The sequence below is a fragment of the Peromyscus maniculatus genome, chromosome 1, assembly GCF_049852395.1.
Source record: "Peromyscus maniculatus bairdii isolate BWxNUB_F1_BW_parent chromosome 1, HU_Pman_BW_mat_3.1, whole genome shotgun sequence".
Taxonomy (NCBI): domain Eukaryota; kingdom Metazoa; phylum Chordata; class Mammalia; order Rodentia; family Cricetidae; genus Peromyscus; species Peromyscus maniculatus.
Genome location: NC_134852.1, coordinates 29,150,927 through 29,223,015, shown reverse-complemented (window position 1 = coordinate 29,223,015; position 72,089 = coordinate 29,150,927). Strand labels below are relative to the sequence as shown.

The window sequence follows — 72,089 nt, the reverse complement described above, 5'->3', positions numbered from 1 at the left end:
CTATTTAAATTGTTTACATGATCTTGATTTAATCTGAATATGTGGTACCTATCAAGATAATTATTAATTTCTTTTAGATTTTCCACTTTTGTGGAGTACAGGTTTTTGAAATATGACCTGATGATTCTATGCATTTCCTCAATATTAGCTGTTATGTCTCCCTTTTCATTTCTGATTTTACTAATTTGGATACTCTCTCTCTTCTTTTTGGTTAGTCTGGATAAGGGTTTGTCTATCTTTTATCATAAACAAGGAAAATTATAATTATAACTATTTAGCCTTCAACTACATCAAAGACCCTAGGAGGATATAATATTACCTAAGTAAACAGGAAGAGCATTGTAAGCAACTTCCAAAAATTTATAATGACAGATCTGGCTACCTGGACAGCCATCCAAAGTTCCTCTGCAATGTTGGGGCATCCATCTTCAGCCTATAGGCCTAAAGTCTCTCAGTTGCTTCTCTCTGTGTCCTGTAGAATGTCTGGCAGTTTTTTTTTTTGCAAAGCAGGAATCTGAAGAACCATCTTGCCTTGCAAAGTTCAGTGGTCACCTTCCCATGGGTCCTGCATGTCCAGTTTATACAACATCCTGTCAAGCAGTCCAAGCAAGAGCAGTTTCTTGCCCAAATGGCCATTTTGTGCCAAGAAGGAGATAAACTCCATATAGAGGGTCTTTGATGCTCATCTTTCTCTTTGAAGCAGATCGGTGCTGCCAGGATCAAACATATCTCCAGAAAGTCTACGTTTTTTAAAACATTTTAAATGCCATATTCTGTAGGTCTTTGAAGTGTTTGAAGATTACCTACCTAATTGAAATGTATCAATGTATACCTAGAAAACTTACCTAACATGACTATGAGTTTGACTATCATAGAAGACTAATTATTAATCTGTATTTCTTAATTATCCATTACAATTTAAATGAGTTACATAAGCATAATACCTTAAACAAGAGTAGAAATATACATACAGTATAACAAAATTAACTAATTTGTATCAATAAACTAAAATCCATAGCAATGCAAAACATTTTTAAGCAAGTTGCTGCTTTTTAAAAGTAGATTCAACAATCTACCCTTTTATCCTATCATATCCATATCCTACATTTCTATATCATATCCCCCTTTCTCCTTTTAGGAAGAGATTGACTATGACCAATAACAATTTGTAACCAACAATCTAAACCAAGACAAACATCCATAATCCATTTTTTTTGGGAATGTGGGTGTAGTTTTCTAGGCTGATTCCTGAAGATAGGGGGCACTGGTAGTCTTATGGGGATCCTGAGAAAATTCGAGATAATGGTCAAGTCCTGAGAAGACTGGCTATAACCTTTGTTGATAGGTACCATCTGTTAAGGTTCAGGAGGTCTGGCTTGCTCAAATCTGATCCATGTTAACCTGGAACAAATCCATAGGTCCTCCCTATGCAGGGACGCTTGGCTCGGTCTGGGAGGGGGGTACTGGACCTGGCTGGACTGAGTCTACCAGGTCGATCCCGGTCCTCGGGGGAGACCTTGATCTGGAGGAGGTGGGAATGGGGGGTGGGGTGGGGGGAGGGGGAAGGGGGCGAGAGTGGGAGAACAGGGGACTCTGTGGCTATTATGTTGAACTAAATGATGTTGTAAAATAAATTTACAAAAAAAAATCCATAGGTCCTCATCATCTGTGGAAACAAAAGCAGAACCTCTTTTCCAAAGCAACATATCCTTAGACATAAATTTTAAAATCATGATAACTTTAAAAATATATGTGTGTGTGTGTGTGTGTGTGTGTGTGTGTGTGTGTGTGTGTGTGTGTGTATTGGTTTAACTTAGCAGCCTTTACAATCTAATGTCTTTCTACAGTTAAAAATCCCAAAGATAATATAATCCAGACTCTCTGTGCCATTTCCATCTTTATGTGGCTTATTTTTATATTCCATTTACTGTCTCTTTGAAGACTTTATTTTAAAAACTATTTCTTTATATAATTGTCTATGCCCATTTTCTTGTCTCTTCCAAGCCTATGTACATTTTTACACACACTGTAAATCATTTAAAGTCTTATTCCATCTGAATCTGCCTTATTGTGAATCTATTGCTTTAAACTGCAGTATTACTAGGACTGAAAAGGCAACCTTGGCTGCTGACTCCACTCACCTCAGATTCCCAATATGGTGGAGGTAATTCACTCCCAGCTCTGGGATCAATGCTCTCTGCTAACTCTGAGAGGCAGTGGGTCCATGCCTCCATCCAGCAGCCTGTAGCACAGAAACTTCTTCTTCTTTTTTTTTTGTACTAGCAAAAGCTAAATCCACCATGAAGTGCACTGAGTGGCTTGGAGACGCCACTGTGTACTGTGGTGGGAATCTGCCACGCTGCTTAGCTCATGGTGGCTGATGGCCAGCTCCATCTCACAGGCAGCTGTTGGGAGACAAGTCTCTAAGCTGCTGCTGGAGTGAGACTTGAGACTAGAAGGCTCAGTGTGGCTCCATTTCTGTGCCTTCAGAATCATTAAGCTTTCTTAGGTCTATGTGGATCAATGCCCAATGGTGAGCGCCAAATGTAGCCAGAAGTTTTCCTGTGTCCCACCCAGACAGTGGTCAGGACAAATCTCTCCCACTTGTGTCTCCCAAGTAAAAACACAGAGGCTTAATATTATTTATAACTGCTTGGCCATTACCTTAAGCTTACTACCAACTAGCTTTTACACTTAAATTAACTCATAATTCTTATCTATGTTTAGCTGTGTGGCTTGATACCTTTTCTCAGTTCTACCTTGTCATCTTGCTTCCTCTGTGTCTGGCTGGTGAGTGTCAGTGGACAGGTACCAGGATGTAAGCCAACTCTTCTGATGGGAGACTTCACAGGAAGGTCAGGATCCCCAAGGCCAGGGACAGAGGAGACAGGTCTCCAGGCAGCTTTTTGTCCTGGGCCCCTAGGGAATTCTCTTCTGTAGGCAAATAGTAACAGTGCTGTTGACTTGTGCAGCTTTCCAATCCAAAGTTCAGGTCATTGCTCGTATATAAGCTTAACTCGGGGACTGAAGGGCAAAGAGAGACCCAGGAAACAGAGTGGTTGAATCAGGGTCACACAGGACAAGGGTGACATTTTTCAAACCACATGAAATCTGTCTCTTGTCAGAGCATTAATGTCTCCACCCTGGAGGCTGTATAGTCTGCTGACTACGAGGGGCTGGTTGAGATGTCTGAAGGGCTGTTGATATTTTTCCCTCCTCTTTTTTCTTCAAAGAGCCTGTGACCCAGCCCTTTATTTGAGTCACAGACATCACAGTTACACTTCAGAGCTCTGTGGTCCTCACCAGCCTCTCTGGTGATACTGGAATCTTCACCAAGTGCATCTTCAATAACCAGAGTGCAACTTACAGAGAGGGTGATGGGACCCCTGATAAAGTGCAACTCAGCATGGATCCATCCAGTCATGAGAGAAGATGCTAGAGAGAATCAGTGTGAGGTCTCCAACCCAGTCAGTTTGAAGAACAGTCTTCCAGTCAGGCTGGCTGCGATGAATGAGTGACCTCTTTCCTCTCATCCTATAGTAGAGTGGTGCCATTTCTTTATTGATTTGGTACAACAAGGAGAAAAGTTATGTGGTGAAAATGATCAGTTACCACCCAGGTACAGCCAGCATGATGACTCACTCCTGTAATCCTGGAATAAGTGTGAATACAAGGACAGGCCAGGACATAAGGAGAGACTCTGTTCTAAAGGAGAAAAGAAAACAATACAGTAAACACAATTTCAAAGGAGTTAAAAGCTTAGGTTGTTGATTTAATATATAGCCAAATCCTCAGAATTTAGGGAAACCAGTTTTATGAGCACCAAAACTCCTAATGCTCTGAATTCCCTCTTAACATTGTGCAGTGTTTCCATGGAGATAAATGCAACCTCTCATATGCTCAAATACATTCCATGTAGAACTGGTTCACATACCACCAATGCTGCCTAGTCGACAGTCATCCATGTGAAATGAGGGAGAGTGACAGGAGAAGGGACTGTCTTCTTTCCCCTGGTTACTAAACAGTTTTGATCCACAGTTTGCACAGATGTGAAAAAAACTAGGCAAAAGGCTGAACTGGACTGTCTTATCCTGAGAGTGGTGGCATTTACAGGGTGACATCGGACAAGATTCCTTTTCCTGTTAATGTTTTTTTGAGACATATGTAGGATTTCTCACCTTAGCCATTTTGAAGTGTGCAACTAAATGATGTGAACACATCTATATAGTCATGTGGCCATCACCACTGTCCATTCCCAATGCATTTCTAAACTCATCCCAATCCCTCCATCTCCGTGTAACCCCATCTATTTCTTTCTCTATGCCTGTGACAAAACATGACATCTAATTTAGGTCAATAGTAGTTTACAGAAGTACAGCTCAGGGTGGTGTGTTTGCTGACTCTTTGCAGAAACTTCCGTAGAATCTTTAGGATTTTCTCCAAAATAAATTCATGTCATCTTTGGATGTATTTTACAGCTAATTGATTGGTGGCTACCTTTCATTTTTTTTGTCTTACCTAAGTGCTCTGTCTGGGACTCCTAAGTGAATACTGAACAGAAGTGGCCATAGCAGCATCCTTGTATTGATCCTGGTTGGGGGAAAGCTGTCAGTGCCCCATTGAGTACCGAGTTGGCTGTGTGTTTTCACGTGTGCTCCCACTTCACTGGCTTAGAATTCTATACTGCAGGCAGAGTTTTTGTCAGGACCATAATCCACTCTGTTCTTCCCAATTAACGCCTCAGAAACTTATTATTAATTATAAATGCTCAGGCTTACTACTGACTAGCTCTTGCTACTTAATCCATTTCTATTAGTCTATGTGCTGCCCCAAGGCTCATGGCTTTTACCTCTCCTGTATGTCCTGCTTCTTTGCTGTCTGCCTGGAAACTCCTCTGACTCTGCCCTCCTTCCACATTCTCTCTGCCCACAAAATCCCGCCTAGCCATCGTCTAATCAGCATTTATTAACAATGACAACAAAATGTATTTACCTTGTACAAAGAATGTTCCACAGCATATCCCCCCTTCACTTGGTTTCATCCTTAAAACCTGTTCACTTTACCTGGGTAGTGGTGATGCTCCACTTTAATCCCAGCACTTGGGAGGCAACACACCGTGACCCCAGTCAACATAAATGTCACCTGTGAGTAACTTGCTCCACCATGGCTACAAATTACACTGGGCCAAAGACAGACTCCTCACATGTACCTCTTATATTGATGCATGTTCCTCCCATCATTTCTCCCACCAGGACTTTTTTCATGAAGACATTTTAGATTTTGTCAGTCTTTTTCTACATCTTTTGGGATGATTATGTAGTTTATGTTTAAATGTGGTGCATATACCTATCACTATCTGGGGTGTCAGCCTTCAAGCAGTACACAGGGCTTGGAAGGAATCCACAGCATTGCCAAAGCTAAGACTTTCTATCTGAGTGGTTTTAAGGAAGGAAAACACTTACATGTTCTCTTGATAGTTTTATTCTTTATTCTTCTCATGTTGTTCTCATCATGCTGTTCTTTCTCATGCTGTACTATGTCATATCTCTCCCCTCATGCCTTTTTACAGATTATTTATCCCAACAAAACCTTTTTCAGGCAATCCAGGGGTCACAAAAAGGCCACACTCCAATATTAAGTGAATGGTTATAGAAATCATGACTATGTAAACATTTTGAACTAACTGCCTGAAATTAGAAGGTAACTAGTGAGTGCTGAGCCTCCAGGCAAGGAGAGCATAAGTCCTCTAATTAAGGCTCAAGCCAACATTCCTGAGATAAACTGTATGTCTTGTAGCATGAGCTCAAGTCTCCACTTTCCAAGATACTATGGCATTATAATGCTTAAATCTTAAAATGTGGTTTTTGTCCAGTGTGTAACTCCTGATTATCCAAGAACACTTGCAGCCTTCATTTGGGGCTACAGAGTCAAATTATTTTCTGTAGCCTTGACTAGTCAGAATACGTTTTTCCCAAATTGAGGTCAGGAATGTGTGCAAGGAATTAATCAATTGCCAGCTAGCAATAATTGGGAAGTTTTTGTATTTACAACCTACCCAGACAGTATAGCTCTGTGTCCTTGTTAACTAAAGTTTGGGAATGTTTATTGTTAAAACAATTAGCAAGGCATCTGGTCTAATCTAAAGCTATTTTGAAGCTTTGTATCAACCAGTGGTGCTTAGCTATAAAATGAAAGGAATTTGAGCAATTCTGGCTCCCAGTTAATCACAATATGAGCTGTGATCAGGAGCAGCTTCTTAGTGGAACTCAATAGTCCCTGACTGTGTCAAAATTATACAGCATCTTCCTGACAATCCATAGATATAAATGCCCAGTAGGTCAGTATTTTTCATGAGATAAATAGATACCTTACAGGCAGTGGAGAATTTCCCCACACCCAGTTCAACCAATGTTAGCTATCAGAAAAAGGTAGCAACAGCAAGCTTGCAAAGGCATAGCAGAAGCAAAAGACGTTCCATCATCTGTATTCTCATAAGCCTCATAAGGGGTGACCCTGGAACTTCCCTTGCCACCTCTGACATGGTCACAGCCACTGGCATATACCCAGTGGAATTATTCAGCTGTAAGAAAAAAGGAGCCCCTGGCAATGGGATCAGAATCTGTCCCTGGTGCATGAGCTGGCTCTTTGGAGCCCACTACCTATGGCTGGACACCTTACACCGCCTTGATGCATGGGGGAGGGGCTTGGACCTGCCTCAACTGAGTGTACCAGGCTCTGCTGACTCCCCATGGGAGGCCTTACCTTTTCAGAGGAGGGGATGGGAGGTGGGTTGGGAAGGAAGGCTGGGGGAGGGGGAATGGGAGGAGGGATGAGAGGGGGATCTGTGGTTGGTATGTAAAATAAATAAAAAATTTCTTAAGAAAAAAGAAAGCATAAAATTTGCAGGTAAATGAGTGGAACTAGAAAATATAATGACTGGGGTAAATGAGTTCAAGGAAGACAGCCATATATTCTTTCACATTTATAGTTCCCATAACCAGGAAAGCCAGAGAAAGTAGGAAAGTTAAATGAGACAATGGAGTTAGGAGGAGCAGTGTACAGATGCTATGAAGGGGGAGTGGAAAAAGGGGGGTTCTTTACTGGTTAAGGTGAATGAGTACAATACAGAGGAAGAAGGATAGAAGAGGGATAAATGTAGATGTAACCAACCGTCTTATTAAAATAAAAAACACAGAACCAATGTAAAAGAGAAAGCTGAGAGATCAGAGCTCAGAGCTAAAATCTTACCTCCTGCAGTGCTCCTAGCTTCCCCAAAAGAGAGCTACTTCCTGTGTGTCTGTCTTTAAATAGTCTTTCTGTTCTTCCTTCTCATTGGTTGTAAACCCAAACACATGATTGCCTCGTCACTGCCTATAAGTACTGCCCTCCAGGTCTTAAAGGCGTATGTCTCCAATGCTGGCTGTATCCCTGAACACACAGAGATCTACCTAGCTCTTTTATCAAGTGCTGGGATTAAAGGCATGTGCTGCCGCCGCCGCCGCCGCTGCCGCCACTGCTGCCACCACCACCACGCTCTTGCTGTGGCTCTAATAGCTCTGACCCCAGGGCAACTTTATTTATTAACATACAATGAAAATCATATTTCAGTACAAATAAAATACCACCATAGATAAATAACACTAAGGATGTTTGAAAAGTTATACTGACTCATTTTATTATACTGTGTTTACCTACAATTACTTCATATACATATATAGAAATGAAATTGTAGTACTTGAGATAAGATTGCTCCCCACCAAGAGCCATTGACTTATAGAAACTCAAAACCAGGGTTGAGAAACCTCCTTTTAAATTCTTGGTCAAATTAGTCTAAGAGATTCTCCAAACGATATAGGCTATTGATATTGTATGTGAAGCAGAATCACAATTTCACCTAACTACAACTCCAGGGGATTCCACACAGTCCCTGGGCACCCAATAGTCACTGGGCATCTTCTTCTGAGTCTCAGCATAGACACTCAAGCTGCTTATGAGACTTCACAAGACAGACAGGGTCTCCAAGGGGAGTGACAGAGGCTGTAGGTCCTCCTGTTGACTGTGTGTCCTCAAGGATTAAGTCAAGGGAATTCTCTCCTGCAGGCAAGTAGTAACAGATGGTGCTGATCTGGGCAGCTGTCCTGTCCCAGTGTCAGGGCCTCATTCATATTGAAGCTACTTTATCACCATGGAACATTCATTAGCAATGTGCTCTCATTGGGAAACAGAACAGAAACAATAGTATTTACATCTGCCTCATACAGGACATGGGTGACAGAGAAGCTGTCTGTGTTCAACCTTGTATACAGTGTTATCACCCTGGATATCTTCTCAGGTTTCTGTGGAGGGAGAGGAGCTGTTTTTCAGAGATGTCAATCTTGGTCATTGGCATCTCAAGGGGGATGTCTGTTCCAGGAAGTGAAAACAAATGGACAGTTAGGTTTGACTCTGGAACTGCCTCAGAAGAATTTGGGCAAAATTCCAGGACTGTGCAACCAGGCTGCTGGACAGGAAATCGCGTGTTATCTGGAATTCTGCTGTCACTGCTCCAGAAAAACAAAGGAAGGCTTTGCTTTCTTTCTTCCAATGGACCTTGCATCTAACTCAGGGCTCTCTCTGCCCAGGAAGTGACTATTTCTAACAACTTTACATCTGTCTCTCTTCATACCTCATTGTACTCCTTAGAGAAGTAATACTTTCAGAGATTGGCCTTAGGTCTTGGTATGAGTAACAATGGTCTTATATGGAAAATGTTAAGGTCAAAATTCCCTAACCGAGTTCTGCCAAGCACACCTCTACCGTCTACAATAATATCTGCCTTTGCAAACATCCACCTGGGAGTGCTGGAGAGATGGCTCAGTGGTTGAGAGCAAGGGTTGCTCTTGTAGAGGACTGATGTTCTGTTCCCAGGACACCTATGGCAGCTCATAAGCAATCTGTGATTTCATTTCTCAGGGATCTAATGGCCCCTTCTGGCTTCTGTGGGCACCAGGCATACTTGTGGTTCACATATACATGTGAAGTAAAAATAACCATACACATGGGAAGAAAGTAAAACAGACAGACAGATATACAGACAGAAGGAAGGAAGGAAGGGAGGAAGAAAGAAAGAAAGAAAGAAAGAAAGAAGGAAAGAAAGAAAGAAAGAAAGAAAGAAAGAAAGAAAGAAAGAAAGAAAGAAAAGAAGGAAGGAAGAAAGAAAACAGTTATTTCAGGAAATATCTCTTTATAGTCCTTACCTGTGAAAGACAGAGCATTATAGGCCAAGACAATGGTTTTGCCTCAAGTTCACCTGTACCCCTTATTTGTCCCTTTCCTAGATCATTCTGAGGTACATTTGTCCTTTGGGGACCTTTGCCTCATCTCAGTTACCATCAAACACCTAGGAATATTGGCCCATGTTATAGCTCAGCCTTCTAATTTAGCTAAATGACAGGCAGGCTCCTGGCCTAATGTTTGAGATTTAAGTACAAGTCCAGAGGACAGTCTCTGGGTACTCCTCTGGGAAGCTCAATTGTGGGGACCCACAGAGACTCCATAGTGAGGCCTTATTTCATCTTGACTCAGGGCCAGAGAGTCCCTGCAAGGCTAAATAATAGGATGTTTTGGGCAAAGGCATCATTACCAGATGTCTTATACTTCAAGGCCTACTTACAAGATGCTTTGCTCTACGGCGTGGTTACCAGATGGCTTGAAAATCAAGGAAGGGTCTATATTTGTTTGTGCTTTGTACCTTGACCTTGAAAGGGGGAGGTCTTTTGCCTCCTCTCTTGCAGGTGTATGAAAAGCCCAGTAGGAATAAACTTGAGGTGACTGTGCTATTGACCCTGAGCCCCCCCCCCCGCAAAGCTACCTCATGCGTGTTTTTCTTCATCTATGTCTATATTTTTCATATCTATTATTTCTCAATCCACACTCCCCTATATCAAGGACCATCCAAAGGTCAGGCTTGACCCAGCACTCAATGGGAAGCCTTATTCTGTCCTATCTATAGGATTTCCTTGAACATTGTTGCCTTGGAGAGCACTGGACCAGGCTCAGCAGTGGATATCAGTACAGCTAGAGAGACACAGCACTCTTTGGTGCAAGGCAGGAATGGGTCAGTGAGGACCAGGAGAGACAATGGGCGTCTGACTCCAGATCCTAGGTCTGTACCATCAAGCTCTGCAGCTCAGCTCACACATGGCAACAGTGTTTCCCCCACACAGCACAGGAGACCCGCCATCTCTGAGCACTCAGGTCCTCCTGCATGTGTCTGTGATACATCTTCTGCCTTCTCTAAGGACAAGGATTTGGGGTTGGATGCTAGACTGAAACTGGTTGAAAGGGGCCTTTGCAAGGGTCAGAGGTCCCACAGCAGGCCATTTCCCTGTTGTATGCATAGCACTGCTACCCAAAGCCACCCTCACAAGCGACAATTCTAACCCCATGGAGGTTAAGGATGGTAGCCTTAGTGCATGTACATGAGAGCCAAAATACAACCTACCTGTGGAGGAAAAATGGTCAAAGCCTCATAGAAGGTGAAAGGTTGAAGCTGTCAGAAGGCAACTGGACTCTCACAACTGACAGGACTCCATGAGTGTAAAACTGGGAACTTAATGAGTGCCACCCAAGGGATACATTCAACATGAACATTGTCTGTGAGTAATTTTTGTTTCATTATGGCTACAACTGCCTAAATGCAGATGTCTAGAGCCAGGACACTTGGTCCCTCTTGGGTTCATGACCCAGACCCACCACACAGATATCTAGGCTGGCCTCTGAATTCTGGCCTATCCCAGCATATGCAGCCTGGTCCAGCATTGAGTTAGAATGGGCTGGAGGGACTTCTGCCTAGAGAGGCTCAGGATGATGGAGATGGGTGACATCTCAGACTTACACATGACACTGTTGGGGTTGTTTTGCGTGTTGTGCTGGAGATGGATCAGGGATCATGAATGCTACATTACTCATGTACTAATTACTCTTGTACTCATGTACTACATTACTCTTGTACTAATCTATACCCCAGTTATGGGTGGGACCTGCTCAACTAAGGTTATACCAGAGATATGATAGGCTTCTCTAGACCAGGATTTCCCCTTCCCTCTGCTGACATTACATGCTGTTTTATTCTGTTTGCTCCAGACTGGTCAGGTGACCTGATCGTATCCCTCACATGTATCCATTTGTATCCAGGATCAACCTCAACCTCTTCTGCCCTGTCATCTCTCACCTACCTTCACAGTACTCTTGTCTTCTCAATGAGGGGCTCCAGATATCTTGCTAAGAGCACTTTATTTCTAACATCACTACTAATAATTGAAGATCTTGTATCTGCCTTGTCCTGAACTCAGCCATTGGCATCAACAGGCCCAAACTGAAGAAAATTACAGGTCTTGGAGGTGGATCCCTGAAATGACATCATTGAGCTTTGGGGTGAAGCCTTGGTTTTACAGATAGATATGGAAATCAATTCCCAGCCTGTGTCATGGGCACACACAAATCCCAATTCTCTCATGACATTCCTGCTATGATTATTCCTCCTCTCCTTATATCTATTTCTCTTGGGTGACCCTATACTGGTATTGGAATGTGTAGTGTGGTGTCCTCCCAAGAGAGAGGAACTTTCCAGGTAGAGACTTTCCTTAAGGTCAATTAGGCTAGGGAGTTTTGAGAACCTGGATTTATCATATATATAAAGAAATGATGCCTAGAAAATCTCAGAATCCTGTGGAGAGTGAAGGAATGAATGATGTCACAGGCCCTTGTATGACTATGGATTTATCAAAGAAATTTATAGGTTTGGAAATAAAGAGTTGAATTTTTCTTTTTCTTTTTTTTTGCACTCATTTATGTGTTATATTTGTATATGAGTTTGTGTGCAAGGGCATGTCTCAGAGTGTGGGAGTGTGTGAAGGACACAGTACCTAGGTGGAGGAAAAAGATTTGTGTTCGCTAGTCTCAGCTGGTCAGACAATGAAGCAAATGCTTATATCTACTGAGCCCCATCCCTGATCAACACCAGCTTGATTTTCTTCTTTGGCATGCCACACTGAGAATACCAGTCTTTAGAATATTGTGGCCATGTGAATAAGTTTGGGTAAGAACAAATCCCTACCACCTTACCATTTCTTATTTACCAAGAGCTTCCTGCTTCTGATCCTCTGGCCTGCCCTGTGTCTTCTCCCCTACAAACCTCCAGACTCCTTTCAGGTCCTTATCCACCTTAGGAGACTCCAGACAGTAGGTCAGCCCTCTCCTTTCATACTGTCAAACCATGGTCTCCACATCTGTGAGGAGCCCTTGAGAGTCGGTGACCCTTTGCAGAGGGGTACAAGGGTGCATCCCTAGTCTCTGTGGCCTGATCTGTCCTCCTTCTGTGGCATATCTGCTCCAAAGTCCTGCTATCTTTTCCCCATCTGATCTGAGCCTCCTTCCAGACAGGAGAATCTCCCAGAGTTTCATGGAATGTGTGGGGTCTATATTCAAAATAGTGCTCTGCTCCTTCACTCTCAGTGCTTGCCCATGTCCCTCTCTACTTCTCTCTTTATGTTACAATCCTCCAGACCATGTAGTGATCAAAAGGGCTGCTGAGCATCCCTGTGCACTGAGAGAACAGCAGCTGACCCCGGGGCTGCCTCTAACTGTGTCCTAGTATCGATTGTCAGCACCAAATACTGACTCTCTGTACTCCCTGTGTGACAGAAAGACCCAGCTGGACACCCACTCTGCCCTGTTCTCTCACTGCTCTGGAAAGACGGAATCTGCTCCCAGCAAGGTGAGAAAAATGTCTGTGAGGCTTCAACAGGACCAGCTGAGTGATGCATGGGCAAGGAGACAGGTCCATTCTCACTGCGGTTATCAGTCAGGATCCCGACCCAGGACAAAGGCCCTCGAGCAGATGTGTCAGGAGCCTCACATCCTGGGTGTGTGGGAGGAGGTGACCTGAGTCCCATAAAGAGGGCTCTGGTGTTCATCATCCCATGCAGGGTTTCATGATGATGATCCCACTTCTTCTGTTTACTGAGCAATATGATGAATCTGCCATGTGCTCCCTAGCCTTTCTGAGATGCCTTGGGCTTTCTGCCTAGGCTAGTCTATATTTCCCAAAGGAAATACACAAAGGATAAAACTGAACAAGATCCCCTGGCCCTGTAGCAGATGCAGAGAGCAACGAGAAGGTCTGAGAAATCTGTGTCACTGACATCCAGCCTGTAGGGATGGGGTGGAAGCCAGGGTAATTCTGCCTTTTCAATATTTAAGGCATGTGTTATACCCTATTAAACTAAAGCCTCAGAAATTGGAAATAAGAAAAGATGGGTTAAAAACTTTGAATGATTTTCAAAAGGAGATAGTTATTGGGGATGTTCAATGGTTACAATCTTATTCAAAATTATCTACCGGTGATTTAGAACCTTTGAATGATATTTTAAAAGGAGATGGTGATCCTAATTCACTCAGACAGTTAACTGAAAAAGGTAGACAAATTCTTTCACAGATTGAGAATGCTATTCAGTATCAGCAGATACATTATATTGATTATGATCAGCCTTGGCAAGCATATATCCTGCCCACTAGAGTTATTCCTACACCGGTATTATGGCAAAATGGTCCTCTTTTATGGTTACAACTTCCTGCTTTGTCAGGTAAAGTATTATATCCATACTTTGAAGCTGTAGCATGTTTTGTGCAAAAGAGTCTAGTTGAATCTAGAAGGTCTTTTGGCAAAGAGCCTGAGATTATTGGTGTGCCATTCGCTCTACAACAAATTGGTTGGCTATTTCAAAATATATTCCATATATGTGCATTTTCTCACCCATACGGTGATGTATGCATGAGTAACCACATGTATTCTCTCTTTCTCTCTGTCTTTCATACACATATGTAAAATGCATAATTAAATGTAAATTAAAAGTCAAAATGAGGCATTAGCCTGTTTTGTTATCTACCAACATGAGATTCCTTAAAATCCGTGCCCTTGTATTGTCATTGATCCATCCATCCATCCATCCATCCATCCATCCATCCATCCATCCACCCATCCACCCACCCACCCGAGCCTTTTCTAGGTACTGGAACATCCCAAAACAACAGGGGTAAACAGTCCTTCCAAAGCTCTTGTTGCAATTCACCAGAAGCAGACAGGCATCTAGAAGGTGAGTTCAGGGGTTGACTGGAAGCACAAAGGGGAAAAGGAAGAGAATGAGAAAGGAGGACTGGAGATATGGCCCATGCTGCTCTTCCAGAGGACCTGAGTTCAGTTCCCAGCACCTATGTGAAGAGGCTTCACAAGGTTACCTAACTCCAGCTCCAGTGGACTCCATACAGTCCCTAGGCATCCACTAGTGAACTGGGTATCTTTTTCTGAATTTCAGCATGGAGAGCCACACTGTTCCAATGCCCAGGTCTTTAGCGAACTGTTCTGATGGGCTTTTGAGACTTTACAGAAAATCCAGGGAGACCAAGGGCAGGGACAGAGGACATAGGTCCTCCTGATGACTCCATGTCTTCAGGGATTAAGTCTAATGAATTCTCCTGCAGGCAAGTAGCAACAGATGGTGCTGATCTGGACAGCTGTCCTATCCCAGTGTCAGGGCGGTTTTCCTATTTGAGGTTACCTTATCGCCATGGTAACATTCACTAACAATGTGTGCTATCACTGGGAAAGAGATACAGAAAAAATGTGTACATCTGTCTCACAGGTCATGGGTGAAGACACGCTGTCTGTGTGCAATCACGTATCCAGTGTCTTCACCCTGGAGGCCTTCTTAGGTGTATGTGGAGCAGGAACAGCTGTTTTTCACAGAAGTCAATCTTGGCTATCAGCAGCTTGAGGAGATGTCTGTTCTATGAAGTGAAAAAAAAATGGAGAGGTAGATTTGACTCTAGAACTAAACTACCCACCTCTGCAGAATTTCTGCCAAATTCCAGGACTCCACAGCCCACCTACTGGACAGGAAATCATGTGTTTTATGTCATGCTGATATCACTACTCCAGAAAGGCAAAGGAAAGGGCTTTGCTTTGTACCTTGCAAAAGATCCTGTATCTTACTTGGGGCTCTCTCAGCTCAGGGAGTCACTGAATTCAAACAACTTTTGCATCTGTCTTTCATCATACCTCATTGTACTCATTAGAGAAGGAATCCTTTTGGGAATTGGCCTTAGATCTGGGTGTTAGTAACAACTGTCTCATATGGGGAAAGTAAGAGTCCTAAATTTCTAATCCAGATCTGCCAAACACACCTGTCCCTTCCAGCCAGAGTTCCAGCAAGTTCTTGCTCACTCCCTTCTGAGAGTCAGGTCTGCCTCTGAAAACATCTACCTGGGAGTGCCAGAGAGATTGCTCAGTGGTTAAGAGCAATGATTGCTCTTGTAGAGGACCCAAGTTCCGTTTTCAGCACACCCATGACATCTCATAGCTAAACTGTAATTCCATCTCCATGGTATCCAGTGCCCAACTCTGGCTTCTGTGTGCCCTGGGCATACTTGTGGGTCATAGATATACATGCAATAAATATAGTAATACACATGAAAAGAATGAAAGAAAGAAAAAAGAAAGAAGTAAAGAAAGAAAACAGCAACCTGCAGTTCAGGAAACATCTTGATTTGGCCATTGACTATACAAGCAGAGCATCACAGGCCAAGACAATGCTTCTGTTTCAAGCTCACTTTTAACCCAAAATTTTCCCTCTGCTAGATCATTCTGTGACTCATCCATTGAATTCAGGGATCCATGCCTCATGTCAGTCACCACCAAACACCTGGGAAGACTGGCTCATGCTGTGGTCCATCCTGGGTAGTTAGATCAATGACAGGCCCACTCCTGGTCTCATGTGTGAGATGTCTTTGCACACATTAAGTCCTGAAGGCAGCCTGTGAGTGATTTTCAGGGAATCTCAGTGAGAAGTCTTATTCTGTGCAATCTGTAGGACTTCTTGAACATCAGTGCCTCAGAGGGCACTGCCCCAGGCTCTGTAGTGGACATCAGTACAGAATGAGGAACACAGCACTCTCAGGTGTCAGACAGGAGTGGGTCAGTGAGGACCAGGAGAGACAATGGGCGTCTGACTCCAGATCCCAGGTCTGTATCACCAAGCTTTGCTGCTCAGGACACACATGGAAGAGACTGTTCTCCCACACAATAAATTGCTCAATTAGGGTATACAGGTATCTTTTCATGTCAATTACCTGACCATTATTTGTTAAAATTCATGTTTCTACATGCTGTTATATTTCCTTACAAACCAAATCAGCTCCACTGCCTCCTCCAGCAGCACTTATCTTTGCTGATGGCTCAGCCTCAGGTCAAGATGCCCTGATTATAGATCATCATAATGAGTCATTTCCTACACGGGAAACCTCTGCACGGAGAGTGGAAATAATAGCAGTAATGACTGTTTTTTTTTTTTGAAAGACTTAAAGACAAAACGTTTAATTTGTACACTGATTCTCAATTTGAGATCAGATGGTTTCCTCACATAGAAACTGCTCCACTCCCCTCTGGTCATTCTGATATTTCAAGTTTGCTATCAAAATTATAAACTTCAATTCAATCTAGGTTTTTCCCCTTTTTTGTGGAACATGTTTGATTGCACACTGTGCTTCCTTATCCCATCCTTTAAGGAAAGCACATGGCTGATTCTTTAACAAGTATTAAAGCCTGCTCCATAGAAGCAGCCCAGAAAAGGCATGCTTCACTCCACTTCTATATCAGCTCCCTCATGAAGCTGCTTGGACAATGTGTGTAATTGTCCTGCCTGTCCCACAACCACTCTCTCTCTCTCTTCCTATGGGAGTAAACCCATGAGGCTTACATCCTTGTGAATTATTGCAAATGAATGTTATTCACATTCCTTCTTTGGGAAAGTTAGCCTTTGTTCATGTGTGTGGATACATATTCTCATGTTATCTGTGCTTCTGCCCACTCTGGAGAAGACTTTAAAGATGTAATACAACACCTGTTTTATTGCTTTACTATTCTGGGAATGCCTAGGATTTTAAAAACAGACAATGCCCCTGTGTATACGTCTAAGGCTTTTAAAAATGGTGCTTAACTTTTAATATTTCCCATCCCACAGGCATCCTTTATAATCCCAAGGGTCAAGCTATTGTCGAGAGAGTTCATCAAACTTTGAAAATTCAAATATATAAATTATAAAATGGGGATTTTAAATACTCATCACCCCATCATATTCTTAACCATGCATTGTATGTAATCAATCATAGGAATATCTCTGAGGACAATATGAGTTCCTTCCTCAGTAACTTTTCTACAAATATTACTCCCAAACTTTATTCTAATAGAAGGACCTCCTGACTGGTCTTTGGAAAGGCCCAGATATACTATTAATATGCAGAAGAGGATATGCTTGTGTCTTTCTACAGGATGCTGATTCACCATTGTGGGTATGAGACTGGTTAATTAGACCCTATAGCCAGCCCATTGCAGACCCAACATGGTCCAAAGCTTCCAGCAGCAAGGAGAAAGCAGAGACTTCCACCTTTACAGCTCCCCCCCCCAGCTTCTGATGTCTCCAAGCACCAACTCTGATGGAGATGCTGAGAATCCACAACTAACACAAAATCCCCTGGCTCTCCTGGTAGATGGCCTCAAAATTCATCAGCCCAACCTTTGCCACTCCCCATGGCTGCTGATTCCACTCACTGCTGTTGGGCTCCTTCTTGTTGGGCTGAAGCTACTCAGGTTTTACATGATCAGGGAAAAACTTTAACTCCTAAAAATCTTTTTCTGGATATGTTGGTTATGACCAATATTCAGGTATTTATTTTATTCCCTGTGCTCTTGCTCAAGAAACATACTGGGCCTATGTCTCTGATTCCCCTCTTTTCTACCCAGCCATATGGGACTATGAGGAAATAAAGGTTGTCACTAATGACTTTTCTTTTTTCTTTTTATTTTTTTATTATTTGAGGCAGAGTTTCTCTGTGTAATAGTCCTAGGAGTCCTGGAACTTGCTTTGTAGGCCAGGCTGGCCTTGAACTCACAGAGATTCACCTGATTCTGCCTTCCAAGTGCTGGCATTAAAGATGTCCAGCTATGACTCCTTTTTAATGGGAGGAGAGGCATCTAGTTTCATTCATTCTCAATTAGCCAAACACTTTGACTTCCAGGGACATTCAGATAGTCTTCCTTTGTGCTTTTTTGCTTCTTCCACAACTTCAGTAACAGGATGTCTGCCTTTAGAATGCAGGACATGCAAGGCTAGTCAGTCTAATGTTGATATCTGGTCATTAAATATAACATCACTTGTACATTGGTATCGGCCAGGTGGACTAATTTCTGATTGCACACCACCCTTTAAGAAATTTCCAGCTTGTGATTATAAAACATTTAGCCATTCATGGGACAACATAAGACCTGCTACTGGCCATCCTAAATGGATACAATGTGTGTTTCCTGATACAGGAGTTACCTTTCATCCTTATAATAATGCCTTTATAAAAATTCATGATTGGTCTTATACCTCTTTAGAACCCACTGAAGATCAATGGACAACATTTGGCTGGCCCAGTCCCACTTATACAGCCCTGCTTTCTCATTAACCTAAACCTCAAACTGAATTACATCATTTGTTGGCTGCCTTTGATTTTGTTGTCAACCTTAAATTGCCTAGACAGCTTAATTATCATTCCCTTGATATCCAGTCTTGTGTTATGTCACCTTTTGCTATCCTACATTCAGGGGAGACAGGGATTATAAACATTGTTGCAAATGGATCAATTTATGACATCTCCCGTGAAAACTGTTATCTGACTAATTGCATTAATTCCACCACTCACCCCACAGCTTTCCTTATTGTCCATGAGCCACCATATGTGTTGCTGCTTATTAATCTTTCCTCACCCTGGTCTGAAGATCCAGCCATATTTGCTCTAGAACATGTTGTTGACTCTCTCTCTCTCTCATGCCCTGAAGGATTCACTGTGGCACTCATGCCTGGTGCTACTGCTTTAATAGCCATCATAGGTCCCACAACTGTGTCAGCCACTGCCTTGGCTCAACAGATACACACTGCTAATCATGTGAACTCCTTATCCAAGAATATCTCATTGGTTTTGGTTACACAGGAAGAACTGATCAAGGGTTAACAGATAGAATAAATGTTTTAAGAAGCCATTCTTTATATGGAAACTCAGATTCAACACATTAAGACACGTCTAACAACATCATGTCACACTAACTATAAATGGATTTGTGTTACTGCTCCTCTGCTGTTTAACAGCTCACAGATGTCGTGGGAACAAATACAAGCCCACTTGAGAGGTGTCTGGAATACACTAGTTAAGTATAAACATAGCTACTCTGTTTTCCCACATTAAATCTATTAGCCATTCCAAGCTACAGTTTTCTTTTGCTGAAGAGGCAGCTAACTACTTCGTTAAATCAGTCAAAAATCTTGTTCATGATAACTCTTTGTGGAATTTTCTCATTAATTTGAGAATCATAGGAGCATTAATCATCTTATTATCATCTTCCCTTCTAGTCATCCTCAGATGCTTAGGATCTGCAGTACACATTGCCCAGAAAGAAATTCACACTCCACATTTATTAAATGAAAAAGAAGGAGGTGCCATAAACCACTAAAGATTATGCAGCAGGTGGCAACCAGTATTGTAAACGAATTTCTAAATGGTCTTATTAACTAAAAAACATGGAGCCAAATATAGGGGTGAAAGCCTTAGATCAGGGAAACAGGGAAAGCCACCAGCCAACCTTACCTCACCAACTCTGCAGCTTCCAAATGTGTGTTACTTCCTGTCTACCCATGCCTTTATTGCCTTGCTGTTCTGCCCTCTCATTGGCTCTTAGCCCAGCTACCTCAGTTCCTTGTTACTTTCTGTCTGTACAGACCTCTAGGCCTCTATTGTTGGTACTGGGATTAAAGGCTTGTGTCATCAGGCTTGGTTCTGTTCCCTAGTGTGGCCTTGAACACACAGAGATCCTGCCTGCTAATGGATTAAAGGTGTGTGCTGCCTGACTTCTTGTTTACTTAAAATGGCTGGCCTTTCCCCCCTGATCTCCAGGCAAGCTTATTTATTAACATACAAATAAAATATCACCACATAGTATTCAACAGGCTGAACTACCAGACTAATAACTCTCTGTTGGGAAGTCCCATTAGGCAAAGTCCATGGGGTCACTGGCTATGGAAACCTGTTGTTTTCTGCCTACAAAGTTCTCATGTGCCACTGCATTGCCTCCCTAAAAAGAATGTCTGTGGGGTTCTTCCCACAGCCCTTTGGTGGTGTGTTTTACACTTTTGGGGCATAATTCTGTCTTCAAATTGTCAGAAGGATGACTTCTTCTTATACTGTGTAAATTTGGTGAAGAAAATATACCTTCATAGCCAGGCCATTAGCTAAAACATCAGCAAATTCTAAACAGTCCAGTTGCCCTGGAGAGTGCTCAAGGACAAGTTTTCAAGTGACTTACAAGGCCAGGAATGAAACAACTTCATGCCAGTTTGCTTGCAATGAAGCCTGACAGAAAAAAAAAGATACACAATGTAGCTAGAGAGTTTTCTCTCCAGGTCCCGCCAAGCTCCAGTAGTCCTGTAGTCCACTTATAAAATAAACACACAGACGCTTATATTATTTAAACTGTTTAGCCTAATGGCTCAGGCTTTTTGTTAACTGTTCTTATATCTTAAATTAACCCATTTCTATAAATCTATACCTTGCCACATGGCTCATGGCTTACCGGCATCTTCACATGTTGTTTGTCATGGCGGTAGCTGACAGTGTCTCCCTCCACCTTTCTGTTCTCTCAATTCTCCTCTCTGTTAGTCCCACCTATACTTTTTGTCTGGCTACTGGCCAATCAGTGATAAATTTATTAACCAATCAGAGCAACATATTTGCCATATAGAACATCCCACAGAAACACAACTCTGTGTCTCATTAATTGACTTTCTGCATGTATTTCAAACCTCATTTTTATTTTATAAAATTCAAGGTTCAGCTAACTAACAGTTTATGCAGGGTAGAAGAATACTTCTTAAGATTCAGGATGTTTCTAGGTCACTGTCTCTTGTCTTGAGCCTTTCTGTCTGCTTTGCAGACTATATATCGGGGAATCCGGTTGACACCCTGGCATTGCCTTGGTTGGCATAACTTTTTCAAGCCTGAGAGAAAAACGTGTGAGTTCTTATGTGTTTATAGAATGGCTCTGTCTCTATTCTTTATTTTAAAGATGTAATATGACCTTCAATATGCAGCTTTTATATTTGCTAGTTTTTTCTGTGGAAGAATTTTTCAAGATTCAGTAATAAACAAAGTTGCCTTCAGAACATGTGAGCTTGTTTTTTCCCTAAAGACCTTTTTAGAAAGATAAGAATTTTTTCCTAAGCCCTCATTACTCTGGGGTATTCTTTTTGCTACATTTGAGCAGATCTGGGGGCTGGACTCTCAGTCTCAGTTAGAGGAAATTCATAGGCAGAGATACTTTACTTAAGGTCAAGTAGGTTTTTCTTTTTGTCACTAACTAATGCATTCCTGTCTCCCCATTTGCTATCATGATCTCCGTGACCCAGAAGGAACACCCAGAATATTGATCCATGCTCATGTTCTTTAGCCCAAATGCTTTCAGCTCCTGTTTTGTGTCAGCTGGTGAGTGGCTTCTGCTCTGATTCCAAAGCAGCCAGAAGAGGCAGGTGATGAATGAGCCTGGGAGGCCTGTCCTGAGTCAAAATGAAACTTATGCTTTGATGATGCTGTTTCATTAACTGTTCTCAATGTCTGCTGTGGATATCACAGTTTCCCTGAGATCAAGATATGGGAAATGGGAAAAGTAACTCTCAGGGTAGGTGCCCTTGAGCTGTTCCCTGGCTCTGATTGGACACCAGTACATGTGATGACCATGGCAAAGAAAGAGGGACACTCATTTGCAGAATGGAAAACTTTCAGTGAATTCTCTCTATGGATGAGGACTTTACAGTTTGAAACAGTGTCCTAGTTAGCATTAACTGTCACACTGACACTGCCCAAAATCACATTAGGGGAAAACAGATTCTTTAGGCACAGACCATGCTAGTCAGAAGAATAGGTGAGTGACCTGCCTGCCAGCTGAACTGCCCTACTCCCTAGATTCTATTCCCAAAGACCCATCCCACAGAGTAAGCTGTCCCTGATTATCAACTCCACTGCTGTCAGATCCAGTCCCTATTTATGGCTGACTTCCACTGTGCATACACCACATCAATCAGAAGAAGAGGAACAAGCCACACCAGAATGAAGATCAGAGACCCTCTGCTGCACCAAAGGCAAAGCTAACTTCCTGAAGACAAGCTCCCCAACCTTGACAGACACTCACTATTAGATCAGAGTGAAGATTAAAAAATGATTTTCCAATAAAACTACAGAAGAAGCAAGCTGGTGTAGATTTCCTATATGTAGCAAAATAGACTAATCAAAAAAGATAGAGAAGGACTCTTCAAATTCATTAACGAACAAACCCACCAAGACATATCAATTCTGAACATCTCTGCCCCAAATACAAAAGCACTCACATCTATAAAAGCATCATTACTACAGCTTAAATCACACATTGAGCCCCATGCATTAATAGTGGGAGAGTTCAACACCCCACTCTCACCAATGGACACATCATCCAGACAGAAAATAAACAGAGAAATAAACTAACAGACACTGTGATTAAAATGGACCTAACAGATATCTACAGAACATTTCACAGAAACACAAAGAATACAACTTTTTCTCAGCACCTTATGGAACACTATTCAAAATTTGTCATATACTCGGTCACCAAAGCAGTCCCAATAGATACAAGAAAATTGAAACAATCCCAAGTCTTATTGGACCACCATGGATTAAAGCAGATTTCAACAACAACAGAAATAACAGAAAGCCTATGAACTAATGGAAACTGAACAACTCTCTATGGAATTAACACTGAGTCAAAGAAGATATAAAGAAGGAAATGAAAGACTTCCTAGAATTCAATAAAAATGAATGCAGAACATACCCAAATTTGAGACCCAATGAAAGTGGTGCTAGGAGGAAAGTTCATAGCACTGAGTGCCTCCATAAAGAAATTAGAGACATTTCATACTAGCAACTTAACACACCTGAAATCTCTAGGGCAGAAAGAAGAAAACACACTCAGGAGGAGTAGAGGGCAGCAGAAAACAATGACACTGAGGGCAAATCAATAAAATACAAAGAGAACAGAACAAAGAATCAATGGCATCAAGAGTTGGTTCTTTGAGAAAATCAACAAGAGAGACAAACCCTTATCCCAAATAACAAAAAGGCAGAGAGACAATATCCAAAGTAACAAAATTAGAAGTGAAAAGGGAGGAACCACCCCAGCCTCTAGCCTTTAGGCCTGGGGCACAACCTATGCCCCATACCTCCACCCATTGCAGTCCCAGGTGCAGGCCAGCAGGCAGGACTCCTGCAGGTAGGCCTGATTACCACCCCCCACAAGACACTGTAACTAACAAGCCCCACTCCACCCCCCAAACTAACCCATCCCCTGAGACCACAGCTGCTCCCTGAGACACAGACTCTGCCAGCTGTTTGGACTCTTTGTTCTTCCAGCTGATCACCCCAGCCTCTAGGCTTTAGGCCCAGAGGCACAACTCATCCTTCATACCCCCATCTATTGCAGCCCCAGTTTCAGGCCAGGTGGCAAGACTCCCACAGGCAAGTCTGACTACACCCTCCCCACTGTACCTGTAACCCGCAAACCACAATCTACCATCCAAATTCACCCATCCCTGAGACTGCAACTGCTCCCTGAGACACAGAATCTGACAGCTCCAATTGAACCAAGAGCTCTGACTGGACCAAGAGTGGCTCCCTGAGACACAGACACCACTTGCACCAATTGGTGGAAGAGATAGGTAGATGCCAGAGCAAGAATACATACAACAACATAAAGAGCAATATGGCACCACCAGAACTTAGTGGTTCTACATTAGCAAGACATGAACATCCCAATGTAGAAGATGGAGAAGAAAACTACTTTAAAAATGATTTTAAGAAGATGATAGAGGTCTTTAAAGATGAAAGGAAAAAATTCCCTTAAAGAATCAAGGAAAAGCCGGGCAGTGGTGGCACACACCTTTAATCCAAGCACTGGGGAGGCAGAGGCAGGCGGATCTCTGTGAGTTCGAGGCCAGCCTGGGCTACCAAGTGAGTTCCAGGAAAAGGCGCAAAACTACACAGAGAAACCCTGTCTCGAAAAACCAAAAAAAAAAAAAAAATCAAGGAAAAGACAAACAAAAAAATTGAAAGAAACTAATAAATCCCTTAAAGAAAGCTAAGAAACCCAAGAAAAAGCAATCAAACAGGTGAAGTAAACAGTTCAAGACTTGAAAACTGACAAAGAAGCAATAAAGAAGACACAAACTAAGGTTATGCTGGAAATGGAAAATCCAAATAAATGATCAGGAACTACAGATGCAAGCATTACCAACAGAATGCAAGAGATGGAAGAGAGAATTTCTGGCATTGAAGATACCATAGAGGAAATAGATTCATCAGTTATATAAAACATTAAAGCCAGCAAAGTCATAACACAAAACATCTAGGAAATTTGGGACACCATGAAAAGACCAAACCTAAGAATAATAGTGATAGAAGAAGAATATCAACTCAAAGGCACAGAAATTATATTCAACAAAATCATAGAAGAAAACTTTCTCAACTTAAAGAAGGAAATGCCTATGAAGGTACAAGAAGCTTACAGAACACCAAATAGACTAGATAAAAAAGACCCTCACCACATAATAGTCCAACTATTAAATGTACATAATAAAGAAAAATATTAAGAGCTGCAAAGGAAAAAGACCAAGTAACATATAAGGGCAGACCCATCAGAATAACACCTGACTTATCAGTAGAGACTCTGAAAGCCAGAAGGTCCTGGATAGATGTTATGCAGACACTAAGAGACCATGGATGCCAAGCCAGACTATTATATCCAGCAAAACTCTCAATTGCCATAGATGGAATAAACAAAATATTCCATGACAAAACCAGATTTAAACAATACCTATCCACAAATACAGCCCTACAGAAAGCACTAGAAAGAAAAATCCAACCTAAGGAAGTTAGATACAACCATGAAAATACAGGCAATAGATAATCCCACAGCAACAAATACCAAAGAAGAAAAACACACAACACTACCAACAAAAAATAACAGGAATTAACAATCACTGGTTATTAATATCTATTAATATCAATGGTCTCAATTTGCCTATAAAAAGACACAGGCTGACAGAATGGATATGAAAACAAGATCCATTCTTCCACTGCATACAAGAAACACACCTCAACTTTAAAGACTGACACTTCTGTAGGTGTAACCATCTTATTAAATAAGAAACACAGAGCCAATGCAAAGATGAAAGCCCAAGAGGTCAGAGCAATAGCTAAGAGCTAAAAACCTTACCCTTCACTGTCGCTTCTGTCCTTCTCAGCAAGAGAGCTACTTCTTGTCTGCTTGTCTTTTTTATAGACTTTCTATTCTGCCTTCTCATTGGTTGTAAACCGAACCACATGACCTCCTCATCACTGCCTGTCTGTACAGACCTCCAGGTCTAAGCAATGAAATTTTTTGTCTGAGTTTATCAAATGTTACTGGACTGGACATTGTAATATGTATAATGGATTTTTTTGTCTGAATCTGTCAAATGTTAATGGACTAGACATCATTAACATAATCTTGACTGTGTATATTGTATATACTTACTGGCTACAATTTTTCTTGTATTAGTTATAAGCTTTTTTTAAAATTTTAGACAAAAAGAGGGGAAATGTGGTGGTATTGTGTTGCCCAAAATATTGTGCACCCTAATAAACTTATCTGGGGTCAGAGACAGAACAGCCACTAGATACAAAGGCTAGAAAACGGTGGCACTCACACCTTTAATCCTACCATTTCAGAGGTAGAAATCTCCCTGGATCTCTGAGTTCAACGCCACATTGGAAACAGCCAGGCATGGTGACACACGCCTTCAATCCCAGAAAGCAAGCCTTTAATCCCAGGGAGTGATGGTAGAAAGGAAAGATATATAAGGTGTGAAGACCAAAAACAAAAAGCATTTGGCTGGTTAAGCTTTTACCTGGTTAAGCTTCAGGCTTTTGAGCAGCAGTTCAGCTGAGAGCCATTGGGATGAGGATACAGAATCATCCAGTCTGAGGAAACAAAGCCAGCTGAGAAGTTGGCCAGGTGAGGTTAGCTGTGGCTTGTTCTGTCTCTCTGATTTTCCAAAATTCACCCCAATACCTGGTCTGAGTTTGATCTTATTAATAAGAACTTTTTAAGATTCATGCTATACACTACCTCAGAGTAGAAGGCTGGGAAAAGATTTTCCAATCAAATGGACTTAAGAAACAAGCTGGTGTAGCTATCCTAATATCTAATAAAATAGACTTCAAAATAAAATCAATCGAAAGAGATTGGGAAGGACATTACATACTTGTCACAGGGAAAATCCACCAAGATGAAGTTTCAATTCTGAACATCTATGCCCCAAATACAAGGGCACCCACATTTGTAAAAGAAACATTACTAAAGCTTAAATTGAACATCAAACCCCATACACTAGTAGTGGGAGATTTCAACACTCCACTCTCACCACTGGAGAGATATGCCAGACTGAAACTTAACAGAGAAATAAGGGACCTATCAGAAGTTATGACTCAAATAGAATTAATAAATATCTACAGAACATTCCACCCTAACACAAAAGAATATAGCTCCTCAGAACCCCATGAAACCTTCTCTAAAACTGACCACAAGATTGGTCACAAAAACAAATCTCAACAGATACAAAAAATTGGAATAACTTCTTGTATTTTATCGGACCACCATGGCTTAAAGTTAGATTTCAACAACAACAAAATGTACAGAAAGCCTACAGTCTCATGGAAACGGAACAATGCCCACATGAATCACCAATGGGTCAAGAAAGGAAGGAAGGAAGAAAGAAAGAAAGAAAGAAAGAAAGAAAGAAAGAAGTGAAAGACTCCCTAGAATTCAATGAAAATGAAAGTACAACATACCCAAACTTGTAAGACACTATGAAAGTAGTACTAAGAGGAAAATTCATAGTACTAAATGCCCACATAAAGAAGATGGAGAAATCTCACACTAGTGACTTAACAGCACACCTGAAAGCTCTAGAACAACAAGAAGAAAACTCACACAGGAAGAATCAGTGCCAGGAAGTAATCAAATTGAGGGCTGAGATCAATAAAATAGAAACAAAGAGAACAATATAAAGAATCAATAAAACAAAGAGTTGGTTCTTTGAGAAAATCAGCAAGACAGACAAGCCCTTATCCAAACTAACCAAAAGGCAGAGAGAGAGAGAGAGAGAGAGAGAGAGAGAGAGAGAGAGAGAGAGCATCAAAATAAAAAAATCAGAAATAAAAAGGGAGACATAACATCAGACAATGAGGAAATCCAGAGAATCATCAGTTCATACTTCAAAAACCTGTACTCCACAAAATTGGAAAATCTGAAAGAAATGAACAATTTTCTGGGTAGGTACCACATACCAAAGTTAAATCTAGACCAGATAAACTATTTAAATAGACCAAAACCCCTAAGGAAATAGAAACAGTCATTAAAAGTCTCCCAACCAAACAAGTCCAGGACCAGATGGCCTCAGAGCAGAATTCTAGCAGATTTTCAAAGAAGAGCTAATTCCAATACTTTTCAAATTGTTCCACACAATAGAAACAGAAGGAACATTACCATACTCTTTTTTATGTGGCTACAGTTACCCTGATACCCAAACCACACAAAGATGCAACAAAGAAAGGGAATTACAGACCAATCTCTCTCAATGAATATTGATGAAAAAAAAAAAACTCAATAAAATATTGACAAGCCGAATCCAAGAACACGTCAAAAAATTATCCACCATGACCAAGTAGGCTTCATCTTAGGGATGCAAAGATGGAACAACATACAAAAATCTGTCAATGTAATCCACCATATAAACAAACTGAAAGAAAAAACCCCACATGATCATCTCATTAGATGCTGAAAAAGCCTTTGATGGAAATCCAACACCCCTTCATGATAAAAGTCTTAGAGAGCTCAGGAATACAAGGAACATACCTAAATATAATAAAGGCAATTTACAGCAAGCCAACAGCCAATATCAAATTAAATAGAGAGAAATTCAAAGTGATTCCACTAAAATCAGGAACAAGACTGTCCACTCTCCCTATATTTATTCAATATAGTACTTGAAGTTCTAGCTAGAGCAATAAGACAAGAAAAGGAGATCAAGAATTGTTTCCATGTAGTGGTGCAGCGGGTCACATTTCGTGCGTGGTCACTCAGCAAAGATGCCCGAGGAAACCCAGTCCCAAGACCAACCAATGGAGGAGGAGGAGGTCAAGACTCTCATCTTTCAGGCAGAAATGGCCCAGTTGATGTCCTTGATCATCAATACTTTCTATTTAAACAAAGAGATCTTTCTGAGGAAGTTGATTTCAAATTCATTGGATGCTCTGGACAAGATCAGATACAAGAGTCTGATAGACCCTAGTAAACTAATGGGAAGGAGCTGCACATTAATCTTATTCCCAATAAACAAGATCGAACCCTTACTATTGTGGATATCGGAATTGGAATGACCAAGGCTGACCTGATCAATAATCTTGGTACTATTGCCATGTCTGGTACCAAAGCCTTCATGGAGGCTTTGCAGGCTGGTGCATATATCTCTATGATTGGCCAGTTTGGTGTTGGTTTTTACTCTGCATATTTGGTTGCTGAGAAAGTGACTGTGATCACCAAACATAATGATGATGAGCAGTATGCCTGAGAATCTTCAGCAGGGGGCTCATTCACAGTGAGAACTGACACAGGTGAACCAATGGGCTATGGAAGAAAGGTTATCTTACACCTGAAAGAAGACCAAACCGAGTATTTGGAGGAATGGAGAATAAAGGAGATTGTGAAGAAACATTCTCAGTTTATTGGCTATCCCATTACTCTCTTTATGGAGAAGGAACATGATAAGAAAGTCAGTGATGATGAAGCTGAAGAAAATGAAGATAAAGAGGAAGAGAAAGAAAAAGAAGAAAAGGAGTCTGAGGACAAGCCTGAAATAGAAGATATTGGTTCTGATGAAGAAGAAGAAAAGAAGAGTGGTGACAACAAGAAGAAGATGAGTGAAAAGTACATTGATCAAGAAGAAATCAACAAAACAAAGCCTATTTGGACCAGAAATCCTGATGACATTACTACGGAAGAATATGGAGAATTTTACAAGAGCTTAACCAACGATTGGGAAGAGCATTTGGCAGTGAAGCATTTTTCTGTTGAAGGGCAATTGGAATTCTGGGCCCTTCTTTTTGTCCCAAGATGTGCTCCTTTTGATCTGTTTGAAAACAGAAAGAAAAAGAACAACATCAAGTTATATGTGTTCAGAGTTTTCATCATGGATAACTGTGAGGAGTTAATCCCTGAGTATCTGAATTTCATTAGAGGAGTGGTGGATTCTGAAGATCTTCCTCTAAATATTTCCCTTGAAATGTTGCAGCAAAGCAAAATTTTGAAATTTATCAGAAAGAATTTGGTCAAGAAACATTTAGAACTATTTACTGAACTGGCAGAAGATAAAGAGAACTACAAAAAGTTTTATGAGCAGTTCTCAAAAGATATAAAGCTTGGAATTCATGAAGACTCTCAAAATTGGAAGAAGCTTCCAGAGCTGCTGTAGTACTACACATCTGTTTCTGGGGATGAGATGGTTTTTCTCAAGGACTATTGCACCAGAATATAGGAAAACCAGAAGCACATCTACTTTATCACCAGTGAGACCAAGGACCAAGTTGCTAACTCGGCCTTTGTGGAACATCTCCAAAAGCATGGCTTAGAAGTAATCTACATGATTGAGCCCATTGATGAGTACTGCGTGCAATAGCCAAAGGAATTTGAGGGTAAGACCTTGGTGTCAGCTACCAAAGGACAGGAACTCCCAGAAGATGAAGAGGAGAAAAAGAAACAGGAAGAGAAAAAGACAAAATTTGAAAACCTCTGCAAAATTATGAAAGATATTTTTGAGAAAAAGGTTGAAAAGGTGGTTGTTTCAAACCAACTGGTGACATCCCCATGCTGTATTGTCATGAGCACATATGGGCGAACAGCAAACATGGAGAGAATCATGACAGCTCGAGCCCTCAGAGACAACTCAACAGTGGGTTACATGGCAGCAAAGAAGCACCTGGAGATAAACCCTGACCACTCCATTATTGAAACCCTACGGCAAAAGGCAGAGGCTGACAAGAATGACAAGTCTGTGAAGAATATGGTCATCTTGCTGTATAAAACTGCACTCCTGTCTTCTGGCTTCAGTCTGAAACATCCCCAGACACATGCTAACAGTATCTACAGGATGATCAAGCTTGGTCTAGGTATTGATGAAGATGATCCTACTGTGGATGATACCAGTGCTGCTGTAACTGAAGAGATGCTACCACTGGAAGGAGATGACACATCGTGCATGGAAGAAGTAGACTAAACTTCACCAGAACTATACGTTTGATGCTTACTTTCATTTCTTCTTTGATAATATATTTTCCAGGATTTTTGTTTATTTCTGTTAAAATATCTGTGTGGCATGTGAACTAAGGGGAAGATAAATTTTCTTTCTACTTGTGATACTGTGATACTACAGGTTTGATTCAACAGGTTGGTAGAACGTTTATTGTAAGACATAATGTAACCTATTAACTTTGTGGTCTGAAGTGTTTAGCTGTTCAGAAGCTGGATTCTTTAGTAGACAAAATATTTTGTCACTTGGAAGTATTCTGAGATTTATCTTCATGATTAAAAGGAAAAAAATTAAGATGGCTTAAGTTTTATCTTAAAATATTTCATCCTCTGTAGTAATTCTGCATGTTCCAGTCTTAGAGGAACACAAGCTAAAACAACAGAAGAATTTCCCATGTGCCTTATCTTCCAAAGTACCAAGAACAAAATCCTACACTTTCCTAGGTCTTGTAACCCAGCAAGGCTTGTGAATGGAAATATAGTGCTCACTCATATTCTACTTTAAAAGGTAAATACAGATAAGATTTAAAAAAAAGAAAAGGAGATAGAAATTGGATCAAAGGGATAGAAATTGGAAAGGAAGAAGTCAAACTTTCACTATTTGCAGATGATATGATAGTATACATAAGTGACCCCAAAAATTGTACCATGGAACTCCTACAGCTGATAAACCCCTTTAGTAAGGTGGGAGGATACAAGATTAACTCAAAAAATCAGTACCTCCTATATACAAAAGACAAATGGGCTAAGAAAGAAATCAGAGAAACATCACCCTTTACCATAGCCACAAATGATTGAAGTAACTCTAACTAAGCAAGTGAAGGACCTGTGTATGACAAGAACTTTAAGTCTCTGAAGAAAGAAATTGAAGAGGATATCAGAAAATGGAAAGATCTCCCATGCTCATGGATAGGTAGGATTAACATAGTAAAAATGGCAATCTTGCCAAAAGCAATCTACAGGTTCAATGCAATCCCCATCAAAATCCCAACACAATTCTTCACAGGCCTGGAAAGAATAATACTCAACTTCATATGGAAAAACGAAAAAGTCCAGGATAGTCAAAAGAATCCTGTACAATAAAACAAGCTCTAGAGGTATCACAATCCCTGACTTCAAGCTCTACTATAGAGCTACAGTAATAAAAACAGCCTGGTACTGGCATAAAAACAAACATATGGACCAATTGAATATCCTGACATTAATCCCCACACTTATGAACACATAATTTTTGACAAAGAAGCCAAAACTGGACAATGGAAAAAACAAAGCATCTTCAACAAATGGTGCTGGCATAACTGGATGTCAACATGTAGAATATTACAAATAGATTGATACCTGTCACCATGCACAAAACTTAAGTCCAAGTGGATCAAAGACCTCAACATAAATCCAGTTACTCTGAACCTGATAGAAGAGAACATAGGGAGTAGTCTTGAACACATTGGCACCGGATATCACTTCCTAAATATAACACCAGTAGCACAGGCACTGAGAGAAACAATTAATAAATGGGACCTCTTGAAACTGAGAAGCTTTTGTAGAGCAAAGGACACTGTCAACAAGACAAAATGACAGCCTACAGAATGGGAAAAGATCTTTACCAACCCCACATCTGACAGAGGGCTGATATCCAGAATATATAAAGAACTCAAGAAACTAGACATCAAAATACCCAACAGTCCAATTTAAAAAATGGGCTATAGAGCTAAACAGAGAATTCTCAACAGCGGAAACGCAAATGGCTGAAAGACATTTAAGGAATTGCTCAACATCCTTAGTTGTCAGGGAAATGCAAATCAAAATGACTCTGAGATACCTTCTTACACCCATCAGAATGCCTAAGATCAACATCACTGAAGACAGCTTATGTTGGAGAGAATGTGGAGCAAGGGGAACACTCCTACACTGTTGGTGGAAATGCAGCTTGTACAGCCACTTTGGAAATCAGTATGGCAGTTTCTCTGAAAATTGGGAATCAATCTCCCTCAAGACCCAGCTATATCACTCTTGGGCATATACCCAAGAAATGCTCAATCATACCACAAGGACGTATACTCAACTATGTTCATAGCAGCATTATTTGTAATAGCCAGCACCTGGAAACAACCTAGATGCCCTTCAACTGAAGAATGAATAAATAAAATGTGGCACATATACACAATGGAGTACTACTCAGCAGAGAAAAGCAATGACATCATGAGGTATGCAGGCATATGGATGGATCTAGAAAAAATAATTCTGAGTGAGGTAACACAGACTCAGAAAGACAAACATGGTATGTACTCACTCATAAATGTATACTAGATATAAAGTAAAGATAACCAGACTGCAACTCACAGCTCCAGGTAGGCTATCTAGTAAAGAGTACCCTGGAAAAGACACAGGGATTGCCCAACAGTGGAGAAATGGATGAGATCTACATGAGCAAACTGGGGGTGTTGGCGGTAATGGAGGGCAAGGGTAGGGCGAAAGAGAGCTTAAGGGAGTGGGAGGTCCTAGCTGGATCAGGAACAGTGTGAGATAACAAGGAAAGAGATACCATGATAAATGAAGATACCATGGGAATAGGAAGAAGCAGAGTTCTAGAGAGGTCCCCAGGAATCCACAAAGATACATCCACTATAGACTACTGACAATGGTCGAGGGGGTACCTGAGCTGACCTACTCTGGTGATTGGATGGCCGAACTCCCTGACAGTCATGATAGAACCTTCATCCAGCGACTGATGGAAGCAGATGCAGAGATCCATGGGCAAGTCCCAGGTGGAGCTCCAGGAATCCAATTGATGAGAGAGAGGAGGGATTATATAAGCAAGAGATATCGAGACTGTGATTGGAAAAAGTACAGAGACAACTAGCCAAAGTAGTGGAAACACATGAACTGTGAACCAATACCTGAGGAGCCCCCACGGTACTGGACTAGGCCTTCTGGTTAAGTGAGACAGTTGTTTACCTTGAACTGTTTAGGGGAACCCCAGGCAGTGAGACTGGGACCTGTCCTTAGTGTATGAGCTGCCTTTTTGGAACCTAGTGCCTATGCTGAGAAACTTTGCCCAGCCTTGGTGCAGGCAGGAGGTGCTTGGACCTGCCTCAACTGAATGTACCAGGCTCTGCTGACTCCCCAGGGGAGACCTTGCCTTGGGGAAGGTGAGAATGGGGGGTGGGTTGGGGGAAGAGGCTGGGAGGTGGGAGGAGGGAGGACAGGGGAATCCATGGTTGATATATAAAATGAATAGAAAATGTCTTAATTAAAAAAAAAGAATTCAACAACAAGAAAAATTACAGAAAGCCTACAAATTCACTGAAACTGATCAATGCTCAACCAAATCACCACTGGGTCAAGGAAGAAATAGAAAGAAATTACAGACTTCCTAGAATTCCATGAAAATCAGTTCACAACCTACCCAGACTTATGAGACACAATGAGCAGTGCTGAGAGGAAAGTTCACAGCACTATGCGCCTACATAAACAATATGGAAAAATCCCACACTAAAAAATTAACAACAGAACTGAAATCCCTAAAACAAAAAGTAGCAAATTCACCTAGGAGGAGTAGACAGTAGAGCATATTCAAACTCTGGGCTGAAATCAATAAATGAGAAACAAAGAGAGCAATACATAGAATCAGTGAAAGAATTAGTTGGTTATTGAAGAAAAAGGAAGATAGAAAAATGCTTATCCAAACTAACCAAAAGGCAAAGAGAAAATATCCAAATTAACAAAATATGAAATAAAAAAGTGCCATAACAAGAGTCACTGAGGAAATCTAGTGAATCATTAGATCATACCTCAAAAACCTGTAATCAACAAAATTGAAAAATATCAAGAAATGGACGATTTTCTGCATAGGTGTCACATACCAAAATTAAATGAATACCATATAAACAATTGAAACAGACCTATAACCCCTAAGGAAATAGAAGCAGTCATCAAAAGACTGTGAACCAAAAAAAAGCCCAGGTCCAGATGGTTTCAGTATAGAATTCTACCAGAATTTCAAAGAAGAGCTAATACCAATGCTCTTCAAATTGTTCCACACAATAGAAACAAAAGGAACATTGCCAAACTCCTTTTATGAACCTACAGTTACCCTGATACCCAAATCACACAAAGACATAACTAAGAATTACAGACTTATCTTTGTCATGAACATTGATGCAAAATACTCAATAAGATACTGGCAAACTGAATCCAATAGTACATCAAAAATATCATCCATCGTGATTAGTAGTCTTCATCTCACAGATGCAGGGATGGTCCAACACCCAAACATCTCTCAATATAACCCACCCTATAAAAAAAAACTGAAAGGAAAAAAATAATCATCTCATTAGGTACTGAAAATTCCTTTCATAAAATTTAACACCATTTCATGATAAATGTCTTGGAGAGATTAGTAATATAAGAAACATACCTAAACATTATAAAAGCAATATACAGCAATCCAGTAGTGAACATCAAATTAAATGAAGAGAAACACAAAACAATTCAACTAAAATCAGGAACAAGACAAGTCTATCTACTCTTTTCCTATCTATTCAATATAGTCCTCAAAATTCTAGCTAGAGCAATAAGGCAACAAGAGGAGATCAAGAGGATACAAATAGGAAAGGAAGAATTCAAACTTTCAATAATTTCAGATGATATGATAGTATACATAAGTGACCCCCAAAAAATATAACCAGGGAATGCCTACTGCTAATAAGCACCTTTAGTGAGATAGTAGAATACAAGATTAACTAAAAAAAAAATCAGTAGCCCTCCTATGATAATTGGGCTGAGAGAGAAGTCAGGGAAACATTACCATTTACAGTAGCCACAAATAATATAAAACATCTTGGGGGTAACTTAACCAAATGAGTGAAAGACCTGTATGACAAAAACTTTATGTCTTTGAAGAAAGAAATTGAAGAAGGTATCAGAGAATGGAAAGATCTCCAATGTTCTTGGATAGGTAGGATTAACATAGTAAAAATGGCAATCTAACCAAAAGCAATCTATAGATTCAATACAATTCCCATTAAAATCCCAACACAATTCTTTATAGACCTCAAAAGAACAATACCCAACTTCATGTCAAAAAACAAAAAACCCAGGACAGCTTTAAACAATCCTGTACAACAATGGAAGTGCCAGAGGCATCACCATCTCTGACTTCAAGCTCTACTATAGAGATATAGTAATAAAAACAGCTTGGTATTGGCATAAAAAAGAACATGTGGACTCTTACATAAATGCACACACAGCTATGGATGCTTGATGTTTGACAAAGAAACCAATATTGTACAGTGGAAAAAATAAAATATCTTCAACAAATGGTGTGGTGTAATTGCATGACAACATGTAGAAGATTGTAAATAGATCTATATCAATCTCACTGCACAAAACTCAAGTTCAAATGGATCAAAGACCTCAACAAAAATCCAGTTACACTGAACTTTATGGAAGAGAAAGTGAGGAGTATCCTTGACAGCATTGGCACAGGACACTGCTTGTCAGTAGCAGACACACTGAGATCAATTAATAAATGGGGTCTTCTGAAAATGAAGTTCCTGTAAGGCAAATCATACAGTTAATAAGACAAATGGTAGCCTACAGAATGGGAAAAGATTTTCACCAACCCCACATCTAACAGATGGCTGAACTCCAAAATATACAAAGAGCCCAAGAAACTTGACATCAATATACCAAATAATCCAAATTAAAAAATGGGGTACAGATTTAAAAAGAGAATTCATAACAGAAGACTCTCAGTTGGCTGAAAGACATTTAAGGAATTGCTCAACATCCTTAATTATCATAGAAATGAAAATCAAAATGACTCTGAAATACAATCTTACTCTTGTCAGAATGGCTAAGATCAGAAACAACACTGATGGCAGTGTATGTTGGAGAGGATATGGAGTAAGGGGAACACTCCTCCACTGCTGGTGGGAGGACAAACTTGAACAGCCACTTTGGAAATCATCATGGCAGTTTCCTAGAAAACTGGAAATCAGTCTACCTCAAAAACCAGGCATACCACTCTTAGGCATATACCCATGGGATGTTCAATCATCCCTAAGGACACTTGCACAACTATGTTCATAACAGCATTATTTGTAATACCCAGAACCTGGAAACAACCTAGATGCCACTCAACCAAAGAATGGATAAAGAAAATGTGGTAAATTTACACAATGAGGGATTACTCAGCAGTACAAATCAATGACATCAAGAAATGTGCAGGAAAATGGATGGAACTGGGAAAAAATCATTCTGAGTGAGGCCAGACACAGAATACAAACATGGTTTGTAGTCACTCACAAGTGAATATTAGATGTAAAGCAAACCATAACCAGGCTACAACCCAGAGCCTCAGAGAAGCTAGGGAACAAGGAGGACCCAAAGAGGGACAAATGGATCACCCTGGGAAGGGGAAATAGATGAGATATTCTGGGTAACCTGGGGTTAGGGGATAGAGGAAAGAGGATGAGGGATGAGAACACGAGGGATCTGGAGGATGGAGTTGGGGGAGGGATGGAGAGGGAGAACAATGAAAGAATTATCTTGATAGAGGTGACATCATGGGTTTTTGGACAAACCTGTTGCCAGGGAAACTCTTAGGAATCCACAAGGATCACCCCAGTTATGACTCCTAGAAATAATGGAGAGGGTCCCTGAACTGGCCTTCTCTTGTGATCAGGTTGATGACTGTCCTAATTGTCATCATTGAAGCTTCATTCAGTAACTAGTGGAAGCAGATGTAGAGATCCACAAGCGAGCACTGGGCTGAGCTCTGGGAGTCCAGTTGAAGAGAAGGAGAACAGATTGTATGAGCATGGGGGGTTAGATCATCATTGGGAAATCCACAGAGACAGCTGTCGTAAGCTTGTGGGAGCTCACAGACTCTAGACTGACAGCTAGGGAACCTGGAGGGGACCAACCTAAGCCCTCTACATGTGGGTGATAGTTGTGTAGCTTGGTCTGTTTGTGGCCACTAGCAGTGGGACCAAGCTCTGACCCTGGCATGTGAGGTGGCATTTGGGGACCTATTTCCTATGATGGGATGCCTTGCTCAGCCTTGATGCAAGAGGGAGGATTATGGTCCTTTTTCAACTTGATTTGCCATGCTTTGTTTTCTCCCATGTGAGACCTTACCCTTTCTCAGGAGAGGATGGGGAGGTAGAAAGGAGGTGGGGGAAGGAATATGATGAGAGGATGGAGGAGAAATCTTGTTTGTTATGTAAAATAAATTTTTAAAATTAATAAAAATAAGAAGAGCAGAAGATACATTCCTTGGTATCAATGTCCTGTGTACTCAAGAGCAGGCTTACCACACTGTGGGCAGAGAGAATGAATGATTCAGACACCAGAGACTGGGCAAAGAGTGCAGTGGCAGCCCCTACATTAGTGTCCTTTCCTTTGAGTCTCAAGATAAATGTCCTAAGTCTTTGAAATTTGGGGGGCACAAGGCTCCTCCTGAGGATGCCTATCTTCTGGATAAACATTGTTCCAATTTTAGTCCAGAGATTCCCAGGACAATTTTTTTTTTCAGTGTGAAAAATCACATTTTATTTGCTTAAGTAGTTAAGAGTCTTTTTTCCTGATGTCTAATCTAATTATTCTATTTTAGGGGATACTCTTTTAGGCAATTATTCTGGTAAAATAGATAACCTAACTTTTGTCATATTTAAGTTACTTTTTAAATTTTAAATTTTTTAAAATTTTATAATTAATTTAATTTAATCAGCCATGGATGCCCCTGTTCTCCCTCCTCCCGCCCCCTCACCATCCTCCCAATCCACCCTTTATTCCCACCTCCTCTGGGAAAGGACTCTCTGGGGATTCAGCTCAGCCTGGTAGATTCAGTCCAGGCAGGTCCAGTCCCCTCCTCCCTTCACCCAGGCTGAGCAAAGTGTCCCTACATAGGCCCCAGGCTCCAAAAAGCCAGCTCATGCACTAAGGACAGGTCCTGGGGGCCTCCCAAACAGTTCAAGCTAAACAACTGTCTCACTTATCCAGAGGGCCTGATCCAGTTCCATGGGGGTTCCTCAGCTACTGGTTCATAGTTCATGTGTTTCCAATAGTTTGGCTATTTGTTCCTGTGCTTTTTCCAATCATGGTCTCAACATCTCTTGCTCATACAATCCCTCCTCTCTCTCACTGATTGGACTCCTGGAGCTCCACCTGGGGCCTGGCCATGGATCTCTGCATCCACTTCCATCAGTCATTATATGAGAGTTCTATCACAACAGTTAGGGTGTTCAGCCATCCAATCAACAGAGTAGGTCAATTTGGGCTTTCTCTCAATCATTGCCTGTAGTCTATTGTGGAGGTATCTTTGTGGATTTCTGGGGACCTCTCTAGCACTTTGCTTCTTCCTATTCCCATGGAGTCTTCATTTATCATGATATCTCTTTCCTTGTTCTCCCTCTCTGTTGATTCAACTGGGATCTCCCACTCCCCTAAGCTCTCTTTCTCCCAACCCTTGCCCTTCATTATCCCACCATCCCCAGTTTGCTCATGTAGATCTCATCTATTTCTCCTTTGTTGGGTGATCCCTGTGTCTTTCTTAGGGTCCTCTTTACTAGGTAGCCTCTCTGGAGTTGTGAGTAGCAGTCTAATCATCCTTTGCTTTACATCTAGTATCCACCTATGAGTGAGTACATATCATGTTTGTCTTTCTGAGTCTGGGTTACCTCACTCAGGGTGGTTTTTTTCTAGATCCATCCATTTGCCTGCAAACCTCATAATGTCATTGTTTTTCTCTGCTGAGTAGTACTCCATTGTGTACATGTACCACATTTTATTTATCCATTCTTTAGTTGAATGGCATCTAACTTATTTCCAAGTTCTGGCTATTACAAACAATGTTGTTATGAACATAGCTCAGCATTTGTCCTTATAGTATGATTGAGCATTCCTTGGGTATATGTCCAAGAGTGGTATAGCTGGATCTTGAGGGAGATTGTTCCCCAATTTTCTGAGAAACTGCCATACTGATTTCCAAAGTGGCTGTACAAGCTTGTATTCTCACCAACAGTGGAGGAGGGTTCCCCTTGCTTCACATCCTCTCCAGCATAAGCTGTCTTTAGTGTTTTTGCTCTTAGTCATTCTGACAGGTGTAAGGTGGTATCTCAGAGTTGTTTTGATTTGCATTTCTCTGACGACTAAGGATGTTGAGCAATTCCTTAAATGTCTTTCAGCCATTTGAGCTTCCTCTGTTGAGAATTCTCTGTTTAACTTTATAGCCCATTTCTTAATTGGACTATTGGGCATTGTGGTGTTTAGGTTTTTGAGTTCTGTATATCAGCCCTCTGTCAGATGTGGTGTTGGTAAAGATCTTTTCCCATTCTGTAGGCTGTAGCTTTGTCTTGTTGACCATGTCCTTTGCTCTACAAAAGCTTCTCAGTTTCAGGAGGTCCCATTTATTAATTGTTTCTTTCAGTGCCTGTGCTACTAGTGTTATATTTACGAAGTGATCTCCTGTGCCAATGTGTTCAAGACTACTCCCTATGTTCTCTTCTATCAGGTTCAGAGTAACTGGATTTACATTGAGGTCTTTGATCCACTTGGACTTAAATTTTGTGCACGGTGACAGATGTGGATCTATTTGTAGCCTTCTACATGTTGACATCCAGTTCTGCCAGCACCATTTGTTGAAGATGCTTTGTTTTTTCCATTGTCCAGTTTTGGCTTCTTTGTCAAAAATTATATGTTCATAGGCATGCAGATTAATGTCAGGATATTCAATTGGTTTACATGTTGGTTTTTATGCCAGTACCAAGTTGTTTTTATTACTGTAGCTCTATAATAGAGCTTGAAGTCAGGGATCATGATGCCTCTAGAGCTTGTTTTGTTGTACAGGATTTTTTGGACTATCCTAGGCTTTTTGTTTTTCCATATGAAGATGAGTATTATTCTTTCCAGGTCTGTGAAGCATTGTGTTGGGATTTTGGTGGGTATTGTATTGAATTCTTAGATTGCTTTTTGGCAAGATTGCCATTTTTACTATGTTAATCCTACCTATCCATGAACATGGGAGATCTTTCCATTTTCTGACATCTTCAATTTCTTTCTTCAGAAACTTAAAGTTCTTGTCATACAGGTCCTTCACTTGCTTAGTTAGAGTTACCCAAAGGTATTTTATATCATTGTGGCTATTGTAAAGGGTGATGTATCTCTGATTTCCTTCTCAGCCTGTTTGTCATTTGCATATAGGAGGGCTACTGATTTTTTGAGTTAATCTTGTATCCTGCTACATTACTGAAGGTATTTATAAGCTGTATGAGTTCCTTGGTCGAATTTTTGGAGTCACTTATGTATACTATCACATCATCTGCAAATAGCGAAAGCTTGACTTCTTCCTTTCCAATTTGTAACCCTTATTCTTCTTATGTTGTCTTATTGCTCTGGCTAGAACTTCATGTATTATATTGAATAATTATGGGGAGAGCAGACAGCCTTGCCTTGTTCCTGATTTTAGTGGAATCACTTTGAGTTTCTCTCCATTTACTTTGATGTTGGCTCTTAGCTTACTGTAAATTGTTTTTTATTATGTTTAGGTATGTTCCCTGTATTCCTGATCTCTCCAAGACCTTTATCATGAAGGGGTATTGGATTTTGTCAAAGGACTTTTCAGCATATAGTGAGATGATCATGTGGTTTTTTTTCTTTCATTTTGTTTATATGGTGTATTACATTGACAGATTTTTGTATGTTGAATCACCCTTGCATCCCTGGGATGAAGCCTACTTGATCATGGTGGATAATTGTTTTGATGTCTTCGTGGAGTCTGTTTGCCAGTATTTTATTCAGTATTTTTGCACCAATGTTCATGAGGGAGATTGGTCTGTAGTTCTCTTTCTTTGTTTTGTCTTTATTTGGCTTGGAAATCAGGGTAATTGTAGCCTCATAGAAGGAGTTTGGTAATGTTCCTTCTGTTTCTATTGTGTGGAAAAATTTAAAGAGTATTGGTATTAACTCTTCTTTGAAGATCTGGTAGAATTCTGCACGGAAACCATCTGGTCCTGGGCTTTTTTTAGTTGGGAGACTTTGAATGACTGATTCCATTTCCTTAGGGGTTATTGGATTATTTAAATATCCAGTTTATCTGGTCTTGATTTAACTTGGGTATGTGGTACCAGAAAATTATCCATTTCTTTTAGATTTTCCAGTTTTGTGGAGTAGAGGTTTTTGAAGTGTGACTTGATGATTCTCTGGATTTCCTCAGTGTTAGTTGTTTCGTCTCCCTTTTCATTTCTGATTTTGCTAATTTGGATGCTCTCTCTGTACCTTTTGGTTAGTTTGGATAAGGGCTTGTCTATCTTGTTGATTTTCTTAAAGAACCAACTCTTTGTTTCATTAATTCTTTGTATTGTTCTCTTTGTATCTATTTTATTGATTTCAGCTCTCAATTTGATTATTTCCTGGCATCTATTCCTCTTGGATGACTTTGCTTCCTTTTGTTCTAGAGCATTCAGGTGTGTTGTTAAGTCACTAGTGTGAGATTTCTCCAACTTCTTTATGTGGGCATTTAATGCTATGAATTTCTCTCTTAGCACTGCTTTCTTAGTGTCCCATAAGTTTGGGTATGTGGTATATTCATTTTCATTGATCTCTAGGGAGTCTTTAATATCTTTATTTCTTCCTTGACCCATTGGTGATTCAGTTGAGCATTATTCAGTTTCCATGAAATTGTAGTCTTTCTGTAGTTTTTGTTGTTTTTAAAATCTAACTTTAAATGATGGTGGTCTGATAGAACACAGGAGGTTATTCCAATTTTTTGTATCTGTTGATATTTGCTTTGTGGCAAAGTATGTGGTCAATTTTAGAGAAGGTTCTATGGGGTGCTGAGAAGAAGGTATATTCTTTTTGTTAGGATGAAATGTTCTGTAGATAACAATTAACTCCATTTGGGTCATCACATCAGTTAAGTCCTTTATTTCTCTGTTAAGTTTCGATTTGGCAGATCTGTCCAGTGGTGAGAGTGGGGTGTTGAAGTTTCCCACTATTAATGTGTGGGGTTTTATATGTGGTTTAAGCTTTATTAATGTTTCTTTTACATATGTGGGTGCCCTTGTGTTTGGGGCATAAATGTTCAGAATTGAAACTTCATCTTGGTAGATCTTTCCTTTGATGAGTATGTAATGTCCTTCTTCATCTCCTTTGATTGATTTTATTTTGAAGTCCATTTTGTTGGATAAAAGGATAGGTACACCAGCTTGCTTCTTAAGACCATTTGATTGGAAAGACTTTCCCCAGCCTTTTCATAGTGTCTACCTTTGAATTTGAGGTTTGTTTCTTGTATGCAGCAGAAAGATGGGTCCTGCTTTTGTATCCATTCTGTTAGCCTGTGTCTTTTTATAGGTGAATTAAGTCCACTGATATTTAGAGATATTTATGAGCAGTGATTGTTTATTCCTGTTATCTTTTGGTGGTAGTGTGTGTGTGTGTACTTCTCTTCTTTGGAGTTTATTGCTGTGGTGTTATCTATTGCCTGTGTTTTCAAGGGTGTATCTGACTTCCTTAGGTTGGAATTTTCCTTTTAGTGCTTTCTGTAGGGCTTGGTTTGTGGATAAGTATTGTTTAAATCTGGATTTGTCTTGGAATGTCTTGTTCACTCAGTCTATGATGATTGAAAATTTTGCTGGGTATGTTAGTCTAGGCTGGCATCCATGGTCTCTTAGTGTCTGCATTACATCTGTCCAGGTCCTTCTGGCTTTCAAAGACTCCATTGAGAAATCGGGTGTTATTCTGATGGGTTTGCCTTTATAAGTCACTTGGCATTTTTCCTTTGCTGCTCTTAATATTATTTCTTTATTCTGTACGTTTAATTGTTTAATTATTATGTGGTGAGAGGACTTTTTGGAGGGATCTAGTCTGCTTGGTGTTCTATAGGCTTCTTGTATCTTCATAGGCATTTCCTTCTTTAAGTTGGGAAAGTTTTTTTCTATGGTCTTGTTGAATATATTTTCTGTGCCTTTGAGTTGGTATTCTTCTCCTTCCTCTATTCCTATTATTCTTAGGTTTGGTCTTCTCATGGTGTCCCAGATTTCTTAGACATTTTGTGTTATGACTTTTTTGGCATTGGTATTTTCTTTGACTGACGAATCCATTTCCTCTATTGTATCCTCTACACCAGAGATCTTGTCTTCCATCTCTTTTATTCTGTTGGATATGCTTGTATCTGTGTTTGCTGTTCATTTACTCAGATTTTCTATTTCCAGCATTCCCTCTGTTTGTGTCTTCTTCATTGTTTATATTTCCCTTTTCAGGTCTTGAACTGTTTTCCTCACGGTTTTCTTTAGGGATTTATTGTTTTCTTCCACCTTTTTATTTGTCTTTTCCTCTAGTTTTTTATAGATTTCTTCCCATTTTTCTTTGACTTTTTCTCATTTTTTTATTGATTTTCTCTACTTTTTTTTGTTTATCTTTTCCTCAATTTTATTTTTTATTTTTTCTTGAAAGGCCTCTAGCATCTTCATGATGCTAATCTTAAGGTTACTTTCTTCTCCTTCTTCCACGTTGTGATGTTCATGTCTTGCTCTTGGAGGAGGGCTAGGTTCTGGTGATGCTGTATTACTCTTTATGTGTTGTATGTACTTCTGCCTTGATGTCTTCCCATCCCCTCGTCTAATAGGTATAAGAGGTGCCTGTGTCTGAGTGAGTTGCTGTTGTTCCACTCTGTGTTTGCTGTGTCTGTGTCTCAGGGGGGCCCTTCTGTGTCTAATATTAGCTCTTGGTCTGATTGGAGCAGGTAGCTTCTATGTCTCAGTGAGTTGCTCTTGGGTCAACCCAAGGTAGTTGGTTCTGTGACTCATGGATTCATTCTTGGTTTTATCAGGCCTCTTGGTCCAGTCAGAGCTGGCAGATTCTGTGTTTCCAGAAGCCTCTCTTGGTCTAATGAGAAATGGCAGATTCTACTTCTCAGAAAGCCACTCTTGGTCTAATCAGGGCTGGCAGATTCTCTGTCTCCCGAGTTTACTCTTGGTCCAATGATGGATCTTTGTCCAATGAGAGCTCTCTCATTCTCTGGGCTAGATGGGAGCTCTCTGGGCCAGATGGGAGCTCTAGGCCAGATGGGAGCTTGGGGCTGGTTTCCAAGTCTCAGGAAGTGGCAGGGGTCTGGGGTAGATGGGTGTTGCAGCAGGGTGTGTAGATTCCAGGGTCTGCTGAAGGGTCTTGGAGAAAGGGAACCTTCCTGAGGGAGCTCTGCTTGCTGGCAGGCCTTTGGGGCCAATTTGGGAGGGTCTTCCCCAGATTCCCAGGACAAATCTTCATCCCTGTCTGTATCCAGTCTACACTAGGTGCAATTAGCAGTTCTGGAGAGCAGAGTGAACAGGATGGATACAGGCCCTGCATCCACCTGTGCAGCTGACATGCTGACCATGACTGCTGTAGCCCTAGACATGAGATTACAATTGTCCCAGTGATCTCCAGGGGGCAGTATCAGGATACACTCTCAACAATCAGAAAATTATTTCCCTGAGTCATGACCTTGACTTGATGACTGGTTTCCCTTCTGTATGTACTAACCCTGAGCTCCCTGCCAAGACCCTGCTCTGTTTTTTTCTGTCTGAGAAAACCCCTCTGCCTGGAGAACATAGGGTCCCCTCACTTATGACCTCTCTCATAGGGGAAGGCAAGGTTACTGCAGGGAAATCACCTAGGCAAAGGGTAATAGTTACCCAGGAAGATCAGAGATGATCTAGGGTCAACCAACACACAGCTCAGAGAACACCAGATGCTGGAAGATTGCTGTACTGGCTGTTTTGGTTGTCAACATGAAACAATCTATGATCATCAGAGAAGAAGGAGCCTCAGTTGAAGGAAAGCCTACATGATATCCAGCTATAAGGCATTTTCTTAATTAGTAATCAATAGGAAAGGGCCCAGACCATGGTGGATGGTACCTTCTCTGGACTGGTGGTCCTAGGTTCTGTAAGAAAGAAAGCCCAGCAAGCCAGGGGAAGCAAGCCAGTAAGTAGCACCCCTCCATGGCCTCTGCACCAGCTCCTGCCTCCAGGATCCTGCCCTGTTTGGGTTCCTGTCCTGACTCCCTTCAGTGATGAAGAGCAATGTGGAAGTGTAAGCCCAATAAATCCATTCCACCCCCACTTGCTTTTTGGCCTTGGTGTTTGTTGTTCTATTGCTCACAGTAATAGAAACCCTAACTAAGACAGTTGCCTTGAAAATCTGCATAGGAAGAGGGAGTCATAGTCCTTTCCAGGACACACAGGTCCCATCTTTCCCCCAACACTGAGGACATGAAACTCCTTACTCAACCGTTCCTGGGCCTCTAACCTGGATAAGAACTTTGACGGGGACACTAGTAATGAAGAATTGACACTCATCTCTACTGACCACGCAGCTGGTCCCTTTCCAGCCTTCATAAACATCTCTGTCACCTTCTGCTGGGAGTAAATCCCACCTTCCCAGAACACTGAGGACACAGGGCAGACCGGGTGCTCAGCTGGGTCTCTGTGTCACAAGGATACATAGGCAGGATAGAGGTTCCTTCTCTTATACCGACAGACCCAAGGTCAGGACACAGCAGATGTCACCCTGGGATGAGCTGCTGTGCTCTGAGGGCATGGGGATGCTTATCAGCCTTGTTGCTCAATGTGTCGCTTGGAGGAGAAATGTAAAGGGACAAAAGTTGAGAGGGATGTGACGAAGCACTGAGAGTGGAAGGGACAGAGCAATCTCCCCACCACCCAGAGCCTATTGAATTCTGGGAAGTGTTCCAGCCTGGGAGGCTGCTCATTTCAGAAGGAGGAAGGACAGCAGAGCCTGGGGACAGTGTTGGAGCTGGAGCACTTCCCTGCACTGTGAGAAGAGAGATGGAGGTGTACTCTGTGATGCCCTGTAAGGGCTGCACCCTTTGGCAGGGGCTCCTGCTCACTGGTAAGTGTATCCACTCTCTGACTGTGTTGGGGTGGGAAATTCAGAGGCAGGCTGGAGACTCCTAAAGGGGACAGGTACCTGAGAGGAGACTCAAGGTTTCTGTTTGCAGTCACGGGGCAGAAGGTACAGTGAGGGACAGAGGCTCAGCAGCCTGAGTCTCTCAGGGGACAGGAGGTGATGAGGAAAAGAGAGAAGCCCCAAACACTCCATGTTCACAGTGAGTCCCATTGGCTGCCATGTTCAGGAGCCTGATGTTCACAGTCATGGCAGGGCGACTCCAAATATGAATCAAGAGGGGTGGGCCAGGGGGATGGCTCAGTGTGTGGGGCCTTGTCAATCTGAATTCAGTCCTCAGCTCCCACAGGGTAGATGGGGAGAACAGACTCCTGCAGGCTCTTCTCTGCCCTCAACACAGGTGCTGTGCCTTGCACCCGCACATGCACACACTGAGACAGGCACAGACAGACACATATAGTATAGAAGCAAATGTAAAAAATTTAACAGTCATACTTGAGTATAATAATTGTCATTTGCTCCAAACCTGGGAACTATGTAGATAAACCCATGGAGACACACTTCTCCTTCCTTCCTTCCTTCCTTCCTTCCTTCCTTCCTTCCTTCCTTCCTTCCTTCCTTCCTTCCTTCCTTTCTCCACTGGTGCCTGAATGTATTCTGGAAACTGAACCTTCCAACAAGGTCACACTAATTCCTTTCCTCACAAAGCCCCTGATTCAAGTGGACCTTATCTCAGAGCACCCAGAAGATGAAGTCAGAGGTTGACTAGAAGCAGAGAGGGAATAGAGAAAAAATTCAGTGTGAGAATCCTCTGGAAGAGGAAGTCAGAGAGGCATTGCTCCTCACATCAAATACACTACGTGAAGAGGGTATGAGAACACTGTGGGGGAGTCAGCAGAACCTGAGTACAGAATTCCATAGAGAGGAAATAATAGGCTCTGAGAGAATGGAGGTCATGTTGCTCACCTCCATCAAGGAGGGTGGGCACACCCCTGCCCACACACCTAAGTGAGTAGTGTCACATTTGCTAATTAATAGTGGCTTTTCTCTGTTCTCTTCTAGCCTCCCTTTTCACCTGCTGTCACCTGTCCACCACGGCCCAAGTCACCATTGAATCAGTGCCACCCCAAGTTGTTGAAGGAGAAAACGTCCTCCTCCGTGTTCATAATCTACCAGAGAATCTTCTAGCCTTTATCTGGCACAAAGGGGCAAGGGATATGAGCCTTAGAATTGCACTGTATTCACTGGCCAAGGATACAAGTGTGAATGGTCCCGTACACAGTGGCAGAGAGACAGTGTACAGGAACGGATCCCTGCTGATCCACAATGTCACCCAGAAGGACACAGGATTCTATACCTTACGAACCATTAATAGACGCATAGGAATTGCATCAATAACAACCAAGTACCTTCACGTGTACAGTAAGTGATTCTTTGTGAACTCTGGGTGCTGGGAGGGGTCCATTCCACTGGACACACACAGAAATGTCAAGTTTAGCCTGTGCCTACTTCCCCTCTGCATGTGTTCCCATGTTGAGGTTTGAGCATTTAGTGCAGGACACACATAGTGAAGAATAACTGTAGTAGATCAGAATTCTTCATTTGACCTCACTTTGCACACAGGTGGATGCATGGCAGGTAACTCAGCCAAAGCTGTCAGCCTCTGTCTAGACTGTTGGGGTTCTCCCCAGGATGTGTCCCTGAGAAAGACCCTGAGTGATGACTGTAGTGAGAATGGACCTGTCCCCTCCCCCAGGCATCACTCAGCTGGTCACTTTGAAGCCTCACAGACACGTGTCACCTTCCTGCGAAGAGGATATTCCGTCTTTTCAGAGCATTGAGAACACAGGGCAGACTGGGTATCCAGATGGATTTTTGTGTTCCACAGGGAGTGCAGTGGCTCCCTCTTTTGTCCTGACAGACCCAGGGCCAGGACATTGCAAAGGGCAACCCCAGGGTGAGCTGCTGTTCTTTCAGGGAAAAGGGATGCTCATCAGCTATTTTGATCACCATGTCGTCTGGAGGACTGAGACATAAAGAGAAGAAGATAGGTGTTGGGGATTTAGCTCAGTGGTAGAGCACTTGCCGAGCAAACTCAAGGCCCTGGGTTCAATCCTCAGCTCAAAAAAAGAAAAAAAGAAGAGAAGAAGCCAGGGATATAGGGCCTCACTGAGAGTAAGGGGATAGAGCAGTGTTTTGAATGGAGAACTCCCACAGCCCATGGAAATCTGGGAGATGCTTCTTCCTGGGCAAAGGCTCAATTCAGATGAGGGAAGGGTATCAGAGTTTGATAGTGGACATGCCACAGAAGGAGGACAGATCAGGCTACAGAGACTAGGGATTGATCCCTTTCATCCCTCTGCAAAGGGTCACTGACGCTCAAGGGCTCCTGACCACAGTTGAGGTGATCTTGAGTTGATGGTGTAAGAGGAGAGGATTGAACTTCTGTCTGGAGTCTCCTAAGGGGACTCGGACCTGAGAGGAGTCTTGGGTTTGTAACAGAGAAGACACAGGGTAAGCCAGAGGCTCAGCAGCAGGAAAATTATTTTTGTTCTTGGTGAATCTGATAAAGTAAGGGGGTAGGTGACAATTCTTACCCAAACTTAATCAGCATGTTCACGGTAATCTGAAGACTTATGTTCTCAGCTTTGCATCCCAGAGAAAAAAATCAAGCTGGGGTTGATTAGTGACATGTGTCAGTAGATACAAGATTTTGCTTCATTATCTGACAAGCTGAGACTAATGAACACAAGTCCTCTGACCTCAACCTAGGTACTGTGTCCTGCACTCACCCACACACCCTGAAACATGCCCTTGCATACAAACTCACAGACAAATATAAATGAATGTAAAAAATCAAAGCAAATGGAAACATTCAACTCTGCATTCGGAACCTATGAATTTCTTAAGTAAATCCATGGGCATACAGGGTCCTGCAACAATACTCATTCATTCACTCTCTATAGTTACCTGAGTTTTCTTAGGTATCATTTCTTTAAAAAAATTACAGAATGAATCCATGTTCTCACAATTCCCTAGTCCTAGTGGACTGGAAGTAAAGAAAGCTAGAAGGTGAAGTCAGGTGTTAACTGGAACCACAAGAAGAAAAAACATAAACAACAGGAAGTCAGAGAGTCAGGTGTCAGGTTTGCAGGGAAAGAAGTGAAAGAAGTCAGGGAGACTTTCCCAACACCAGTCTACAATGAATGTGAGCAGGGGTCTGAGGGCAGTGAGCCAGGGCTGTGTAGTGTTAACACCAGAGTGGAGAGTACCATACAGAGGAAATGACAAGTGTAGGGATACTGAGGACATCTAGCTTGTGTATTCACTTCCACCCAGTAGGACAGGGAGACACTCACCCACACAGCTAGTCTGAGCAAAGGACACACCTCCTCAGAACACAGGACTCTATCTTAGCCAAAATCAAAGGTCCCACTATTGATCAATCTTTCTTCCCTTCTAGCCTCCCTTGTGGACTGTGGGCACCATCTCACCTCTGCCCAGCCCACTATTGAATCAGTACCACCCAGTGTTGCAGAAGGGTCAAGCGTTCTTCTACTTGTTCATAATCTCCCACAGAATCTTCTAGCCTTTTTCTGGTACAAAGGGATGGTTGTGTTCAACAACCTTGAAATTTCGAGACATGTAATATTTACAAATTCAAGCATGCTGGGTCCTGCACACAGTGGCAGAGAGACACTGTACAACAATGGATCCCTGCTGCTCCAGAACGTCACCTCGAAAGACACCGGACTGTACACTCTACGAACTGTGGCCACAGATCTGAAAGCTGAAGTATTGCACGTGCAAGTCCAGGTGGACAGTAAGTGATTCTCTGTGATGATTCAGTGCAGGGTGGGGCATAGTCACACGGGACTGTCCTGAGTGATTGTGCATACCTCCCCTCCATACTGTGTCCCCTTGTTGTGTTTTGAGCACTTAGTACAGAACAGTGTGGAGACACACTGCCATAAATCAGACTATGTCATCTGCTCCTACCCTCAGCAAGGATGGTGTGTGTGTGTGTGTGTGTGTGTGTGTGTGTGTGTGTGTGTGTGTGTGTGTGATGAGAAATGGTACCACATTTTCAAGGAGCATAAGACTCAGGCATGTCTTTTGGGATTCTCATTATGAAAATGGCTCAGAGAGAGATCCTGTTGATATCAGGCAGATCTTGGTATCCTCACAGTGATTCGAGCACCAGGAAGGCCTGGCTTCAGACCTCTGTCTCAGGCTTGACTACAAGTGACCTTGGAGAGTATTTAGCCAGGTTTACACACTTACTGTCTATGGAGCTGCCAGGGAACAGGCCAAGTGTTTTTGGCCATCCATGTTTCACAGCGTGTGAAACCAATGAGTGCATTGTCTTGAGATCCACATTCAAGCTAGGTCACCTGGGCACCCCCTCCTGAGACTCAGCATGGAGAGCAGAGCTGAACAGACGCCCAGGTCATCAGCCAGCTGTCCTCATAGGCTTATGAGACCTCACAGGAGGGTCAAGGTCCCAAAGTGAAGAAGAGTGGACACAGGTCCACCCAGCAAGTGCTTGTTCTCGGGGGTCCAGCTCAGGGAATTCCTTCCTGGAGGGGAATGGTAACAGATTCTGCTGATTTGGACAGCTCTCACTCATGAGCTGTAGTTCCCCTTAGATATCACCAGGGGGCAGGATCAAACACAATCCACAGTTAGACACTGGAGAGCTGGTGAGTTACTTTTTGGGTTTCTATACCTGTGCCAACAGACCTGGAGGTCCCTCCTACAAGACCACTGTGACCTACTGGCTCCTTTCTGTGTCTGAGAACACTACTATGCTAGGAGGCCTGTTCAGCCTCCCCACTTCTAGTATTTTGCTTGGGGAAAAGAGGATGGCCACAGGGGAATTACTAAGCAAAGGACAGAGGCCATGAACAGAACTGAACTGCATCTCAGCCAACAAGGGAGGCTGGAATTCAGGTTTCTCTCTGAAACTCTTCACTGCAGGGAGAATCCATACCTTTCCAGGATGTAGGTGACCTTTTCCACACACAGGACATGGATCTCCTGATGCTACTGCCCTTGGACATCTGTCCTGGATCAGCAAACCCTGAATGGAGACAGTAGTGATAAGGATGAGTGTCTTTCCCCTGGCATCATTCAGATGGTCCCTTTCCAGCTCTCACAGACATCTCTGTCACCCTCTGGCTGAGCCAATTCCACATTCCCAGAGCACTGAGGACATGAGGATGACTGGATGCTCAGTAGAGTTTCTGCTTCACAAAGAATGCACAGAGAGGATAGGGTCATCTTCTTTAGTGCTGACGGAGCCAAGACCTAGTCACAGTAGAGGTCAGCCCTGGGGCTAACTGTTGAATATTGGGGCACAGGGATGCTTAACAGCCTGTTGCTCACTGTATGATCTTGAGGACTAAAACATAAAGAGATGGAGGGGGCAAGATAAATACCAGACAATGCTAGAGGGGAGAGAGAGCAGTGCCTTGGACCCACCACACTCCATGTAACTCTGAGAGAGGTTTCTGACTTGAGGCATGCTTGGCTCAGAGGGAGGCAGGACGGAGGAGCTGACTCCAGGAGAGCGTAGCTGACTCCTGGACAGCAGAGCTGACTCAAGGACAGTGGAGTGTGGTAGCAGTGCTGGATCCATTTGAGATCCCCCCTGTTCCAGGGATCAAGATCCCTACCTTGCCCAAGGGGCGCTATGGACAAGGGCTAGTCACATAAGTAAAGAGAGAATTCCCTGACAGTGTATGGAAGTGGGAGCTCAGGTCCTGGCTGGAGTCTCAAAGGAGGGCAAGAGTCTGAAGGAGAATCAAGGTGTCTTCTTTCCCCCTTAGTGGAGATGACACAGAGATGCACAGAGGTTCAGCAGCAGAAAGTTCTCGGTGAACAGGAAATGGTAAGGGGTAGGGATGAAAGCCAGATTGTTCTTTGTTCAACGGTGATCATGTTGGCTGCTGTATTTTGAAGACTGATGTTCCCAACTATGACAGGGTGACACAGAAAAGAATCTGTTTAGTGAGGCGTTTCAATGAGTGAAGGCAAATTGTGCCAGGCCCAGTGACTTGAGTTTAATCCTCAGCCCCCATGTGTTGGAAGGAGAGAACCCTCTTCCTCTTCAAAACTGTCCTGTGCCCCACATGTAAGTACTGTGGCATGTACCCGGCCACATTGAAATCTATGTAGGAGTGCACATGTTTTCACACCTACATGTATTCATGCACACAGGCAGAGTATCACATACACATGAAATGGAAATAGATGCAAAATGCTAAATCAAACTGGGGTATCCATTAGCCACAAAGCTGAGAGTATCATAAATAAAACCTTGCGTATGCTGAACCTTGGAACACTGGTTGCTCATTCTCATCATTAATTCATTCATTTATTATCCATGGGTGTCAGAACCTTTTCCATGTAGCATGCCTTCCAAAAAATGAGATTAGCCCTGGTCTTCACAAAACCCTATTCCAAACGGACTTGAAGACAATCCAGTCAAGAAAGCTTGAGGGGAAGTTAAGTGGTGACTGGAACCACAAGAGGAACAGAACAGCAACAAAAAGAGTCAGAGAGTGTGAAGATGCGTTGTGTGTAGGAGAGGTCAGGGAAGCATCACTCCAACACCAGTCTACACTGAATGTGAGCAGGGGTCCGTGTGCAGTGAGCTGGGGCCGTGTGGACACCTGAGTGGAGAGTGCCATACAGAGAAAATGATGACATATGCAGGGACACTGAGAACATGGAGATCCCGTGCTGACCTCCACCCAGTAGAGCAGGGAGACGCTCACACACTTAGGCTGAGCAATGGACACACCTGCAGAGGACACCGCGCCCAATATTAGCTGGATATCATTGCCCCAACATTGACTGATCTGTGTCTTCTCTTCTAGCCTTCTCTTTGACCTATGGGTGCCCTCCCTCCTATGCCCAGCCCACTGTTGAGTCAGTGCCGCCCAGAGTTGCAGAAGGAGCAAGTGTTCTTCTAATGGTTCACCACCTCCCAGAGAATCTTCTAGCCTTTTTATGGTACAAAGGTGTGATTGTATTAAAGAACCACGAGATTGCCCGACACATAATAGCCAAGAATTCAAGTGTGCTGGGCCCTGCACACAGTGGTCGAGAGACTGTGTACAGCAATGGATCCCTGCTGCTCCAGGATGTCACCTGGAAAGACACTGGATTGTATACTCTAAGGACTCTAAGTACAGATCTGAAAAAAGGATTAGTGTATGTGCAACTCCTGGTGGACAGTAAGTGATTCTCAGTAGCATGAATTCTAATTGGTCTTAATAATAAAAACTCACAGTCAGATAGAGGGGTAAATGTTGAAATATCAGAAAGACAAAGGAGCAAGCCACAGTTACTTCTTACCTCGCCAATTCCTCAGACTGAAAGGGGGTGAGTTCCTGTCCCCTCCTGCCTTCCATCCCTCTCTCAGCCCAGCCATATCACTTCCTGTCTCCACCTCCCTAGTGCTAGGATTAAAGGCATGTGCCTCCCAAGTACTGGGATCAAAGGCATGAGACCCCAAGTGCTAGGATTAAAGGCATGAGCCTCCACCACCTGGCTCTGTTTCTCTATTAGACTGGATCAATCTCATGTAGCCCAGGGTGGTCTTGAACTCCTGACCTTTCTGTCTTTTCCTCCCAAATGCTGGGATTAAAGGTGTGTGCCACCACTGGCTGGCTTCTATGGTTAACTAGTTGGTAGCTGTGGCCTCTGATTTCCAGGCAAGCTTTATTTGTTAGACCACAAACAAAGTATCACAATTCTCTATGACTGTTCTGGGTCAGATGAGGTTTAGTCACACAAGACTGTCATGCCTCAGTCCCTTCTGCACTGTGTCCCCATCTTGGGGTTTGAACACTTAGTGCAGGACACACATGTGGAGACCAATGACCATGGATGAGACTGCATCATCTGACTCCCCTCCCCCCACCGTATCAAGGAGGAACTTGATGGAAATTAATTCAGACTAAGATGTCAGAGTCAGCTCAGCCTCCTGAGGCTCATCTCATGCATTCCAGGAGGACACCAGAGGAAAGAATTCCATTTAGAAAGTTCCACATATAGGGTCCCTGAGGGAATGGAGGTCGTGTTTCTGACCTCCACAAATTGAGATAGATATACTCATGCCTGCATCTCTAGGCTAAGTGATGAATCCATCAGCTCAGGATAGAAGTTGCCATCTTTCCACCAAGCAAAACTGATCCCATGGAATGGCTTTTTCTCTTTTTCCTTCCAGCCTCCCTTTCTACATGCTGTAACCCTCTCATGATTGAACCAGTGCCATGGAATGCTGCTGTAGGGGAAAGCGTTCTTTTCCTTGTTCACAATCTGCCAGAAGATGTGAGAACCTTTTCCTGGTATAAAGGAGTGTCTAGCTTTCAGATGTTTAAAATGGCAGAATACAACAGAACAATGAATTCCATCACCCCAGGTCCTGCCCACAGCAGAAGAGCAATGGTGTGTACCAATGGATCTCTGCTGCTTCAGGACGTCACTGAGGAAGATGCAGGATTCTACACACTACAAACTTTAAATAGAAATTTGAAAACTGAAACAACACATGTACAGCTCCATGTGAACCGTAAGCGATTCTCTATGGCCTCCAGCTTCTGGGTGTGGCTTATCCTACTTCATACACTGGACTGTCAGGATTGACCTGTGTCTGCTTTCTTCCCCACTGCACTGTATCCCCCCACTGGGGTTTAGGCCCTTACTGCACAAGGATAGAAAAGGATAGAAAAACTGTAATGTATCAGAACCCCTCACCTGTCTTTACCTGCAGAGTGGAGAACCTGTGCTGGATAAACTCAGCCCCAGAATTTTAGCTACAACCCAGACACTTGGAGCTAGCTCTAGGCTGGCTGAGGAAGCCATGGGATCCTCACAGAGAGCACCAGCAAGCTCTGCCTGGAAATCTCTGTCTCTGGCGAGATGCCAGATGACACTGGGGAGATTACTGTCAGTATTTGTCTTTTGCTACCAGTCAGTGTTGACAGGGGACAAGGCTTTATTGGCATGTGGAACCAGCCAGTGTGCTTCTATGAGAACCATGGTTAGGCTCTCATCTGGACATCTTCAGAGACTCGGTCAGGTGCCCAGGTCATTAACTAACTGTCCTGATGGACACATGAGACTGAACTGGAAGGTCAGGTTCCCCACATGGAGGGACAGAAGACACAAGCCCTCCTTGTGAGTGATTGTCCTCTGGTGTCGAGCTCTGGAATTTTCTCCTGCAGGCAAGTAGTAACAGAGGTGCTGATTTGGACAGCTCCCAGAAATGAGGTGCAGTTCCTCTAGTAATCATTAGGTGGCTGTAGAAGGACACAGAATCTACATCTAGAAAAGGATTTCTAGGAGCCATGAGCTTAACATGTAGCCTGGCTTCCACCCCTGTCCCTACAGACCTAGAGGTCACTAACAGCATTTTCAGACCTACTGGCTGCTTCTATTTCTAAGCATACTTTCTACCAGAGGACCCTGTGTTTGCCACTCCATCCTTCTGGCACCTACAGTGGGCAAGTCACCTAGAGAGAGGACAGCTGCACCCCAGAAAGGACACTGAGAGACCATTGGTATAGATTAGCCATCTCAGGAAGATGGAGGATCCCTCTCAAACTGTCCCTAGGATGATGGAGGAACCATCCTCTCTCTAGGACTCAAATCACCTCTTGCTTCTCCCCCGTATGAAACTCCTCACACAGGTGATATCTCTGTCACCTTCTTGTGGGGAGTACAGCCCACCTTCTCAGAGCATTGAAAATACAGGGCAGACTAGGTACTCAGCTTGGATTCTGTGTCATAGAGGACACATTGGAAGAACATAGAAGAGGCCAGACCTGGGGTGAGCTGTTGTCATTGGGACACTAGGAGTGTCTAATTGTGTAAGGGCCAGAGTAGGTCCTTGGACATCATCGCTGACAAGAGTCAGCATTAATCTATGAAGGGCTCCTGCCTGGGAGTAGGCTGAGCTCAGAAGGAGAGAGACAGCAGAGCATGGAGACAGTGCTGGAGCAAAAAGCTATTCTCCACAGAGGGAAGCCAGGCAGGCAAGTACCACCATGGAGACCCATTGTTTAATTCCCTGCAAAGGATGCACCACCTGGAAGTGGCTCCTGCTCACAGTTGAGAACAATGCTTGATAGTGTGGGGGAGGGAGAGGAGCTCAGAGGTGGCTAGAATCTCCTCAGGTGGAAAGATAGGAAAGGCGTCGAGTTGTCCCCTGACCTCCAACTAGGTGCTCTGACCTGCATTCACCCACACCCACACACCAACTCTTTACAATGCATAACTTAATGTGAGCAGGAGTTGTAATGTGTCATTACTTCCACACATGAGAATCTCATTATCTCCTGGACATGCAAGGCCCTGGGATATTCATTCATTCACCCCCGACCTGTGTCTTAGACTGTCCAGGCACTGGACCTTCTAGAAAGACCAAACTAGTTTTTCCTAGCAAGGCCCCAGCTCTAGTGGACTGGAAGACAGACTAGGAAGCATCTCTAAGGGAAGTCATGGGTTGACTGCATCCAGACAGGGAAGAGATGAAAGAGGTCAGAATGTGAAGTGAGAGAAGGCACCCCCACCACACACATATTCTGTGTGTGAGCAGGCCTGTGAGGACAGGGAGCAGGGAGACACCTGGGGAGAGAGTTCTACATAGAGAATGTGACAGTCAGGTGCACCAGGGTCCTGAAGGTCTTTTCCTTACCTACTCTGAGTGGGACAGACACTCCCATCCACCTCACTGAATGATGGACCTAAGCTTCTCACTACACAGGGCCTCATCTTTTCTCCAAAGACAAAGGTCTCAGTATTGATGAATTTATCTCTTTTCCTTCCTAGCCTCCCTTGTAGCCTGCAGGAACCCTATCACCACCGCCAAGCTCACTATTGAATCAGTCTCACCCAGTGTTGTTGAAGGGGAAAACATTCTTCTATTTGTTCATAACATCCCAGAGAACCTTCGTGCCTTTTCCTGGTACAAAGGGGTAACCATTGTCAATAGCCATGCGATTGCATGGTACTCGGTACCCACTAATAGAAGTTTGCTGGGGCCTGCACACAGTGGTAGAGAGACTGTGTACCCCAACGGATCCCTGCTGCTCCACAACGCCACCCAGAAGGACACTGGATTCTACACCCTACGAACCTTAAATATACAGCTTGAAACTCAAGAAACACGCAGGCACATCCACGTATACAGTAAGTGATTCTTTGTGAACTCTGGGTGCTGGTGGGGTTAAAAGTCCTTTGCACACACAGGACTGTCTAGTGTGGACTATGCCTGCCTCCCCTTTACATTGCATCCCCACATTGGGGCTGAAACATTTAGTGCAGGCCACGTGTTATGTGGCCTTCAGGAGAACCTGAAGTAGATCAGCATCCCTTACCCAACTCCACCTGCAGAGGAGGACGTGTGCTGGGTAGCACAGCCCCATGATGTCAGTTAGCCTCAGTCCAGATTCTTTGTGTGTCACCACGCACATGGCCCTGAGCAAGACCCTGTGGGAGACAGGAAGAGCCTGGTTAAGGTAGCCATGGGCTTCTCACAGAGAGGTGGGCATCGGGAAGCCCTGGCTTCAGACTTCTGTCCTAGACTCATCTTTAGTTGACCCTAGAGAGCATCTCTTCAAGGCTAGAACTTGACTTCCTGTCAGAGCTGAGAGGGAACAAGGCTTTATTGACTGTCCAAGTCCTATAGAGTGTGGAGCCAGCTGTGCACTGCTGTGACAGCTGCAGTTCATAGGTCAATTGGCATCTTCTTCTCCTGAATCACAGTGGACATGTGCTAGTCAACTCTTTTGATGGGTTTAGGAGACTTCACAGGAAGATCAGGGTTCCCAAGAGGAGAGATAGAGGAGACAGTTCTCCAGGCAGCTCCTTGTCCTCAGAGGTCCAATCTAGGGAATTCTTTTCTGTAGACAAAGAGTAACAGGTGCTGCTGATATGAGCAGCTTATCATCCCAAAGTCAGGCCATCAGTCATATCTAACATTAACTCATGAACATGATTGCTATTATAGGGAAACTGAGGCATAGCAAACTCAATGTCTGAGTGAGTGTCTCATAGGCTCTGGTGTGGCAGATCCAAAACTGTGAATATAGTCACAGTTCTAACTTATCTACCCTGGAGGCTTTATTAAGTGTGAACAAAGGGGGGGTGCTGGTTAAATCTCTGAAGGACTAATGTCATTGTGTCCACTCCTCTGTTTCTTTGCAGAGCCTGTGTCAGAGCCCTTCCTGGGAGTCTCTGACACCACAGTCCCAGTCCAGAGCTCTGTGCTCTTCACTTGCCTCTCAGCCGACACTGGAATCTCCATCCGTTGGATCTTCAATAACCAGAGTCTGCACCTCACAGAGAGGATGACCCTGTCCCCAACGAAGTGCAGACTCAGCATAGATCCTGTCAGGAGGGAGGATGCTGGAGAGTATAAGTGTGAGGTCTCCAACCCAGTCAGTTCAAAGACCAGTCTCCCAGTCAGGCTGGCCATAATGAATGAATGACCTGTCTTCTAGTCCTCCAGCAGGGTGAGGGCATTTCTTTATCGATGGTGTACAAAATGGAAAAAAAATTATGTGGTAAAAATTGTCAATTATGCTGGGCGATGGTGGCGCACACCTTTAATCCCAACATTTGGGAGGCAGAGGCAGGCGGATCTTTGTGAGTTCAAGGTCAGCCTGGGCTACCAAGTGAGTTCCAGGAAAGGTGCAAAGCTACACAGAGAAACCCTGTCTCGAAAAACAAAAAACAAAAACAAAAAATGTCAGTTACTATTCAGGTACGGCCAGCATGGTGACTCATGCTTCTAATCATGGGATACACATTTGTACAGGGGCAGGCTATAATTTAAAGTGAGATTTTTGTCTCCAAAGGAAAATAAACACATCAATAGACTAAGTGCAATTGCAAAAGGTTAATAGGTTGTGGATCAAATGCATAGCCAACAGAAGCTGTGGGAAATAATTTCAAAAACCCTCCAAACGTCTGTGTGCTCTGAGTCCCCTGTTAAAAGGTGCAGTGTTTGCACTGAGGTAAACATCTCATATGCTCCAATAGTTTCACCTAACTCCAATGCTGCCTGAACACCAGTCATCCATGTGAAGTGAGGAAGAGTGACAAGGAGAAGGGTCTGCCCATGTTTCTATGAGGACATAACTGGTTTCTAAATAATTTTGACTCACAGTTGCTTTGATGCACAGAAGTCAAATCCATTGTCTAAGGGACAATTGGCGTGTTTCTATCCTGAGTGTGGCATTCACAGTGCAACCTTGCACACAATTCTTTTTCCTGTTAATGTATTTTTTGAGATGTCTTGCTTTAGCCATTTTGAAGCATACAACACATTCATATTGTCATCTGGTCATCACCATTGTCCATTTGAAAAGCATTTCTAAGCCCATCCTGCTCTTTCCAGCCCTCTATAACCCCATCTCCTTCTGTCTCTGTGCATATGACAAAACAGGACATCAAATGATTTATAGTTACAATTAGTTTACAGAAATACAGCTCAGGTAGGTGGGGTTGCTCACCATTTCTAGAAACTTTTGCAGAATCTTTAGCATTTTCTCCAAATAAGTCCATGTCATCTGCAGACGTATTTTTACAGCTAATTAACTGGCCACCTTTTATTTATCTGTGTTGCCTAATGGTTCTGTCTGGGACTCCTAAGGGAATACCAAACAGAAGTGGCCACAGCAGCATCCTGGTGTTGACTCTGATCTTGGAGGGAAAGCTCAGTGTCCCACTGAGTAAAGAGTTGGCTATGTGTTTCTACTTGTGATCTACTGCTCTGATGTTAACTTCTACCACTTGTTTGGCTGTTTTCATCATTGAAAACTGTCCACTTTTGTTAGATGTCTTTTTTGACTCAGTCTTATGAGTTATACATGAAGTCAGCTTTGTGTCTCTTCATGCTTCTATATCTGTAGGTTCTGGGCTTCTGGGAATTTTTCTGCTTCATCTAGCTTACCCAATGGTTGGCGCATAACTATTAAATACTCATGGAATTATTAGTGTTCTGAGGAGTGGACAGTAAGGTCTCAAATTTCACTTCTAGTGCTAATAATGTTAATCTTTGAAAAACAAAGTTAACCTAATTAAAGGTAGTTAGTACTGTTAATCACTTTGAAGAATAAGCTTTTGATTCATTGATTTTCTCTACAGTTGTTATCAGTTTGTATCATTATTCTAACTTGTGGGAAGTGAGGCAGAGACCATGGAGGAATGGTATTTCCTGGCTCGCTCTCCATGGTTTGTGCTTACCTGTTCAGGCTAGAATCACCAGCCTAGGAATGGCACTACCCACAGTAGACTGGACACTCACATATCAATCAACAACCAAGTTAATGCTCCATAGATTACCCACAGACCAAGCTGATGGAGGCAATTCCTTGAATATCTCCAGGTGTCTCTAACTTGTATCACATGACGCAAACTAATCTACACACATGTCAAACACATCTGGCCCTTCAGGCTAGATTCAGCAAGGTGTTGCACCTAGTATCTAAAGGTCAGAAAATCAGTATCCACCTGGACCTCAAGACAGCTGTCTACATGGTCCATATTTATGAGAGAAGGTGTGTTAGAACTCAAGAGCAAAAAGGTGGTTCTGTTTCAAAGCCTTCTCTGACCCTTCACATTCCCAGATTCATGCTTTGTCCTTAGGGAACCAGTGGTTTATGTCAGCCATCACGAAACATCTGAGCAGAATGGTTCATGTTCTGATCCAGCTGGACCACACTGAGCTGAAGGCAGGCCTGCTCTTAGTCTCATGGGCAAGATTTCTGTTCACACATCAAGTCCTGAGGACAGGCTGTGGGTGCTTCTCATGGAAGCAACATGGGAAATTTCAGCACACTCTATCTATATGACATCCTTAGACAACAGGCATTGGAGGGCATTGGCCCAGGCTGAGCAGTGGAGATCAGCAACTCTAGAGGGATACAGCACGTTGGGTTACATGGCTGTCCTAAGTCTGTCTACCATCAAGCTCTGTCACTTGGCTCACGCCTGAAGAAGTCTGTTTCTCCCATACAGCACATGAGGCCCCACCATCTCTGAGTCCTCAGATCCACCTGTATCTGCCTGTGATTCACCTTCTCATTTATTTTCTTTAGACTCTAGTTGGCAAGGAGACAAGAGGACAACACCAGTAGAAAGAGACCCTTGTAATTGTCAGAGGTCCCACATAGGGCGATCTCTTCTCTGTTGTCTGTCCAGCACTGTTACACACAACTGCAGCAACAACTAGAGCCCAGTGGAGGGTGAGGACTCAGTAGCATTAACCTGCGAACCCGAGACTCAGGATATAACCTCTCCTGTGGTAGATAAGTGGTCAGAGACTCTCAGAGGGTGACAGGCTGAGGCTGTCTGAGAGCAACAGGACTCTCACTCTGCTCAGTGTCATGAGGACTCACACATGACCCTTTGAGTGTGGAATCTGGAACCCAGTGAGGATGAAACAATGTGACCCAGTCAACCTGAATGTTACCTGTGAGTTAATTTTATTCCGTCATGGCCAGAGATAGATTGCTGAGTTCCTCCTCATTCCACAAAACAGACCTACCCATGTGAAGACCTAGGTTGGCAATGTCATCCTGTGCTTGTTCATGCACATCCATCCAGGTCCATCCTGGATCCAAGAATGACATGTAGGGGCTTTGTCTAGAGAAGCTCAGATTTATCACCTGTGATAGAGAAATGTGACATTTCAGACTCATGCTCAGTTAACATATGGGAGTATAGTTGGGAGTTTTCTGTATGTATGATGTGTTGGTGTTGGAATCTGGGCGATTATGCTTGGCACATGGTACCCACCTACTTCAGTACACTTCTAGCCTCCATTGAATGGTATTTAATGGATATTGACATGGATTTTAGAGCTACCGTGGCCTTCTAAAAAATGGGAACTTCCCATTCTCTCTGCTGATGTCACATTTAGATTTATGTTTATGCCATAAACCCATGCCTCCCACCCCCAATTTTCATCTAGGCATGTATTAGTTCCTTTTCTGTTGCTGTTATAAAACACCATGATCAAGACAACTTATAGAGAAAGTAATTTATTAGGGTTTATGGTCCATCATGGCAGCAAGGCTCAGCAGGAAGCTATAGGCATTGTGGTAAGGAGCAGGAAGCTAAGAGCTCACCTTTTGAGCTGCAAGCACAAACCACAGAGATTGAACTGGAAATGCTGCAAGGATTGTCAGTGTAAGAGCTTACTTCAGTGATGATCTCCCTGAAGAGGTCATGGTTCCTACGCCTCACCAAACAGTGCCACCAACTGAGGGCCAAGAATTTATATGGCTGAGAGTATGGGGGACAATTTCATTTGAACCATCACAAGGGGCAAACTCCCAACTCTTCCTATGCAGCCTCTAGTGGACCTGCTCAATATTCTTGTCTTCTCAATGGGGAGCCTCAGCCATCCTCCCCAAAACTTTCACCCCCATTATCATTCCTAATAATTAGACCCAATACATAGCTTTGCCACTGGCCAAAGTAGGACCATAGTCAAGAAAACCAATGGCAACAACCCTGGACTGTCAGCACCAAGCTCTGATGTGAAATACTTTGGTTTTCTGAAAAGATACAGTAGTTAGTTCCTAGTTTGTGTCTCTGGGTACCAGAAAATTCCAATCTTCCCAACTTGAAGGTTCACTCCCAAGTCTCCCCCTCCTTGCTTCCCTGATCTCTTTTGTACAATTAGAGATATATCCTAGAATGTGAGCAGCATATCTTCCAGTCCTTGGCAGTCTCAGGTAGTGGGAAGGACTTCTCAGGGGGTAGAGAGTCCTCAAGGGCAAGTTGATTCTTTTTGTCTTAAACTCATGACTTTCTGTCCCCTCCATTAACTTTTTTTTTTTTTTGGTTTTTTTCAAGACAGGGTTTCTCTGTGCAGCTTTGTATCTTTCCTGGAACTCACTCTGTAGCCCAGACTGGCCTTGAACTCACAGAGAACTGCCTACCTCTGCCTCCCAAGTGTTGGGATTAAAATTGTGCACCACCACTGCCCGGCTCATTAACTTTTAAAAATGATTTTATTTCATTATTTTGTGTGTAGGAGTGTCTTACCTGTATATATGTCTGTGAACCATATGTATAATCCCCTCAGAGTCATAAGAGGGCATCAGATCCTCTGGGAATGGAGCTACAGGCAGTTTTGAGCCATCATGTTGGTACTGGGGATGTTTTCTGCTAGCATTTTCAGTCTTTCATATTTCACATTGAGGTGTTTGATCCATTTGGAGTTAATTTTTGTGCAGGGTGACAGATACTTTTCTAAGTTCATTCTTCTACATGTCAACATTCTGTTTTCACAGCAGCACTTGTTGGAGATTCTGTCTCTTCTCCAGTGCACGTTTTTGGCATCTTTGTCAAATATCAGATGGATGTAATTATGTGCATTCATATTTGGTATCTTCCATTTTGTTCCATTGTCTATATGTCTGGTTTTGTGCCAGTACCATACTGTTCTTATTACTACAGCTCTGTAATATTTTGAAATCTGGAATTGCAATCCCTTCAGCATTGTTCTTTTTGCTCAGATACCCCTGGCTATTTGGGGTCTTCTGCAGTTCCATATGAAGTTTAGGATTTTCCTTCTATTTTTGTGAAAAAACAAAACAAAACAAAACAAAACAAAACAAATAAACAAACAAAAAAACCAAACCTGAAGTAGGATTTGATCAGGATTGCACTGAATCTGCAAACTGTCTTGTTAGAATGATTATTTTCACAATATTATTTATACCAATCCATGAGCATGGGATGTCTTTCCACTCTTTAGTGTCAATCTCTGCCTTCAGAGATTTTAAAGTCTTCATTATAGAGGTCTTTCACCTCATTGTTTAAATTTATTCCTAGATTTTCTGAGGCCACTGTGGGTGGGAGTGTAGCCATGATGTCTTTCCTAGTGTGTTTGTTGTTGTTGGAGAGAGAGACTACTGATTCTTGTAAGTTGTTTTTGTATCCTGCAACTTCACTGAAATTGTTGATCATTTCTAGAAGTTTTCTTGTGGAATTTTGGGATCTTTTCTGTATAATATAATACCATCTGCAAGTAGAGATATTGTGGCTTCTGATTTTCCTATTTGTATTCCTTTAATTTTCCTCTCTTGTCTTCTTGCTCCAGCTGGTGCTTCCAGCACTAAATTGAAAGGGAGTGGAGATAGTAGGGGGACCTTGTCTACTTCGTGGTCTAAATAGGATTACTTCAAGATTTTCTCGCTTTTGGATGATGTTGGCTATGAGTTTGCCACATTTTGCTTTTATTTTGTTGAAGTGTGCTTCCCCTGTTCCTTATTCTCTCAAGGACTTTTACCATGAAGGTATGTTAGATTTTTGTCACAGGCTTTTTCTGCATCGATTTGGATGATGATATGGTTTGTGTTAAAGTGTGGTGCTTATACATAGTAGAACACTATTCAGGTAAGAAAAATGAAATAATAAAATTTGCAAGTAAGTGGGTGTGACTAGAAATTATACTGACTGAGGTGACAAAGACCAAGAAAGACAAACAGCCCATGTTCTTTCCCATTTGCAGTTGCCACCTTGGAATCTTCAGATGTGTGTACATAAGAGGGAGAGCCATAGAAACCAGGAAAGTTGGAAGAGACCATTGGGGTAGAAGGAGCAGGTCACAGGTGCTATGAAGGGGGAACTAGGGGAAAAGGGCAGTCTTAATTGGTGAAGGGGAATGAACACTATACAGAGGGAGAAGGAAGGAGGAGGGATAAATACCACTTAGAGTGTTTGAAAAAGTCATAGGGACTCATTCTGTTACCTAAAATTATATCACACACACACACACACACACACACACACACACACACACACACACACAGAGAGAGAGAGAGAGAGAGAGAGAGAGAGAGAGAGAGAGAGAGAGAGAGAGAGAGAAATGAAATTGTACTATTTGAGGTGACCATGCACCCCTAAGAGCCATAGCCTATCAAAACCCCAGTATTAGGGATGCCTCTATTCCTGTCAGTTGTTGGATGATTTCTCTCTGATTACAACTGAGATAGGCACCAATCTATGAGTACAGCAGAATATCATTAGCAATAATTTCATTGAATTTTCCCCCCAGTCATGTTTGATTTTATCCTGTGTCTCTGGGTTGTCTATGTAGGGACTGGTATCAGCTCAGGATACCCCAAGATCAAGTTTTCAGCACAAAGGAGATTTATTTGCCCCAGAGGGACAAAGGGCATGGATAAGAGACAAAGACAGAGGATAGAGGACTGGAGAGAAGGGGAAGGGAACAAGGAAAAGGAGACAAAGGACTTCCTCTGGATGGAGAGGAGAAAGACATGGCCCATAGGAAAATGGTGGTTTATAAGGGTAAAAGGGGAAACTCTATGTTAGGATGAGTTGGTTTATTTTGATTGTGGATGCTAATTAGGGCAGCCAAAGGGGATTTTGATTGCTGAACTTCAATTCTTTGATAGCTGGACCTTGGTAGTCAGTCTCAGGAGGAGGGGTTGGCTAAATAAGAGAATAGACCTTGGTGGCTAGCTTGAGAAATATAATCTGATGTCTCTCAGAAAGGCAGAGGGAATTGGGGAGGACAAGGCCTTCCAGAGCCATGTTTGCCTGCTGAGGTTGTCTAGAGTCCCTTCATTCCATCATTTTTTGTTTTATTATTGTGTCACTGGGTGTTGGGTAAGTGGGTGTTGTTCTCTCTGGCTGCTTGTTGCTGAGTTGGGGTGCTTATTGTTAGTAGACCTAAGGAAGCTAGATTGTTGGTCAAGGCCAGGAAGAGCAGGTAGTCAGTCGACATCTAGGTTCTGGGGGACCATCTGATGCTCGGGAAGTGTAGTCTATGAGGCTGGACCAGGATGTAGATTTTGAGGAAATAGCTGGAACTATCATTGGAGTTGCTGTAGTTTATTTGAAAAATGTTGAGACAGATAGACTAAGGACAAGGGTAAAGTTAGGGAGTTTAGAAGAATTTTTTTTATCTTGAATGTACTTTTAGGTTCATGATCTTGATAGTTGGGAAGAGGAATCCCAAGACCAGGGAAAGAGGGAGAGATGCCATCCTTAGGAATAGGCAGTAGGTGGGGGGAACTTGGCTGTTGGTTGGCAGGAGTACTTATCTGGAATGTGTTTGAGAGTTCTTGAGAGGAGTTAGGACAATTTAAATTGGTGGTGTAATGTTAATTGGGGAACAACTGTTATCTGAAAGCAGGGTCTGGTTGTGTTGGGGAGACTACAATTTGAGAGGCTTTTGTTACATCATAATAGTCTCTCTTGAGGTGTTCAGGTGGGTTTTGAAATTTTAGGAATATGACTTGGGAGGCTTTTGGTAAAGGGTGAGAGGGATGGTCTATAACGTGTTTTGGGGGTTGGTGTAGAAAGGTTGAAAGAACTTTGTTGCAGGATATTTGATCACGTTGTGACATTGAAACTATTAATAAAGTTAACCTTGAATCAGGTGGCAGAGTCAATGACTAGTTGATCAGAATTAGCCACAGAGATTTTGGAGGACTCAGGATATGATAGAGAGACACGGCAAAGAATAAGGAGGGGCTTAGAAAGATTCATGGGTGCTGTGGGGTGATCTTTCTGTATGCTGTCAATATGTGTTGTTATCATTGGTTAATAAAGAAGCTCATATGGCCCATGGCAAGGCAGAATAGAGCCAGGCAGGAAATCCAAGAGAGATACAGGAATAAGAAAGGTGGAATCAGAGCAAATGCTGTGAGTTGCTGCCTGGGAAGCAAAATGTTATGGGACAAAGATAAAGCCTCAGAACACATGGCAATACATAGATTAATAGAAATGGGTTGAGTTAGGTTGTAAGAGCTAGTTAATGATAAGCCTAAGTCATAGGCCAAACAGTTTGCAGTTAATATAAGCCTCTGCGTGTTTATTTGGGACTGAGTGGCTGCTGGACACAGGAAGACTTCTGGCTATAGATGAGCCTTTTTGATCTGAGAAGGGTGGAGAGAGAGGGTCAGCTGGTCATCCCTCTTCTGCTTTCTTGATCTATTGGGTTTTTACCCCAATATCTGACTCCCAAGTTTTTATTGATAATAGAAAAATTTAGATAAATCTTCAGAACTTGGCTTTGGTTCCCAAAGGGGACTTGGATGGTCAAGGGGACAAGTAGTCAGTAGTGAGGGTGGGGCATTAGCAACTGGGGTGTTGGTGACAAGAGGGACTTCAACTAACAGATAGATTTGAAGAGAGGGACAAAGAAAGTCATAGGAGGCATTGAAGGAGATATCAGCGAAGTTTAGGAGAAAGAGTTTGTTGGATGAGCATGACCCAAATGAAGGTTTGGCCGTGAGTGTGTGTGTGAGAGAGAGATGGGAGGGGACATAGCTTGGGTTTAGTTGTGTCTTGAATTAGGAATGTGGGATTTGTTCAGAGTGTTTGATATCTGAGGATGTTGGACAGTTCATGAATTTAGGGGAGTCAGTTGGCAATGGATGTGTGGCAATCCTTTGGCCAGAAGAAAAATAGGAGAAGATAGATGAGATTTGTGGGGAATGGGGGATCTTGAAAGAACAGAAACTGGAGGGTGAGGTTGAACATGCAAAGCAGAGCTTAGGAGAGTATCCTGTGTTGCAGGAGGATTAGGTATGTTGCTATTTTGGTTATGTGGTAGGGTAGCTTGGAGGGAAGTGGAGTGAGTCATAAAAGTAGAATGAACGGGCAGCTTGATGGGCTGTCATGTTAGCATGATTATTGTCTTACTGACAATGGAGGGGTCAGGAACAGGTGATCTTGAGGGAGATATTGGTGGGACTAGATTGTGAGAGGGGATCAACAACTGTAAGGGGAGATCCCGGAGTTTGTTAGATTTGGAGCTGAGCAAAGAGGCTGCATCAAGAATGTGTAGCAAGGAGGTCAGCTGCAGATAGTGTTGTCTAGAGTTTTGATAGGGACAAATGTTGGTCCTAGGAAGTGATTATGTGTTTTGGAAGTGTAAAGATGGAAATATCTGCATAGATCTGGGAGGTGGAGTGATGGACTAGAAAGGAGTATGTTCTACGCTTAAGGAGTTGTTTGTTATTTGACAGAGGGGTTCTTGCAGGGTGGGTGTGGGTGTGGGGAGTTTCAGAAGCAGCTTAGTATAGAGGATGTACTAGGATTGATTATTCAGGGACTTATGAGTGTAGGAAATTGGCCATCCTCAAAAAAAAGGCAGTTCAGATTTTGTTGGGAGCAGAGATAAGGAGTAGAGACGGGCAAAATGGTAAAAAATGAAGTGTGTATGGGTTGGGTTGAGAGAGAATCCAAGACAGGTGACTTGGGGAGAGGAGAGCTGAGTTTTGTTTTGGGTGACCCAGTACCTCCTGGAGCCAAGGTAACTGAGGAGTGAGACTGTGTCAGATTGGCTGTCAGAGAGGGACGGATTGTAAAGGAGGAGGTCATCTACATACTGAAGCAGGGGGAGGAAAAATGGGGAAGGCAGGCCACGTTCTTATTAAGAGTCTCGCTGAAAAAGTCAGGGATTGTCTCCAGATCCCTGGGGAGGGACAGTACAGGTCAGTTGTTGAGATTGTTGAGTATCAAGATCCATCTAATGTGAAGGCAAAAAAGGTCTTAGAAGTGGACATCCAGTAGTACAGAGAAGAAAGTGTCTTTAAGATTTAGGACTGAAAAGTGAGTGGTGATGTCAGGGAAAATGGAGAGAATAGCATAATGGTTAGAGACTTAAGGATGTAAAGGGATGACAGCAGCATTAATGGAGCAAAGATCCTGAACTAGATGGGTGGTTTGGTTAGGATTTTAGACTGTTAGTATGGAAGTATTGTAGGGTGAGGAGGTGTGGGGTAGAAATGATGGGTTTGAGGCTGGCAAAGGCTGGTTAAGAGTAGAGAGTATTGGGGTTTAGAGATATAGGCAGAAGGGTCTTTGAGTACTATAGAGAGGGATTTATGATGAACAGCAAGGGAAGGGGAGGCAGCACCCCATACAATGGGGTTGACTAAAGATGTGGGCAGAGGGCAAGAGAGGTTTTGGGGTTTTTGGAGAGTGGGATAGTGCCAATAGAGAGGCTGAGGAAAGGAAGAGGAGGGATGCAGGAGTGTCCTGGTAGCTGTTGTTGGGGTAGAAGGCAAAATTTACGTCGGTTCTGGAGAGGACATCCTCTCCTAGTAAGGGGATAGGGCCTGAGGGAATGGGGAGAAAAATCTGTGAAAGGAGCAAGTGAAAGGAGGAGTGTGGGGGGTCTGGAGGACTGGTTGTATATTCTGATTGTGAGTGATGATGAGTGGGACTCCAACAGTAGCACAGAGATAAAAAAAAAAATCTGAAACAACTATTCATATGCCTTAAATTACTTTCTCAGACCCATGAGTCACTTTCTTAAGCTTTCATATCTTTAGACCTTAACACATTTTTTTTGGACTCATAATATCAGCTCTATACATATTTTAAATGACCTTCTTAGACATGTATAACTTGTATCACTCATTTTCTCTGACCTACACAATTTACTTGTCTGTCTCTCACAACCATTAGAAATTCTAATCTCTGTTAGTGTGAAGCCTGCCAGGAGGGTAAACTGTACCTACGAAATGGACTGACCAGGCAGCCGAGTGTCCGCTGCTTTTAAAGCTATAGTTAGTCATCATGCCATCAGAGATCTGAGAAGGATAAATTTGACTGGGAAGTATAATTTAAATAGTTTTTGTATTAGTTAATGCAACAGAGACTTAGTCATTTGAGGCGTGTGGTTCAGAAGGCAGAAGCAGTTGGTCTTCAGCTGTCAGCCACGTTTTGTCTTTAGCTCTCACACAGTGCTGTGGCCTTCAATTGTCAGACCAGGTCAGAGGAATTTTTCCTGTAGGGGAAGAACTCGGGAAAACTGACTTACTTTGCCCAGGCTGGGTTCAGCAGTTAGTCTAAAATGTCCACAGTTTGTGCAGGTTCCTGCCAGCTGGTGAGGCATGGGGCTGTTTTTCCCAATGGTTAGCATTACCACAGTCCAGGTGGAAGCCAATAGTGTACTGTCCCATCTGTTTTCTTTGGAGACCAGGAAGTGTTTTTTGTTTTTTGTTTTTTGTTAGGAGGGGGTCTCTTTTTATTGTGGAAGATTTTGTTGAACATTTTAAATGCCATATTCAGCAGATCTCTGAGGAGCTTGAGAACTAAGTATTTATTACATATTCCTGATTTTAGGGTTAACCTTGAAAACACAACAGGAGGGTAAATAAAGCTTATATGGGTAATTAATCATAACTATGAGTGTAGTTCTGAACACATTAAAGAACTTGATTATTTATAAGGATCTGATTATTAACTTGTATGTTTTAATTACCTTTGACAGTTTATACGAAGTTAATACAACTTTTATAAGATTAGGACTTGTAGCTTTATCCCTGCTAAATTTCATCCTTAAAGTTCGAGTTGAAAATTTAATTGGAAATCTTTCAGCATGAAAATAAACCATAGACCATAACTGTGGTAAACTTTTATCATTACAGACTATTGCAGGGTTTTGGGTTTTTTGTTTGTTTGTTTGTTTGTTTGTTTTGATATAACTCAGTTTGTCTGTAGGCAGTGTCAGGACAGGAAAGGGTTAAGGTGGGAACGTGGCAAGGGCCCTGGCAGAGGGAGGTGTGAGATAGAAGATCGTAAATTACAGGCAGCTGCTGGCCTCAGCTGTAACAGGGCAACAGCTGTGGGTGGGGATCCTATGCGAGCAAGTGTGGCCCAGATGGCTGGAGGGAGGATGGGCAAAGGGATTTGGTTTCAGGACTGGAGGGTGCACTGGGCTGAAAGGAGGGGGCTTTTGGGGGTGACAGCGTGTGGGGGGGAGGCTCATAGTAACCCAGACACAGACCTGAGGAAGCTGCAGGACTTCCAGGAAGAAGCTGAGGGACCAGAGGGACATTGCAGAGGCCCAGAAGGACTGAGGGGAGCTGCCAGACTTAGCGGGCAGCTCTTGGCAGAGGTAGTGGGGAAAATGTCTCACTGTGCCCCCGCCATGGGTCTAAGGAAGCTACAGTTTCTAGGAGTACAGGAGAGAAGACATGGATTTGTTTGGGTTGCTCGTCGTTAAGGAGTGTTGGAGAAACTGATTTTGGACCAATTTTTTTTTTTTTGCTTCTCAGTGAGCATTGACTCCTCCTCACCAGGCCAGGCTGAACTGGGCCATGCAGAGTGGGCGGGGCTGACATGGGAGTGAGTGTGGCCAGTGGCTGATGGAGGGGTAGAAGGAGGTGGGTTGTTGGAGCTTTACTGGAGCTCAGGGGGACCGAAAGGAAGTGGGGACTTCGGCAGCTGTGGGCAGTGGGAACTGTGGCAGTGGCCTCAGAGCAGCTCAGACCCGAGGGGTGTGGCTTGCGGCATCCTTGCCAAGGCTGAAGCTTTGGCACAGGCTGGCTCTGCAGCAGCATGGGCTGTATGGCAGGGAGCCAGGGCCATGGCAGTGTGGCAGCTGGTGGGCACAGAGTGCCTGACAGTCTGTATTCCTGCAGTGGGCAGAGAGTTAAATAGGACACGAAACAATGCAAAAGCTTACAATGGAGTGTAGAAAAGTTCAGAGTCACACAGAGGACTTGGAGCAGGCAAAAGAGAAAACAGAGGCATGTTCAGGCACCAGAGTTACTGCTGGGTGCCTAAGGGCACCGTTGATATGAACTTTTTGGGTGGAGGAAAC

The 72,089-nt window shown here is 42.7% G+C and overlaps 1 protein-coding gene, 1 long non-coding RNA gene and 1 pseudogene across 2 annotated transcripts; 2 read left to right on the top strand and 1 right to left on the bottom strand.

Annotated features, from left to right (window-relative positions):
• Nucleotides 1-14,081: 14,081 nt before the first annotated feature.
• LOC143273308 (uncharacterized) lies at nt 14,082-14,376 on the bottom strand. Its single transcript, XR_013051287.1, has 2 exons — nt 14,278-14,376; nt 14,082-14,152 (listed from the first exon to the last, which is right to left on the bottom strand). It is a non-coding gene; the product is annotated as an uncharacterized LOC143273308 (long non-coding RNA).
• A 13,962-nt stretch (nt 14,377-28,338) lies between these two features.
• On the top strand, nt 28,339-30,559 carry LOC102911655 (heat shock protein HSP 90-alpha pseudogene; annotated as a pseudogene).
• Nucleotides 30,560-46,220: 15,661 nt separating this feature from the next.
• Nucleotides 46,221-59,362, top strand: LOC102911354 (cell adhesion molecule CEACAM3-like). The gene is made up of 7 exons (XM_076568977.1): nt 46,221-46,447; nt 47,525-47,884; nt 49,926-50,285; nt 53,347-53,706; nt 54,702-55,046; nt 57,308-57,667; nt 58,685-59,362. The coding sequence occupies exons 1-7, from the start codon at nt 46,384-46,386 to the stop codon at nt 58,966-58,968; spliced, it is 2,133 nt and encodes a 710-aa protein (XP_076425092.1). The 5' UTR covers nt 46,221-46,383; the 3' UTR covers nt 58,969-59,362.
• The last annotated feature ends 12,727 nt before the right edge of the window (nt 59,363-72,089 follow it).

Excerpts from the sequence above, each read along its gene's own strand:
- LOC102911354 (XM_076568977.1), top strand. The coding sequence starts at position 46,384 with ATGGAGGTGTACTCTGTGATGCCCTGTAAGGGCTGCACCCTTTGGCAG. Across the intron at positions 47,885-49,925 it reads CAAGTACCTTCACGTGTACA|CCTCCCTTGTGGACTGTGGG; the intron begins GTAAGTGATTCT and ends CTTCCCTTCTAG. Across the intron at positions 55,047-57,307 it reads TGTACAGCTCCATGTGAACC|CCTCCCTTGTAGCCTGCAGG; the intron begins GTAAGCGATTCT and ends TTTCCTTCCTAG.